Here is a 64,081-nt window from a genome sequence, read left to right on the forward strand (position 1 = left end):
ATAATCTTATAAAAATTTTATTTACTTACATAAGAAATATTGATTTTTTTTTTCTATCAATAGCTATTAGGAAATGGGCAAAGAAGGATTTATTAAAAATGTAACCTGAAATTCACAAATTTACCATACTCAAATAATTACTAACTCTACGAGGTCAACATTTTATGTACTTTCAACATGTTATTTTATAATCGATATTGATTTCAGAATTGCAAATACATTCTAATATTGAATTTGAGTAATGTATCTATCATTGTAACAATAGATTGGAGCCAAAACATTTTTGGCACAATTTTTGTGGAGTCCAATATGAGTGAAAGGACTGTAATACCCTTAAAAAAAATTTTTACAGTTTAAATATTGATGATATCACACTAAAGGTATAATTGTAAATGTACAAATATTGTGTTGGGCACAACTTTTACCATTTAGCAAAGCTCCGGATTGGAGGACAAATACCTTATCTTACATTGGTTGTGTTCAACAATAGTTTTTAAAGTAGCTTTTCAAAATGCTAAATGCTATTTTTATAGTGTTTGGTTATACAACTTTGAATTGACTTTTAGAGGTTAAAATAGTGTTTTGTAAAAATTTTTACGATTTCATGAAAAGCTATTCAAATGGCCACCGAAACAGCTAATTTTGCGGAACATACCCGTGGTCTAAAGTCATCTTACCACAAGAAAACATTTCTTTTCAATTAGTTGCTTTCATTTGTTATAGAATACAAAAAGGAGCTTATTATAAAGCATACATAGGCTAATGTGCCAAAATTGGTAAGAGAGAGTATATTCCAGGACAAGCATATGGGAGTCGAGTAAAGCAAAAGAGAGTAGAGACTATGCAGATGGTTTTGTTGTTTTGGCAATCTCATGCTATGCTTTGATGGGACCATCTTCTTTGCACCGCTCACCACTACTTTACCAATTGTGATTTTTATGTTAGATGATAAATTCCTATGCATGCATCAAATTCATATACACCTAGCTAATCCCTGTTTAGTATATTAACTCTATTCCATAATACTTGTTACATTTAGAATTTCACATCCCTTAAGAAAATCATTAAATTTATCTAAATTACAATAAATTATTGAGTAAATTGATTATATTACCCTTAATTTATTATTAATTCTCTGAGAAAACCATTAAATTGATGTAATAATTATTGGTCATGCATAAAGCGTAAATATGAAAAAAAATATTTATTACTCTTTGAAACTGGAAATATAATAAGTATTTTGGAACAAATTATTTTCTTAAATGTGACAAATATTACGAAACAGTGGTAGTAATTATTGTTAAAGTACATACAAAAAATTATTCAATAAATTATGATTTTGAACTCGCACTTTTAATCTAGAATTAAAGAGGAGTTTACTAACTCCGATGGTAAACCATAAAATACTAGTTTCTTCATAACATCTTGTTGCACATTGTCAAGGATGGAGCTACAATGAGAACGATAGGCATGGCCGGTTCGTTGAACCGCCGATTCAAAATTTTTAAAATGTTGAATCTAAACCGGCCTTTGAATTGCGGTTTCGGCCGATTCCAGTGCGGTTTCGATGAACCGACGGTTCCGATCACTGTTTCCGGTGATATATGTTTTTTTTTTTAAATCAATTCTAATGTTACATTTTTCTTTCCTAAATATTAATATGAGTTTAAAAAATATTGGTAAATTTTATTTAAATAAATGTTAGAATGCTCATACTCATATAAGAATAAAATTAATTAATTTTACAAAATAATCAAATAAATTATCACTTTATTTTGTTTAAATGTTATTAATTAAATAAATTCTAAGAAAATTTTGAAAAATGCTTCAAAAGAATTTAATTTTAAACTTAGTAAACAATTTAAAATGGTAAAAAAAAGTTAAAAATAATATAAGTTTAGACTAAATATTTCTCCTTTTTTTACCATTTTACTTTTTAGAATTTTAACTTTTTAAAGTAAAGTGTATTTTAAAAAAAAAAAATCTTAAGTAAAGTATATCATGTAGTAAAATATTATTGAGACTTTTAGAGATGTATAAAATAGGCTAAGTGATTATCATTTTGAAAAAAAAAAATTCCAATTCGAACTGGACCGGAACCGCCGGTTAACCGCCGATTCCAGTTTAAAATTTTGAACCGTCGGTTTCGTCCAATTTCGGTTCATCTACAGTACAGTTCGATTCCGGTTTGAACCGAACCGGTGGCCATGCGCATAGACCAAGGGAGGCAATGGGCCCCTCTAAATGCCAAAATTATTTTTCAAAGTGACTTTGTGATTTTCTTAATTTTTAGCCCTGTTCAATGCAATTCCAAATTTATTAATTTTCATCCTCACTCTAGTCTCTTTTATTAGCATTTGGAGTTTATAATAACACATGTATTTAATTACTTCTACTTTCTATGAATCGAAGAAAATTGCTTATAGTGAAAATGATAATTTGTTATATGAGACATTCAATTCTCTAAAATTTTTATCTATAGTTAAACATAAATTTACCATTTTTTGTTATTTAAGTCTAACTTAGGCTAAAAATTATTTTTTTGATACATCCTAGCTGTTATCATTATTATTTTTTTTCTTTGAGATTAAATTCTTTAATATTAATATATTTGGAGCATTTTTTTGGTAAATAATAATAATACAAGTTTATTTTTTAATTAATATAAAAAAAGGAGTGTTAAATTGAATTTTTCTTCATTGGTTTTATTTAAAATTATAAATTTAGACTTAATTATATATATGAAGCTTTTGTATGCCTCTTATGGGCTAATGATTATAGTATTCAATCTATTTATGGAGTTTAACAAATTAATTTTGGATCGCAGTATTTGACATAATTCCACATTTTATTCAATGAAATTATAGCATTTTTAACAAATTAATTAATTTTACAATAACATGAATTTTTAATTATTTATGAAAAATCATTAAAAAGTAGAATTTGTATTAAAATGAAAGTTCAGTTATTGTTAGATTGTTTAGTGATTTATGTCGAAAGAGATGTAATTACAAGATTAATAATAAAATTATTATCAATAGATTTCACGAAATGAAAAAATTGGTGAGGTTTAATGTAACTTAATTATAATATTTTTTAAGGATTTATCGTTATTTTTATTTATTTTATAAACATATTATTTTTTATAAACTATATATTTTAAGTTGATCCCTAACTAAATTTTCTAGCTACGTCAGTGACGTCACTGCAAGTTGCACGTTGTTAATACTCGTTGCTATTTACCGATTCTCTATGTTTGTTATTATTTTTTATATAATAAAAAATCTTTCTACTTTTTTGTTTATAATGTTGCATTTTTCTATACAATATTATTAACCTTTTAGATTATTTAAAATCTAAAAGAATAATGGTAAAAATTTGGTAAGGATTAAAATTTTAAACTGAAAAATTCAACTATCTTTTAACTTTTACAATCATTCTTGAAAATGTTTTTCGTTACCAAGTTAAATATCTACATACAATAAGGAAAGTAAACCAATAATTATAATAAAATGGCTTTGAACAAAATAACTAAATCTTACAAAAAAAAAATCAATATTTTTCAATTTTTAATAAATTTAAAAGCATAATAAAACTACTACCCAGTACAAAATTGAGTTCAATAATTTTCAATAATTTATATATAAATAGAATTTCCAATATGCAATTAACTAGCTAAAAAAAATATAAAACCAGATTGTGATTGTAAAGTTAAGGGTGAATTTATGTATTCAGTAATAATTAATCATATATAGAAGGTAAATTACTTCTATGTTAATTAGAAGGTAAGCTTGTAATTTTTTGTATAAAAAATTTATCAAATAATGTTAGTATTTCTATTCAAATTCTATTCGCATTTTTATCTTTCTCTTTTTGAAAAAAAAAAAAAATTAGTAAACTAAAATAACAACCAATTAAACATTTTAAAATAGAGACATAGTCTAGTGGTAAGTGTATATATGACTTGACAATTGATTCAAGTTGGAATCTCGATCCCCAATACTCAGCAACAAGAAAAAGACAATTTGAATTTGAATTCAAAATCAAGATCTTGATAAACATATCTCATAATATTAGAGAGCAAAACACTCAGATCTAGATTTAAAAAGAAAATGATGGAAAGGCTAACAAATTACTATTGAATGAAAAAAAAAAAAAAAAACAATTTTCTCTAGCGAATTGAGCTAATGAGAGAATATGAACTGTCTTTAAGAAAGTATTTATAATGCATGATAATTGTATCAAGGATACCAGCTATCCCACTTCCTAATTTCATGCGATTCAAATTAAGCCAAATGTAAATTCCTAGTAAAGGGTAGGCATGTGTCCATCACTTTCTTCTGTTCCTTCCTCTCCTACCCCACTGTCTGGACCAGTGGAGTCTTCACTAGCTTCACAGTCACCTGCTGCACTAGGTAATCATAAATGTCATTACTATCATTTCAGTTATATATTAATTATTTATCTGTATTTATAGCATTTGTGACTTCTTTTACAGCTTCATCAGAGCCACGTAATAGGCTCAGTTTGGTAGCGGGATAATAAGTACTTATTTGCTTTTTCCTCTGTACTTGGTTTTGTTCAGATTTTGATGCTTTTGTCTACTTATATTTCACTTGTGTTTTTTTTTTCTCAGCATATATCCATCCTCTCGAGCATCAAGGCAAATTATGAGGATAATCAAGCTATGCCTCGATAAAGATGGATACACATGGGATGTCGTACCACAAGAGGCGAGAGACTTTTATTGGGAAGAGTTTCAGGTACGATTTGGTTTAAGTTATATCTTCATTCAATGTTTACAATTAATCAAGCTACCTCTCTTTATTGAAATTTAATTTTTTATTTTTGCAGAAGCATTTCGTATGGGAAGAGGCAATTACGGCTATGCTAAAAGTGGCTTGGGAGAAATTATGCGCTCTACGATATGCTGACTTCACCTATAGGATGCGAACAAGCGGTAACAAGAGATATAGGAGAGCTGGCAAAAGGCTTGGGAGGATCCTGCATTCAAGAGAAAGCGTGAGATATTTGCACAAAACAGGTGCAGTGAGACTGGCGGTAATGGAGCAGGACCTTCTCGACACACAGACGGATCAATATCTGCTATAGAAACATCTCGATTATTAGTGAGTCAACTAGTCACAGTTGCAAAACTGATGTTTAATGAAATGACACTATATTAATATATCATGCATAAAATTTCATTACAGGCTGAAAAATATGGTCATGAGCCCACACCGATTGAGGTGTTTACTTCCACTCACACGAAGGGCCACGATGGAAATACGTTCGTCGACTGACTTGCAGTGGGAATCAATGTAAGTAACAATGAAAAATATTTACATTTACCTTCTAGTCGTTGCTTACGTGTACAAGTTCAATATAATAAAGTTTGTAACTGCATTGATTAATTAATTTATTATTTTCAGAAGAACTATAGTACAGCTCATGAGCGTCTTGTTTCCTCTCAGGTTGAATCTGAAGCTGAGTCAAAAATTGATGAGTTAGCACTTTATCTGAAGGCCGTAGGGGGCGAAAAGAAGAGAAAAGTATATGGCATCAGGTCTCAGGCATCATAGTTTTACTGCGGCTCAGCATCTAATGCTTCTGCAGCCAGCTCAGGACCACAGCCCCAGCACAGTGCCAAAGAGTTTACTGCATTACGGGCTCGTGTTGATGAGCAAGAGAGACAGCTTGTAGAGCTTAGAGCGCATGTCATGCGGCTGTCCGGTCAGTCTGGTGCTGGTACTTCTTCCTCTGACTCTGCACCTGCTACAAATCGAGATGTTTCGACAGCTCAGCAGTAGCCACTACCATCTCCTCTTGATCCCGATACTGCAGACGATACCTTGGTCACTCCTGCCGACACTATGACACATCCAGCAGGTACTCCTCCCGGCGATATGACACTGGATCGTGCAGCTGACCAACCTTGTAGATTTGATTTTAGATCTTTTAGCTTTTTATGATTTTTTTTCAAATATTGTACAGTACATTACATTAACAATTACATTTTTATATTGCTATGTGTTGTGATTGTGAGATATATATATATATATATATATATTTATTTATTTATTTATTTATGCCAGTTTTCACTGGTGCAAAAAATTATGGTTTTTAATATTATTAATTTTTTTTGTAATTGTATATTTGCAACGGAATTGTGACCGAACTGCAATCGAATATATAACTGTCAAATTTAAAATTGCGACAGATGACCGATCAACAGCTTTCAACATTTGCGACCGATTTGCGACCACATTTAATAAATTGCGGCAGACACAATCTGCGATCCATTTGCGACAAAATTTTAGAAGGAAGACATGACCAACTTTTGCGACCGATATTACGGTCGTAAATTAGCGACTGATTAGTAATTCAGTAGCAAAAAATTTTGCGACGAGCACTTTTGTGAATCGGTCGCTGATGGTATTTAGCGACTGATTTATTACATTTTGCAACCGATTTGTCGGTCGCAAATGAACGAATTTTTTGTAGTGTCTCTTGACAATCACTTTTCGAACTTGATAAAATTTTTAAATAAGTGTGCCATATCACATTTTAGCTTGGATTGTATTTGCCTTTAGTTTATCAATCTCTCAATAATGGTATGGAACTTGATCAGCCGCAATAAGCTTGGACTGCAAGGTAGAGGACTCTTTAACAAATTTAGGAAGTCTTCTCTTAATTTTATCTCCAACTTCTGCATCTTTTTTCTACTGTGATCGTTCCTGATTTCATCTAACTTCATGTGACTACATATCCATCTAAACATTCTCATCTCCGCAACATTCATATTATGAATTATTGGGTATTTTATGCTTAACATTCACTCCCATATTACTACCAAAAACTATGAATTTAATCATTAATTTCACATTTGATTAACTATTTGGCCAAATTCAACCTTAAATAGTATCTTCAGGAAATCTAACTATGCTTAGCTCGAACCATTCCATAAAATTTAAAATTAGTTAAGAAAAATGGTGAATTAATAAGAGGTTTATAGATATACAAAAATTAAAATACAAATAAGAACAACGAATAACATATAACAAAAAATAATGTATATGCAAATGTAAAAATTATTAAGACAATCAATTATTAAATCAAATGAATTTACTATCGAAAAATTAAGAATAATAATAATAATAAATTATTATAAGTAAAATTATATTTTAAAAAATAATTATATTATATAATATAAAAGAGTAAAAAAATAATTTACAAGGAAAAACGACCAGTACAAACACGTGCGCACATTAAAGAAAAAGACTAGTATATAAAAAAAAAATGAAAATTAGGATGAGGATAGGATAGACTGTAGAGTCTGAAAGAGGAACGCAAAAGAGAAAATTGCCAATAAAGAAAACCAGAAGGCATCTCTATAAGTGACTGTATCCACCTATTTCTGTCTACCCATGCTTTTTTTTTGTTTTGGCCGGTGAAGTTTGTTAGTATCTCCTCATTGCAGATTTTTCTTTTCCTAGTGCGTAATATTCCTCTATTAGACTAAGCTCTGGTCGTTTCATATAGGATTAGCATAATTTGATAAAAACCGACCAAGCGATTCGGTTTTTCGGTTAAACTTTTAATAAAAAATTGAAAATATTTTTAGTTTAGATTGATTTTTATCATATAAAATCAAATTAAACCAATCGATACAAATTGACTCTATGAACAATCCGTTCACTTCTTTTTAATACAAACATTTATTTGTTTAGATTATATCCATATGATTTGATTTCAACCTATTAACTGAGTGCTCATTATATATATATAAAAAATTTTACAATATCGTTCTTGTGGTTTGGGAAACACAATTAGTTTATTTCTGTTTGTTTTAAAATAGAATAAAATATTTTTATAGTTTACTTCCATCAAACGATAAGATCATTCCGTTCAATTTTCGCATTTTTTCCGTTAAATATTTTATAAAATGATGAAAATATCTCTTTTATTTTTAAAAATACATGGACAGATTAGTTATATTTTTCAAACTATAAGGACCATACTATAATTTTTTATATAATATTTTAGTATTTCTCATTTGACCTTTATATTTTCTTATTGACTTAACAAAAAAATGTAAAAATTAAACAAAATGACCTAATAGTTTAACGGAAGCAAAACATAGAAAAATTTGATATATTTTTTAAAAAATAAAGATGAATTAATCATATTTGCAAAATACAGTAATGGTAGTGTATATATATATATACACACACGCACACATGCGCAGTTGTTAATTTTTCTTGAAAAATGTTAATGGTTGGAATTGGATGCTTTGAACGAGGCAGCCATATCTTCAATATTTTGGAGAATTTAGGGTAAGTGGGTAAGATATTCCACTAGGCAAGTGGATATGACATGTTGCCTGTCTTTGTCATAAGGTCTTCTCTTTTTCTTACTTGGTGGCCATAATTTTAGACCATTCGTAGTTGAAAATAGCTATAATAAGAATATGCATTGGGCTCAACAAACAATACTTCTCTTCTTCTTCTTCTTCTCATTTTTCAAATATGCTTTGCTTTCTATAGAGTCATACCAATAATATTGTAACTCATGGGTCAACTCCTAATTTTGTGGCTAAGATCATGACTTTATTTTCCATGGTAGAAGTAGAATTTATAATATCAATCACTCCATTCAATATGTTATCATCTTCCAAGGAAATTATTGTGTATTTTATAAATTTTATGTCTTAATCAAAGAGCGTGCACATTGTTAATTCGTCAATCTCAATCATTTAATTTCTTTTTTATTTTTGTAAATCCCAACACTTAATTTAATTAATAACTAAGTTTATAGTTAGTTACAGTTTGAATTCCAAAACTAACAAACAAAATATTTTTTTAATAGTATATATATTTAGATTGGTGATTTTTAGAAAAACTAGAAAATTAGGCTTAATAGTACATAGAAAATATAAAATAATTTTTTTCAATTTCGCTGCCTTAATTTTTTTTTTTTTTTTTTGCCTCTCACTTTGATTTAGTTGACGAGTATGCTATAATGTGGTACCAAAATATTGTAGGCAATTATGTTTTTAATTCTTATTTAAAACTTGACTTTAAGAGTCGGATCCTAAGCAAAGAAATAAAATGTAAATTCACTTACCAACTGAACCAACCTTAAATTATAGAATTCTTTTATATCTATTTATATAATTATATAATTTTACTATGGTCTGCAGTACCAAATTTTTACCAATTTTCAATTTACACATTTTAACAACCATTCTATTAAACGAAATTTAAAATTCTAATAAGCTATGAAGCCCTAACCTCATAAACATGTCCACCGCTAAAATATGACATTAAATAATAATCTTCACATTTTATCATAAATATAATCGCAACAGCTAATCAAATTTGATTTAATTATACGACAAGACATAACATAATTGTAAGTGCATATAAGATTTGGTGATAGATTCAGGTTTGAATCTCGTGATCCCCAATGTTTAAAAAAAATCTGATTTGATTAATTTCTCATTATTTACAATTACATGAAAAGTAAAACATAATTATGATATTAGTTTTTTTAGAAGAATTTCGATATTAGGTTTGAGTCTCCCATTTATTATTGTAATAATTTTTTACAAATAATTTAAGAAAAATTTAAGAAATAAATATTACTACCAGAGTAGCCAAATTGCTTAGTTCCATTTGTCTCCATGTGAGAAAAAAAAAATTAAAAGAAAAAACAACAAAAAGGGAATTATCATGCACTTTGAACCTCTAGGTTCTGGTCACCTGTAGCAATTAAGTCTTGAGGTCCAAAATGCATGAGCCATACAATAATTTTGAAAGAGAAATAACCCAAAGGTACTGATTTTTAATTAGGGTTGCCAATAGATCTACTTGTGGCTAGACTTTTCACTAAAATTGGATCAGGATACGATTCGGTCAATTTGGCAATTTCATTGATTTGGAAAATTTGATTCAGTGAATAAATATTTAATTAATTAATTGTTCACCTAAAAAAAAAATTAAATTTACAACGATCAATTAAAAGTTTGGTTAAAAGCTAATTAAACTGAGTTAATTAAACTAACCAACTTTTAAAGTTATGTTATTTTGATTAAGTAGATAATAAAATTAAAAATTAAAAATATTTCAATCTTGAGTTATTTTATTTCGGTTAAAATTGGTTAATCACAAATTTCAGTTAAATTTAATTGATTAGTTAGGGTATGTTTACTTACAGAAAACAGTTTTTTATTTTTTATTTTCTCTTTTCTAAGAAAATAGTTTTCTTAGAATGGAAACTAGAAAATAAAAAACAGAAAATGCATTCACTTGGTAACAATAAAAAACCATATTTTAATTTAATTTCACAAACATTATTCATAATTTTCATAATTAAAAGACATAAGATGTTATAAAATAAATTTAGAAGTTTTTTTTCTAAAATTTTTTGAATTTTTATTATTGATTATTTATAATAATAATATCATTTTTATCATTTTGTAAAATTTTTTAAAAATAATGGATATAATATATTTGTAATAGTAAAATTAACTATTTATTAAAGCATAATATAAATTTTTATGTTATCTAAATATTTTTATTTTTTCAATGAAAGTATTTTATAGAAAATTTTTTTTAGATAAGAAAATTTTAATTATGAAAATATCATTTTTTAAAAATGGAAAATAATTGAAAAACATGTCTTTTATTATAAAATAAAACTCTTGAAAGCAACTTAAAGTTGTTTTCCAAATCTTAGTTAAATTTTGGAAAACTAAAAAATAGTTTTCTAATTTTCCGAATAGAAAACTGACTGATTTGAACACAAGACTATGTTTTCCAAATTTCTTGAAAAACTTTTCTAGAAAACTACTTCAGTTTTTTATAAATTTTTCTATAAATGAATACTTAGGTTTTCATTTTGTTTAACTTCGGCGTAGTGAATAATCAAAATCAATTCTGCGAAAAGGATTCAATTAAGTTCGGTTAAATAAAAATTTTTGATTAATTTACTATGTTACTCAAATTGATTGATTTGGCCGAAAATCGGCCATAACAAATCTAGATGTCTAGTTGCCACTTATAGTTATGCTCATAAGTGGAAAAAAAAAATTATATGGACAATCCTCTATGCCACTTATAGTTATGCTCATAATAAATTTATTTCTTTTCTCTTTCCTTTTTTGTCTCCTAACCCACTTGATATTTATGTCTAAGCCTAGAAGCTAAAATAGACTTACAGTTACTTATAACTTATCCAAACTTAGAAAAATCGATAGAAATTAATTTTGAAGCACAAAAGACTGCTTGCAAATCAGTATAAAGAATTCCATTTCCTAGCATATGGGTACTAGCATAGTCCAAAGCAAAGCAAAAAGCAAGAGCTTGCACTGTTGCTAGATTCGGACATCCATCATAATATCCAAACAAAGCTCGAATAAATATGCCCTCGTCACCCTCAAAGAAAATCCCATAACTAGCCATCTGAGTGGAACTAAAACATGCACCATCAATATGCCCATGCCAGCCACATTGGCTAATAACATGATCTGCTCTATTGTAGGTCTGCATTATATGAGAACTTGAAACTGAGGCAGGCCTAGTATTCAGGTAAAACCTCTAATGCCCTCTCATGACAGACAAAACTGGACATGGTTTTGTTATTCCAAATGAATGCATTCTGAGCTTGCCAAATGAGCCATGCATGCATTGCAAAGATTTCCACTTTGGAAGAATTGTTCCCCTCCAGTATTTGCAAAGAAAAATCTATATAAGTCATGTTAGAACTAGGTGCCCTAACGCCTCCTAGTCTCCAAATATCACATGCCCTCTCACACTCTAACAAGGCATCACTAACAGTTTCTAGCTCGCAAAAAAAAAAGGGCAGCCCTCATCGATATCTATCCCTTTCCTTCTAAGACAATCCCTAGTAGGCAAGATATCCCTTAGACTTCTTCATAAAAAAATCTCAGTTTAGGTGGCACTCGCAAACCCCACACCTTATTCCAACATATCCATGAAACCCCTCTAGCCCCTCTTCCATGTACTCTCAATGCAAGATAGTAACTAGTTCTAACACTGTAAGTACCCCCTTTGTCATAGTGCCACATAATGCGATCCTCCTAGTTTCTAATACCAAGGGGCGTGTTCAAGATAGTTTGAACATCTCTACTACTAGATAACTCCATAAGTTTCCCCACATCCCACCTCTTCTCCCCCTCCACAAAACAATCCCTTACCCTTGAATTTTCATCTATGAACCTATCCCCATCCTCCATATAAAAAGAATTGTCATTCATAAGTCATGGATCACTAGCCACTTTGATAGAAGTCCCATCCCCCACTCTCCACCGTACACCGTGCCTCAAAACTATGCTAGAAGATAAAATACTTTTCAACATAAAATAAGGATTAGCCTAGAGGTGCTTTAAGAAAATCCTTATCATGGAAGTATTTGGCTTTGAAAACTTTAGAAAATAGGGTATTTGGGTCAGTAAGTAAACTTTCAATCTTGTTTACCTAGCATAGATAAATTAAAGCAATGGAGATCCCAAAAGCTCATACCCCCTTCCCCCTTTCGCCCATTCATTCTATCCCATAAAAGCTAATGAATCCCCCCTCCCTCCCTTCCTTCTTCCTTCCCCACCAAAACCCATTCATAAGTTTTGGAATTCATTACAATTGCCTATGGGTAGCTCAAAAATACTCATGCAATACATAGGAATAGCTTGAATAATAGATTTTATGAGAACCTCCTTACTCGCAAGTGACAAAAATCTATTAAATCAACTGTTAGTCCGATTCCAAATCTGATCCTTCAAGAAATTAAAAACTTATTTTTTACTTCTCCCTATATAAGAAGGATGCCCCAAATAATTACCACCCTCCATAGAAATACTCACCCCAAGGATATTTTAAATAGAGTCATGTGCCTGCCTGCTAGTATTAGGACTAAATAAAATACCCAATTTTTGGAAATTTACTAACTGCCCTAATGCCCTCTTGTACTAACCCAAAATATTTTTAACTCTCCCTGCCTCCTGTGCATTAGCCCGGAAGAAAAACGTAGAGTTGTCCCCTAATAATACATATGAAATTCTAGGACATCTAGCACTGCCCTCCCCATGCAACACCCCCCCCCCCCCCCCCCCATTTTCTTTCTGCTTCATCAAATAAAACTGAAAGACTCTGAGCACATATGAGGAAAAGGTAAGGTGACAATGGATCCCCCTGTCTCAGGCCTCTCCCTGCACATAAAGGACCAACCTCCATCCAGTTTACTAAGATAGAGTATTTCACATCTCTAAAACACATGCACATCCACTGAACCAAAATATCATTAAAACCCAGTTTATACAGCATACCCTTCAAAAAATCCCAATTCACCCTGTCATATGCTTTGCTAATGTCAACTTTTAAAGCACACAAACCAGCCCTACCACTCGTCTTATGTTTCAAATTATGCAACATCTCAAAGGACACCAAAATATTATCAGTAATTAGCTTGTTGTGATAACGACAAATTGCTTATCCAAAATAATTTTTGGGAGGACCACTTTTAATCTATTAGCTAAAACTATGATTTTGTAGAGCACATTGTAAAGGGATATGAGATGATAATCTTTAGGGAAACGAGTTTATCTATTTTTGGAATTAACACTATAAAGGTATCAATGAGAGTAGCAGAAATATACCTTCTTGTAGCCATTTATTACAACCTTTAACCACATCCTTGCCTATAATGGTCCAAAACTTCTGGAAAAAGCTGGATTAAGCCCGTCGAGACCCGGACTCTTATCCGAATTGATTTGAAAAGCAGCAGTAAGCATAGCATTATCAACCTAAGTAACTCCCGAATGAACTAGCCCCATAAGTCGATTTGCTTCTAATTCGGAGTGGGCAAACACTTTCGAAAAATATTATAAAACCAGGTTGTGAATGTCCATTGTTTCTATCACCATGGTACCGCTAGCATTGCATAAAGCAACTATTTTATTAAATTGCTTCCTAGCCTTCATTCTTGCGTGGAAACATTTCGAGTTCTTGTCCCCATAACCCAACCAGAAAATGCTTCGCCACCTATCTCTGCCACGTCTTTTCCTCAGCCAGAATCTGACTCCACTCACCCCTCAACACCTGGTCAGTTGTCGCTGGCCTCAACTCCCAACTTGCCTCAAGCGACATTTTGATAAACCTTTTCCTACACCAAAATTTTGCATTTTGATCCCTACCCAAGCTTTTCAAAGCTTCAACATAATTCACTTTTCTCGCCATAACATCCTAGAGCGATTCTTGAACCCACCTCACCTTTACCACCTGAGCAACATCACTTTTCAGTAACCACCGATTACCAAAATGAAACCTTCCCTTAGTACTATCAGTTGCTAAACCTTTCAACTTCATCAATATAGAATTGTGGTTAGATGTAGGAGCCACTAAAGTTTTCATAATGGCTTCTTGAAGATGAGAAAATCAATCTGCATTGCCTATTGCGCTGTCAAGTTTTTCACATGTAATGATTTCCCTAAATCGAAGCATCCTGCTTGTACAGTCATACCCGACTGCAAGAACATCACTTTAGCCACATCCAAGGATAATTTCGTGAAAGCCCTTAAGGAGAAAATTAGGATAATCATTCCTACCCCACTTTTCTTCTACTGAAGCAAGACCATTATAGTCCCCTGATGTTTGTCGATTCCACAAAAAATTAATTACTGAATTTAACTACAGAAGTGATGAATTCAGGTCGAACCCTAGAGACTGAAATCTTAAATTTTGTGTTATTTTGTAAGAGAAAAGGGGGTTGGTTTGTGAAAATTTAATCAAGGTAATCAAAAGAAAAGTAACTAATAAACTTAAATTGGAATTCAATCTAGCAAACATTCAATTCAAGGTGATTTGTAATCCAATGCATAAATGATCATAGACAAATTATGAATTAATTATTCTTTGAATACTTAACTGAAACTTACCAACAAGCATTATAAATTCCCTGACTTTCCTATTATCATTAATTTGAGCCCAGTACCCTCATTAACTCTAATTATTAAATGAACCGTAATTAAGCAATCCTTTTCAATATAATAAAAGAATTAAAAATAGGAAGTAGTTAAACTTGTATAACAATTTAAAAAGCATAAATTGTTTAATTGAACCCTATTATTTCTTTAGATTATTACCGAAAACTTGGAACATAATTAGTAAAACCTAATTGCTACTAACATTCAATTTTACACAATAATTACGGATTATGAAGATGAAATAGCAATTAATCATATCGAATAATTGACTACTAGGCCTTTTAGCAAATCATTCAATAGAACTAACACCTTAAATGCAAGAACAATAGATATTCAAAGAGAATCAATTTAAAGTAAGAACATGTATCACAAATATAGAAATGGATGTTGAATCCCTTGAATTGAACAAAGAAATTAGCCACTCATGCTTATGGTTTACAATCACTAAAACAAAAGAATAAAGAAAGATACTCAAAATAGATGATGAATTAAATAAAAACCTTCATATCTTGCTGCTCCCAAAATCTCCTTTTATAGCCTCAAAGACAACAGAAAATCCCCAATTAATTAGGGATTTTGAAAGCAATCAACTGAAAATCTTTTCATTCTGATTTCGGTCCCTTTTTTCAGCCCTTCTCTTATCGAATCTCTCTCTGATTCTTCAAAAAACTTGAAGATCTCCTTCTCAGCTTTCCAACAAGCTATCATTCACCCAAAACGGATACTCACAGCTCAAGATATGGTAAAAACACCAAAATAGGTCTTCAACATACATTATAGCAGAATGATCAACTTGTATGTCATTTTTAACACTCAAAACGACGTCATTTCACTTAGTGGTCTGATAACAATTGTAGAGCTGGCTATTAAGGTTCAAATGGGTCTGGCCTGAGTTTATTTGGACTTGTAAAACTCTAGATATGAATTAAACACTGAAACCTGCTATGCATACTCATTTTAAACATTTCTCCTAGATTTAGAGCTACTTTTGATCAACATTGAGGTTGAACTGGATTTTGATCTTTCACTAGAAATTTGTAGAGTTTTGTTTCATCTTTCCAATGAATCAAACTGATTCCAATTTGGAGGCCTACAACTTCAGATATTCCTAAAAAACCAAACAAAGGTCAAGACAATAAAAATGCTGGAAATTTGTTAATATAATAATATTATTCCAAAAGTAACTAAGATCATGTTTAATTGATCAAAATTGTCTAACCAACTAAGTTAAACTTAAAAATAATTCAGAAATACCAAAAATATTATGAATAAAAGTAACAAATTATGCACATATCTCCCCCATACATAACCAAGGCCTCGAATCTCTCAACACTAAGGCCCTAAGCAAATTCCGTGACATCCTCCACTTATTTCTTTTCAAAAAACCATAATACCTTAACCTCCAGTCTAAACCATCCATGGTAATGATATTATCTATGCAATTTTGTAAATAACCCGTCACCTCAAGCTAACATCATTCTTCCACAGCAAGCCAAGACCCCCACTTGGTCCCATGCAATCAATAGAATAACAATTATCAAAAGTGAAAGCTCTAGTAACCTCATCCAATTTTCCTCGATTGACAAGTGTATCCATCAAAAAAACCATAATCGGCTTGTAGCTCAAGACAAGATTCTTGAGCACTTGCATTGTTCGAGGGTTGCCAAGCCCTCAACTATTCCAACTTAAGAGAATTATGGCTTCCAGCCATTCCTCTTAACGAGATTGGCCGATATCTTCTTTACGTCTTTGGAATAGTCGTCATGTTGTTAACTGATGAATCCAGAATGATGGAGACATTAGAAACGCTTTGTGAACCATGACCACTCCTGGTTCTCTTCTTCGTATCCTCTGGTCTAACACATCCCACCTCCTCCCCCAATCTCGTCGCACTATCCTTTATCGCAGCAAAAGGGTCAATCTCCATAGAGAAATTTTGGTTTACTATACCATGAATTGTGTCATTCGTTGGAAGCCCTTCAAAAATCCCATATTTTAGAGCCACTATAAATCTAATTACCGTTACCTATTAATGCTTCCCTAGCACCCTTCTGCATGCCTATACCCATATCATGTAGCCACATACTTTGCTGTTGAGTGTTTCTACGTGCGGAGATGCATATTCAATCATCCGAGTCCATGACAAGTTCTTCTTTCTTATGATGAAGTCTTAAATCACTGTAATGCCCAAGTCGACCACACAAAAAGTAGAAAATTGGAAGCTTCTCATAGCGAAATTGAGCATAGAAAACCACTCCATCCACCCCTATAATTCTCTTTCTTCTCTTCAATGGTTTGCGAATGTCAAGTCTAACTTAATCCTCATGAAGCTACTGGGTCGAAAAGTAATAACCCTAGTATCATATTCCATAAACTCCTAGGAACTCTCCCAACACTCTGACCATGCCCTCCGACATATAACCTGGTTGTAAATTATGTACCTGCACCCAAAACATGGTATACAACAACGAAATTGGTATATATTAGTTATAAAAACTAGGAAGTAGTTAAACAATACTCGAAAAATATTAATATTTTTTTCTAAATAATATTTGAAATGGAGCTTTTTCGAAAAAATGGTTTCAATAACTAATAAAGTTTATACTATTAACCATTTATGTTGTAATAGTATTAACTTTCAAATAATTAATTATTTTATTATATTGAAATTGAGATTTATATTGAATAAATTATTTGTTGTTTATTTATATTTGTGTGTCCTTTATCTTATATAGTAGATGATTTGATGTATAGAGTGTAGCTTATATATAAAAAATTAAATCATTAGTTCTTGTAAAGTTTATGTTCACAATCTAGGATGGAGTTGATACACCATTAGTATGATTGTAGCACAAGATTAAATATAATTTATCTTAAATATGGGAATTGCAAAATTGCAACTTCTTGTGTTGGTACATTATGTATGTATTGAACAGGACCAAGTAGAGATAAATATTTTTATACCAACTATATAAAATAAATTCTCTAGTTAATTAAGAATATTTATACTCTTAATGTGGATTTAATTGCTATGAACAATGTGTATTGTTTATTGTTCTAATTTATTAAAAGGTTAGCTTCATTATGGAGAGATAAAGTGAATGAGTTGGACAATAACAATATGAATTTTGTGAAATATCAATTTATTAATAGAATCCATGTCTTGGTTTAGAGATTAATGATACCCCTTGAGAAAGCTTTTAAATTTTCATTGTGTAAATCCTGAATGGAAGTTTCAAGGAATTGAGTTGTCAACTAAATAAATTGTCAATGAGTTATTTTGATTCACTATTGTCTGTAATCTTCACATGGGGAGTTAAATAAATATTTGATGTTTGGAAATTTTAAAATTAATAAGAAATGCAATTAAAATTTTTAGTAGATCAATTCATAATTTATTATAATAAGTATTTCTAAGTTTTTTGAAATTCTTATTATGATAAGAAGCCTTATTTTTTTGATCATGCAATCGTTATTGTGCCTTAGTAAATTAGGGCTTCAAAAAGACGTTTAAAAGGGAAGAAAAATATGTCGGACATACCATGAACGAAAAATATAATTTTAGTGTTTTTTCATTCTCTAGCCATTTTACAGTAGTCTGCCCACACAAACTTGGGTACTAGGATTTTTTAGGTCACACAATAGAAGATCATAGGCTAGAAGAAAGCGGCTAAAGGATTTAAAACTGGCTTGGAATTGATTGAAATCAAACTTAAGAGATCTCAAAGGTCAGTTTTTGAATTTATATTTTGATTAAAATTAGAGTTAGAGTTATTTATTATGCAACTTGATCACATATGCTTCCGCTATGTATTTTTTTCTTAAAAAAGGTATGCAATGTTACTGAAATTTGCAAGTTTAAGTGCAAGATAGATCATTAACAATGTTTAAGATGCGATAAGGTTAAAGTTGAAAAGTTCGAAGGTGAATTTATGTATTTGGCATATAAGTAAACATGTCAAAATCAGATTTGATTGACTATGAAATCCATATTATATTAGGTCATAAAGAATTCATTCATTTACGTGTGAAGGTACGATTATTTGATAACATTCAAAAAACAAAGTATTACTATTAGCAGCGGATCCACTTAATAAAAAGGTAAATTCGGTTTATTTCATTATTTCATTTGTTTTTCAGACTGATGCCCATGCTAATGGGTAGACAATTATAGATTTGGATTGAACCTGAAAATGAATTGTTTTAAAATTTGAATGTATTAAGGTCCTGAGAAATGGATCTAGTTATGGGTTTGTGGGGTAAAATATCAGGTTGAAGGGACAGTGGTGCAGAAGGGTGAAAATGTGTTTTCTTTTTGCGACCTATGATGAAAAATTGAATCAGATTCGTTAGAGAGAACCTGGATCTCTTGAGTTGAGTACTCAAAGACCTTTTGGAAATTTTCTAAAATCCTCTTTTATTAACTTGCCGTGTTCAAATACAAATGGAGATGTAACAATCTCCAACAAACAAGGAAATAGGAAAACCATGGAGGATAACCCTCCTACAACTTAGGAATGAGAAATATTTGAAATTCTAACTGAACATAAAACATAAACTGAAACCACTAAAAATATGACAGTAATAATTAAGGGATCTATTAAAGCACTACAACATCCACTAAGAAATGCTATCTTGAATTGGTGCTTGATGCTTCTTCTATCTACCATGACTGAACCACAGCTGCAAGGGCTTGCTAACATTACTCCTGCCCTCTGAAACGCACTTGTCCTCAAGTGCAAAGTCTAGAAATTGAATCTTGAATTGGTCTATAGGTTCCCATGAAGCGTCAGCTGGAGATGATTGTTGCCAATGAACCAAAAGCTCTTGTCTGCCAGCATGAATATGGGTATCAAGAATAGCTAGTGGTTTGTGAACCAAGGTATCTATTGGAGCAGGTGGTAACTGAGAACGAGCAGAATCAGTTCCTTCGTGATATGGCTTAAGAAAAGAGACATGAAAAATGGGATGGATTTTGGAAGATGAGGGGAAATTCATATACCAAATTACCAATACGCCGTAAGACTGTAAAAGGTCCATAAAATATGGTCAACAATTTAGATTCCTTTGAGTGGAATTTAGATTAGGAGTTTGGATATCAAAATTAGATTCCTTTGAGGTTCGCATCTGCCAAGAGTCATCTTCCTGAAACATAACTATTATGCACAACCCTTTGGGCCTTGAAGTGGCTATGCCCTTTAGTCAGAGAAAAGGGGTCTTTTTTTTTAATATTAGAATGCTTGGAAGTTATTGTTAAACAAGACTGCATTCATCCATGTTCAAAGTGCACGTGGCATGTCAATATGTTTGGGAAATCGCTCAACTGTAAAGACTTAAGCCAAGAGCCATTTTTCCTCTTCTCCAGAAATCTTGTCACCAAGTTGATGACAATGATGAAACTTGTAATGGAGACGTCCACTTGATGAAAATGCATTTGGGGATGGTGGGACTTGGGCGTAGGAACATGATGAGCAAAGGAATGTTGTTGATGAGGACCCTAATCATCTTTACCAACCTTTCACTAGGTGTACACCATAGTACTATAGCTTTCACTGCTGCATTTACATCTTGCAATCCTAGTGATATAATCATGGACTTGTTTGCCATTTAGATGAGACTTATTTTCTTTATCGTTTGTTAAGCTCAATGAAGCTAATTAATTTTTTGAAAATGTGTACGTTAAAAGAGAAAAGAGAAGGAAAATTGGTTGTCAAATTCTTTAATTGAGATATTGGTTTGATTGTATGCATTATTTATTTAGGTTGATTTTTATTTTTTTTTTTTTTTGTTCTATTTTAATATTATTAGTATTGTTGTTTTATTATCTCAGGTTGAATTTTAATGCATTTTTTATATATTTTCTTTTGTATTTTTGAATTTCAGTCTTTCAAATGGATTCAAGATTCAAATAGATTGGATGAATTTATGACTAAACGGATTCAGGTAAACTGCAGGTATTTTTGATTTATTCTTTAATGAATTCAGGATGAGTTAAGATTTTTAAATTGATAATTGAATTCGTATAGTTGATTTTTAGCGGGTATCTACCCACAGCCATCCGTAATTGTAGCCCACTTTCGGATTTTCTCATTTGCAAGTCGACAAATCCAATATGAACGCAGCAGGAAAATTAAAAAAAATTAATAGTAAAAAGAATTCCACATGGGCTTTGATCCAGTCCGAATCGTCCCTACTACAGGCCCAAGCCCAACTATATCAAATGATCCCCTGATTACTAATTTCTCCGGCGAAGCTCTGTTGAACGGTTAAACCCCTGTCAGTCTATCCCCAAAACCCTGCCACTCTGCATTGAAAAGAGCTCATCTTGTTCATTGCTTATTCAGGTATCGCCTCTTTTCAATTTCACAAATTCTTCTTATTTGACTGACTCCGGATTCGGCGTCTTAATTTCAATCTCTCATTTTCTTTTCTTGTTTATTTATTATCCTCCCAATTTATGTGCCCATCAATCTTTGATGTCAATCTGCTGTACACTTGGCCCTGATACTCTCGGCTTCTTCTATTATGTAGGTGTCTAATTCAATCATGTTTATGACAAGATTTATTGGGAGAACCCTCTTTTCTGCTGCTAAATCTGAAACCTCTGCTGCTGCTGCTGCTGCTACGATTCAGTCTGCACGTAACCCTCTCGAGGAGTTCTTTGAAGCAGATAGAAGCCAGGATGAGGACAAAAAAGTTGTCTATGGTATAGACTCTGTTTCTAAAATTTTACTGCTAATTGATTATAGTCTTGTGGCCTTCATTACAATAGATTGTTGGTTCTTTTTCCTATGAAAAATAAAAGGACAATGATGTTCGGTTTATGAATTTTAAACCCCAGGGTTAAGTTATTATCAGCATTGACCTTGTTCAACCCTTCACAACGTTTTAATTAAAAAGAAAAGACAGTATCTAGTTTACAAAACAGACATACTCAATATCCTTAGTTGAGTCCAACCCCTGGATGGGTTTTAAGTGACATCAAATGGGACCTTCTGTAGTACACAAGTATATGCTCACATGCTAAGTAATTCACATTTTTTGCATTCTCCTTTGAGTACCTGTTTATATGATATCATATGAGAATTATTGTGATAGATAATTAATGAAAACATTGTTGCTTTTCAGGTAATGTGTGAGATGAAAATGCTTAATCTAAATTAATGACATTGTGATTTTTCAGTTTCCCAGTTTTGCTTAATGACATTCAGTTATATATGAGTTTTAAGTTACATAAATTGAGACCTGCGATAGTGTGTAAGTATATGGTCACATGCTAAGTAATTCACATTTTTCCTTTTTTCTTTTTTTTTTCTTTTTTTTTTTTTTTTTTTTTTTTTTTTTTTTTTTTTTTTGAGTATTTTTACAGGAATAGAAAGCTAGAGAGATCTTGATACTAATATTTGTGATATTATTCTATATGTAAAGTGTTCTGATTGACAATTAACTTGATAACATAGTAATTTTTCATGTAATGTGCGAGATGGAAATTCCTAATATATATGATATTATATATGAAAAGTGTTCTGATTGAAAACTAACCCGATAACATTGTAATTTTCAAGTAATGTGTGAGATGGAAATTCCTAATTTATAATAGGTTCAGCTTCCCAGTTTAGCTTAATTAGCATTGGGTTATTTTTTGTTTGTGTTATAGTGTGATTAAATGACCTTATGACTTTTGCCTATTTATATCTGAAAATTTCATATCCTTTGATCTCAGAAAGAGAGAACATCTTGTATTCTTTAAATGATTGCATCAAATATTTAATTTTTAAATGATTGCATCAAATGATTACCTTCCTTAATGAACTTTATTGCTTCCAGGTCGAAGTTGGAAAGCTTCTGAACTACGCCTGAAGTCTTGGGATGATCTTCAGAAGTTATGGTATGTTCTATTAAAGGAGAAAAACATGCTGATGACTCAACGCCAGATGCTCCATGCCCAAAACCTAAGGTTTCCAAATCCAGAGCGTTTACCTAAGGTAGAGCTTAGTTTTTCTTGCCTGGTATTCAGTATAGCATATGAATGTGGGCCTTTGGTTTCTCTCAGCTCTTTAAACATTGTCTTTGATCTTCTGGTGTCTGTAGCTAATTTGAATGAGATGACAATGTACTATTAAACAGTAAATTACTAAAAAGGAATGTATTGCTAGCTAAGCTACCTTCATTTGATTACATCTCCCCACCAGAATTTTTTTGCTGGTTGTATACTGGTCATCTAAAAATATTTTTTCACCAGATGTTGGCCGATTATAATTCTTCCACTTTATCCTGACCTACTAAGTTTATGAATAAAAGGTTGAAGGAGAACCGTTGGGGAGGGCTAAATATTTGCAGCCTTTCCTTGCTTTGCTAGAAGGTTGTCTCCCTGGTTTGAGTCCTTGGCACTAGCTTGCAATGCAGCAATCTTAGCCTTGAACCATGGCTGGTCCTATTTGGCATTGTGTTGTAACTACAACTGAGGAAAAAAAAATATTGTGATTATGTTGACTATAGCCAATTAAAACTTATTCTGAAGGCAGAATTGACATTTTTTATCATAAACACTCAACTGCTAAACAAAAATTTCAAACTTCTTTTTTACAAGAACATTAAACATATGCTTTCCAAAAGCATTTTGAATTTCAATGCCAAATAAATAGTAAGTCTACAAATGAAACAACAATAAAATCATTTGGAATGTTCCAGAAATCAGTTACTTTGAGTAAATAAGATAAGATTGACCCAGCAGATATTTTCCTCTCTCACTTGGGAACTCTACGGATGAAGTACCACCATTTAGCTTAAAAACAGCAACATAAAACTGCGGAAATTGTCTGCTAATTTATTTACAGATATTTCCTGTAAACATCTAAATTACACAAAGTATTACTTAGGAGTATTAAGATCATAGTTGTAAGTGTCCTAGTATTTCTGATTTCTAAGAAGATAACATCCTTTATGTCATTCAATATAAGCAAAGGCATTGAGTTCATGGCTTTGCTGGCTTGCCTGGTGGGTATTTATCAATGTTGTATGAGCGCTTGAATGAAATTTTTTTTTCACCTTCTTTCACCTTCCTTTGGAAACTGCTGTAATATTCTAGCAATATCCAAATTGTGGGAAGTATCTTGGGCATATGTCCTTAGGTTTGCATGCCTTAGCTGGATGTCAGTGAACATTAGGTAGGGAGCATATATGTGATGTTTGGAGTTGGAGTTTATGAATGGCCCCCAGTGGAAGTTTTAGTAATCTGCTTCCTTGCTGATGACAGCCAGCAGAGGATGCAATATTACAGCTCACATTTGGTGACACTGTTCATTCTGCTGGACTGTAAATATATTAGCTGCAATAAGTATGATACCTGAAGTGGTTTGTCCACTACTTCAGGCTGAAATCCCAATTATTATGGCTGATCCTTTGGCATTTGATCCATAAAAAGTTTATTATACATTGAAATTTTGTTGATGGGATCTAGTATCCACATAACGTTTCATTTTATGTTCATTATTTCTATATGCTTTTTTAATGTGTTACTTGCAATGACACATGAAGTGCTGTAATTGGATTATCTTCACTTATGTTGTAACTATTATCAATAAGCACAAAGTGGATGACATATTTCTTGAATATTACATCTCTTTGAATTAAATATGTCATATCATGAATCCAATACTATCTTTCTCCCTCTATCTATGTATCAGTCCGCCTAGAGTCCAGCTGTTTATTATGTTGTTCAATGGTTGATGAAATTCAGGTGAGGAAGTCTATGTGTCGAATCAAGCATGTACTCACTGAGAGAGCAATTGAAGAGCCAGATCCCAGGAGGTCAGCTGAGATGAAGAGGATGATAAATGCTTTGTGAAGACTTCCAAATTCCTGGAGGTGCTGGCTTGTTGGTGGGATGTGATATTGCTGTATTTTCCTTTGTGTAAGGTTACATCCCCCTAATAGTTAATGCAGTTTCATAATATCATCAGCTACTTGATTATGAACTTCTTTGATTCTTTGTTTTTGTCTGTGAGAAGTATAGTTGAAGGGAGTGTAACAAGTACCAAAAACATAATTACGAGATAGGTCGGCTTCTGCTGGTGATTGACGAATATTTATGTCGGTTATCTTTGACAATTTTTATCTTCAAACTTTAATGAAACTCGTCCTTCTTTCTTTATATTGCCTGAAATTTCTCTTTGCAATAGTCATTTTGGGTTCTCATTTGTGGTTCATTATTCCTTACATAATCTTCCGGACTAAAAAATATTCTCAAAGTTGTGTTACTGATTCATTCGTGTCTGAGGGCATATTGATTAAGAGTCATCCATGAAGTGCTATCATGTGTCCTATTTATTGTTCTGACTTCTGAGTATCCAGGCAATTCCGATGCATGTGTGCTTTGAAATGATAAATAAGTGATGCTAGAGTTTGAAATATCTCACGTCCATGACAAATCCATGCATAATATTTTCCCACATGACGGGATTAGCAACAATTGTGTTCTCTGCAGATTTCATGCCTATGCCTCCCAGTTGCAAAGTTAACAATTGATGCTTCTTTTCAGCTTCTCATTCCCTTCCAATAATTGTAGAGGTGTATCAAATATGTAGATTGCTAAATAGTAATATTGTAGTTCTTACGCTAACACTGAAATTTTTTGTTAAGCTTTCAAGTTTTATATATTTTAGTTACTATTATTGTGATCATTTTTTGTCATACAGCAAGCACTAGTCTGTGCGAAATCTGAGATGGTTGCATTTCTTTCCATATTCATTTTGCCATCATTCTGATTCTATATTCTAGATCTCAAGATTATTATACATCCACATGATCCTTTACATTATTGCTGTGGATACTTGATCCAAGCATGTGAAGACGTGTATATTTGAAAGATGAAATCATATACTTAATGGTTTAACTGTCGGCCAATTTGAGGACAAATGTACCATCACCACTTATTTGGTTAGGGAACAATACACCATTTCACTTATCTCAGGTCGCAGTTTTTGTAACAGATTATGGTGAACAGGCTTCAAATTTCATCAGATGTAACTGTTGTAAACTCTAGATTTTAAATTTTTAATGGAGATCTTACATCATCTTTTTTATGGCTCAGATGTGATTGTAATTGCATTTATACAACTAATCAAGTAACTTTGATCTGAATGAGTAGATGAGGATTGAGTAAATTGAAACTGATAGTTTCAAAACCATTTAAAAACGGTATTCCACTTTTTTTATAATTGGAACCGCATGATCATGCCTATTTTATTTCATATGATTTTCTTTATAAGCTATAAAAATACTACGAGTTACACAACAATGATAGCTCTTATCTTAACTTGCTAAATTAGTGAAAACTCTTATTGTCTAAAAAGACTTGAACTCAGATCTCCACTCTTTACATAAGTAAAAAGATCAATCATACTACACTCAATTGTAAATATCTTTTGATTGATTGGTAATATGAATCCTACAAGATTACAAATTCTTTTTATAATTTTCTCTTTTTTTATAATTTGAAGGTTTGTTCATTTATGAGAATCAACTTACAAGATCAAGGAGGGTGTACCTTTATTCACGAGTCATCACTAGAAGATAATTACAGAATACTCATGAATAAAGAAGAGCAAATTTGAAGCAATATGACTTATTTAATTTCTACTTGAGATAGTTAAAATGAAAAATCTATTTTACCCTTATTGAAAGAGACATTTAATTTTAAATAAAAATAATAATACAAACATTGTCATTATCATGGTGATTGCTTTCTGATAGTTTTCCTAGCCAATGGTTTTCTACTGTCACAATTTGTTACAATCAATGGACGCTATGTTGAACTTTCATGGCCACCAGCAGTCTCTACTTTCACTGAGCAATAACGCATCAGTTGAACAAATCGATTTTGATAAATCTATAGTCGTTTTCGCTGTTTGACAAGCCGCTGCAAATTCTATCTTACAAGCGGTATGAGCAAGTACTCGGCATAAAATAGCTGCATGAGAAAGGAGCATCACAGATTAACTTGCAAAATTAACAAAAAATACAGAAATTATTCTTGCATTAAGGTATGTACTTAATTACATTACACTCCGTTACAGGTTACCAAAGATTAGCCTTACTACATACTTATTGCTAATCATTCATGATTAACACATAACTATGGCTACCAGAACATGCCAGTTAAGCTAGGCAGGAACATTTACAGGATCTCTAATGCGGACTAGACTAAATCAGGTCTATGTGTCCGGCTCTTGATAAATCAGGACAATAAGTTATTAAAGAAAGGTTTGTTTTCTTACTTAAAAGAAAGGTTTGTTTAAGAAAATGATCAAAATGGTACTAGAAAAAGTACGGTGCACATATTTATGTTTGAACTCAGTTTGGCTCTAGAGCAAAAGGAAAGCACGATTTGGATTCTTAAATCAAGTCCCATCAAACAGGGAGAGGAACTAATCTGTCTTTTCAGTACATTCTATCAACATATTATTTATTCATTAATTTATTTGGTTTGAATTAACATATTGTTCCTGTAATATTTACCATCAGTGAGAGACTGACTTACCTTCCAAATAAACATATAGCAGGAAGTTATTGCAGCTTTGCTCTTGAGATCAACAGATTTGGCACGGTTCCATAGTATTGCAGCCAAGATAGCATGCCCCACAACCTAAAAAACCCAATACAAGTTTGAAACAAAAACATAGGCCAGAGTTGAAATCAATTAATGATCTCACCATTCTATATGACTACTTCAAACATATACCATCACAAAAATATTTACTTAAATGTTTGAGAGATCCCTCATTCCCATTCCAGCTCTTGTAAAAATAAAATAATCCCCCTTATTTTCTGAAACATTAAAATGAAGGCTGTTCATAAACCATATAGGACTTGAGTGGTTTAGAAAAGCTTTAAAAGTATGCACATTAATAACATAATTGATAACTTGCGGCTGCAACAGAAGTCATATCTCATAAAACAAAAGGACGGCTGGTTATAACAACAAAACTCATAAGGTTAATTTCACCTAGAGCTTTGAGCTTATCACTATATTTCAAAATGTTGCCAGTAACTTAAATTTGTAACTTAAACTCACCAAACTTACCAAAAGCATTGCAAACTCCTACCATGATTATCAAACCCATCACTCGAAATGCAGAAATAATCACCACATCAGCATATTTTAATGAATGATTTGCCCAAATCATAAAAATACTATGATACTCCCCCTCTCGCTCTCTCATCATGTTCCTCTATTTATTGTGCTCTATCATGTCACAACTGGACAGTTAGATACTTTCCTTCCTCGAGCGTGTCAAGGGATCAGACCAAGATGGAGAGTCGGGCCCGTCTGATAAGGATCAAATGGCCAAGGCCAACCTGATACCATTACATCTGGTGGTATCGAGACAGGGCAGTTTTGATTGGGATCTTGACGAGGCAGGCCCTGGTGAATAGGACTATGAGAGAAAGTAGAGAGAAAAGGAGAATAACTAGGACAAAAACCAGAGGTGGGCAAGACTGGCATCTGAATTGAGTTCTGAAAAGGTAGCTGATGTAAACAGTGATGTGTTTAATGTGTGCTTATAGATCAATTTGACTTCTCCTAGGAAATGGACCAATATAGGCTGAGCTTATTATAATTAGTTGTTGGATTATTAAAATACTTACACTCACATTAATCCCGTGTGAGGGCAGAAGACAGACAAGATTGGAAGATTGGAAAGAAGAAAGAGAGAGGAGAGAGTGTGCTTTTTAGTTGTGGGCCATTTGTATCAAAATTATCATCAGAAAATGATGCCATGGTTACCATGTCAACATTCGGAGAAGCTTCGTCAGATTTAGCCATTTGTTAGTGTTATTGTAGTAGATTTATTAATTTAATGATTTTGAAGTTACAAATTGAAGTTGAGAGGAAGAGCCAGAACAAGGGGAAAACTTTCAAGGTCAAGAGTTACAGTAAGCCAAACTTGCACTTGCAGGAAGTAATTTTATCCAAACTCAGGAAAAGGATTTCACCCGCTTGTTTAACTAAGATTTACAAAATAACATTCTATAAAAGGAAGATACATTCATGCTGCATAATTATATGAACTTTTATTATTTATCCCATCAGCAGAAACAGAATTCCCTGAGCTGCATTGAATTCTAACCCTTTTTTCTTAACATATCTAAAGCTAAAATAGGGAAAAGATCTGTACCTTCAATACAAACACCAAAAACATGTACGCACATAAAAAACATGAAATACATGCAGAATGTGTAAACAACAGATTAAGAAACAGAGGAGAAGCATAGATTACCGTGACACACTTGCTCCAGGTATAGGAAGATGCTGCGCCAACTAAAATAGCAACACCATAAGCTATTTCAAGCAGAGAAATGCAGATCCAGAAAACCTGCAATGGTAAGTTAGGGTAAGAAAAAAGATGTTACTAAAACTATTGGTTAACAGGAGTTTTCATTTACAGAATGTACCCTCTCTTGGCCCAAGCGTACTGTAAAGGATTGAATACCAAATATCTTATCCCCTTCAATATCAGGAATATCCTACACATAACATAATGCAGTTTAAGTTGAAAGCAATAAAATATGAAGGCAGCTACGTGCAAAATTTTCCTCCTAAATTTCCAGAGATTTTGAAGTTAAACATAAATACCATTTACCTTGAATAATGCTATAACAACTGAAAAGAAGCTCATGAAAGCAGTTGCAAATATTAGAGGCCTGGAAAAGACAGCAGCTCTTCTGTACACATGGGTCTGGAAAAGATCAGCATGTTAATATTTAGGCGCCTAAACATCACTGGCAACATAATGACAACAAGCTTAAAAATTTCACCACTCATGCATGCCAGGCACTACATTACATTTGAGCATCTATCTTATAAAAGTTTGACTTAAAAAGTACCTGCATATGCAGAAAAAAGGCAAGTTGAACAATCACTGCTCGAACAGCTAGGATGCACATTGCTGCAATAAATGCAGACCTTTTCCATCTCAATAGTGGCAACTGTTATTGAAAAAAAAAAGTAAGAAATCTCATTTGATTTTGATTTAAAAAAAAAAAAAAAAAAAAAAATTGATCGACATTTCATAAAAGAAAATGGAAGAATTGCATCTCCGAAAGGAGAGGATTCAACCTCGTTTTGAGATAACAAAGCAGCCATTAGTATTGCTCAGATTCCAGTTCAATATGATCAGGCAAAGCACATAGAAATTAATCGAAATTTCATAAAAGAAAAAGTTATCCAAGGTGTTTTGAAACTTACTCATGTTACCTCGGATAATCAGCTTGCAGATGTTCTTACTAAAGGGCTTAACAGTAGACAATTTCATAATTTTATTTGCAAGTTGGGCATGTGTAATATCTATGCACCAACTTGTGGAGGAGTGTTGACTTAGAGGATTTTTAGGATTCTTGATTTCTTTCCTCCATTATATATTTCCTATTTAGTTGTAGGCTTATGTGTATATATACACTAATGTAAATCACAGTTAAAGACCTTTCAATTCATAGATATGGATTTCGAACCTATGAATGGGGATATTCTCGAAACTCACAAAGAAAAAAGGAAGTGAGTTAGACAAAAAGAAAAGAAACTTGGACAAAAAAACAAGTAACTTGGACAAAAAGAAACGAAGTGACTTAGACAAATCATATTATAAATGAATTCTAATTAGAATTTTCTATTTTCTAATTCAAAATTTTTTCTAATTAGAAATTGAATTTATTAATTCTATTTATTACTATTTATATTCTATTTATTACTATTTATTATATTCTAATTATTATATTATAGAATTATATAATATATAATTCATATATAATTAATATATAATTCATATACATATAATTAATATAATTAAATTAATAGAAAATTGAATAGAAAAAAATGGAATAGAAAATTAATATAATTAATAATAAATAAATTTAATATAATTAATAATACATAAATTTAATAATAAATAAATTAATATAAATAAATTAATAAAAAAATTAAAATTAATATAAATTATTAATATAATATTAATAAATATTATATTAACAATATAAATAATAAATAATATAAATAATATAAAATTAGATTATATAATTAGAATTAGATATAATTGTGAAAAAGAAGAAGAATGAGAGGAAAATTCACTCTAATATTCCCTCCAGAATTGGGGATATAAATAGTACTACATATGTACAATTTATGACAGCTAATTACAGCTAATAACAGCTAATCATAACACAACAACAACAGCTAATCATAACACAGCTACAACAGCTAATCATAACACAGCCACAGCATCTAATCATAACACAGCTACAGCATCTAATCATAACACAGCTACAGCAGCTAATCATAACACAGCTAAGTACAACTGATGACAGCTAACAACAGCTAATCATAACAATCATAACACTCCCCCTCAAGCTGGAGCATACATGTTGTATGTTCCTAGCTTGCCACAAATGTATTCAATTCGAGGTCCTCGTAAAGATTTGGTCAGTATATCTGCCAATTGATCGTTCGAACTGACAAAGGAAGTAGATATGCATCCTGACTCGATCTTTTGTCTGATGAAATGACAATCGATCTCAATATGTTTCGTTCTTTCATGAAACATTGGATTTGAGGCAATATGGAGTGCTGCTTGATTGTCACATATCAGTGTCATCTGTTTTATTTCTCCACACTTCAATTCTTGAAGAAGTTGCTTGAGCCAAACAAGTTCACAAGTGGCTAATGCCATGGCTCGATACTCTGCTTCTGCGCTTGACCTAGCCACAACATCCTGCTTTTTACTTTTCCATGATATCAAATTTCCTCCAATCATGATACAATAACCAGAAGTAGACCGTCTGTCAGAGGGAGAACCTGCCCAATCTGCATCTGAATAGCCAACCACTTCTGAATGACCCTTGTTCTCATATAACAGACCTTGCCCAGGAGTTCCTTTGATATATCTCAGAATGCGAACAACTGCATCCCAATGACTATCACATGGAGACTGAAGAAATTGACTAACCACACTCACAGCAAAAGAAATATCCGGTCGTGTAATAGTAAGATAGTTTAATTTTCCAACAAGCCTCCGATATCTGCCAGGATCTTTAAATGGCTCCCCTTGTCCTGGAATAAGTTTTACATTGGGATCCATAGGAGTATCCACAGGTTTGCAATTCATCATACCTGTTTCTTCTAGTATATCAAGAGCATACTTTCTTTGTGAGATTGCAACTCCAATCTTGGACTGTGCTACCTCAATCCCAAGAAAATATTTTAGCTTTCCAAAATCTTTAGTTTGAAAGTTGTTGAATAAATGCTGCTTTAGTTGAGAAATCCCTTCATGATCATTGCCAGTTATGACAATATCATCAACATAAACAACTAGATAAGTACATTTCCCATGATTTCCATGTCGATAGAAGACTGAATGATCAACGTCACTTCGACGCATGCCAAATTTCTGGACAACAGAACTAAATCTTCCAAACCATGCACGTGGAGATTGTTTCAAGCCATAGAGAGATCGACGTAGTCGACATACCAAACCAGACTCCCCCTGAGCAGCAAAACCATGAGGTTGCTCCATATATACTTCCTCGGTCAATTCCCCATCCAAGAAAGCATTTTTGATGTCAAGTTGATGAAGGGGCCATTGATAGATAGCTGCCAAAGAAAGAAGAAGACGAACAAAGGCTATTTTGGCCACAGGGGAAAAAGTATCACTATAATCAAGGCCATAAACTTGTGTGTACCCCTTTGCCACAAGCCTAGCTTTTAACCTATCAATTTTACCATCTGGTCCAATTTTAACCGTGTAAACCCATCGACAGCCAACAGTGCTCTTCCCAGGAGGCAAAGAAACAAGTTCCCATGTACCATTATTATGCAAAGCAGTCATCTCCTCAGTCATAGCAGCAGACCAACCAGGATGGTTAAGTGCTTCACTGACACTCTTAGGGATAGAAACAGTAGACAATGTAGAGATAAAGGCATAATATGAAGGAGATAAACGGTGATAGCTCAAAAAATTGTAAATAGGATGAGAATTACGAGTGGAGCGAATACCTTTGCGAAGGGCAATGGGAGCATTGTCTGCCTCTGTGTTTGGCACGATCGGTGCAGGAGATGAAATCGGAATAGGAGATGAGTCACTAGGCTGTATATCTGCATTCAAAACAGGGTTAGTAGTAGGACGACGAGAATAGACCTGAAGAGGGCGAGATGGAGCTGAAGGAGGAAGAATAGTAAAGGGGAGAACATTGGAAACAGATTGTTCAAGCTCCGGCTGTTTAGAAAAATAAGGGGTAGTTTCAAAGAAAGAAACGTCAGCGGAGATAAAGAACTTGGAAGAGATTGGGTCATAACACTTGTACCCTTTCTGAAAACGAGGATATCCTAAGAAAATGCACTTAATGGACTTTGGTTGAAGCTTGTCCCTGCTAGGGGTATGATCGTGAACAAAACAAGTACTCCCAAAAACACGAAGTGGCAGATGAAAGGGGTCCTGCTTGGGAAACAAAACAGAATGAGGGCTTTGACTCTGTAAAACAGAAGAAGGCATCCTGTTAATAAGAAAACAAGCAGTAAGTACTGCATCTCCCCAGAAATGAAGTGGGACTTGATTATGAAGAAGTAATGTTCGTGCTGTTTCAATAAGATGACGATTCTTTCTTTCGGCAATTCCATTCTGTTGGGGTGTATAAGCACAAGAAGATTGATGGAGAATACCCTGAGAAGACATAAACTCATTAAATTGCTGAGAAAAATATTCCCGAGCATTATCACTACGTAATGTTTTTATGAAAACACCAAATTGAGTTCGAATTTCAGCACAGAATTTTTGAAAGATAGAGAATAGTTCAGAACGACTTTTCATTAAAAACACCCATGTACAACGAGAATAGTCATCAATAAAGGTAACAAAATAATTAAATCCCAGAATTGTACTAACACGACTAGGACCCCAAATGTCTGAATGAACAATATCAAACATAGCCAAAGCTTTATTATTGACAATCTTAGGAAATGAAACACGAGATTGTTTTCCAAGTTGACAAGATTCACATTCCAAAACACTTAATGAAGATAAGCTAGGAACTAAATGTTTAAGTTTAAGAAGACTAGGATGACCAAAACGATTGTGTAGAAGCTCAGCGGAAGCAGTAGAAGCTAATGTAATAGTGGCTTTCAGAGGGGATATGTAATACAAGCCATGTGACTTATATCCTATTCCAATCGTCTTCCCCGTACGCCGATCCTGCACAACACCATAGTTAGCTATGAAAATGACAATGCAATTAAGCTGTTCGATGATTTTGCTAACAGAAATTAAATTATAAGGACAGTCAGGGGTGTATAAGACAGATTGTAAAGTTATTGATGGAATAAGCTGAACGGTCCCAATGCCTTTAACTGTAGTTTCGGAACCATTAGCTAAGGTGACTGTGGATGAGTCTAGAGTAGGAATGAGAGTAGAGAACAATGTTTCATTACCAGAAATGTGATCGGAAGCACCGGAATCAAGTATCCAAGGAGTACCGGTTGAGGACTGAGACAAACAAGCAATTGAAGTGCTAGAGTGCTGTAGACTAGATGACTGTTGTTGAGCTTGTTGTTTGGCTGCTTGGAATTGGGCATATTCTGATCCTGTCAGAGTGATGCATTTGCTTGATGTACCAGGCAAAGGAAGAATTCCAGCTCCATTACTCTGAACCATATAAGCTGCAGGTCGTCCAGTACCAGCCGATTGATTCTGAGACGGTTTACCATGTAATTTCCAACAGGTTTCACGAGTATGTCCTGGTTTATCACAATAAGTGCAGTGAACCTTATACCTATTACCTTTCCATCTTTGATTACTATTCTGGATGGCAAAAGCAGAAGCTTCAATGTTAGGAGGTGCAGCTGGAGTGGTGGAAATACGAAGAAGTCGAGCAGAGATATCTTCTAAGGTAGGAACAAAGGAACCAGTCAAAATTTGATCTCGAACAGAGCTAAGATCGGGTCGAAGGCCGATTAGAGCCAAGACCATAAAAAATTTGTCTCTTTGTTTTTCTTGTTCAGCAATATTCTCTGTGAAAGGCATAATGGAAACAAACTCATCTTTCAATGTCTCAACTTGCCCAATATAACTAGCCATATCCATTTGATTTTGCTGCAAATGGACAATATTAGAGACAACATTATAAATTCGTTGTATATCATTGGTATACAATGTTTTGGCTTTTGTCCAGACCTTACAACAGGTTTTACAGGACTGAAAAAGAGGAAGTAATTTGGGATCAAGAGTATGCCATAATAGGCTACACAACTGAGCATCAATTCGAATCCATGCTGTCCTATCGGTTGCAACGATATCAATAGCATTCTTCATAAGATGATCATCATATCCTTGGCCTAAGAACCATAGCTCAATAGAATTGAACCAAGAAATGTAATTGCTACTGCCTTGAAGTTTTACAGTAGTAATACCAGTAGAATTAGGAAGAAGAGACTTGATTAGACCTGATTCAGCCATATTCAGTAGCAGAACAGTGAAGAGGAAGGTTGTCGGAGAAGGGCAGGCCTGGGATAGTGGCTATGACTATAGAAGAGAGAATGTATTCAGGCCCTTTGCAGAGGGCGCAGAGGCAGAAAATACAGAGGCAGAAAGTGCAGGAAATGCAGAAAATATAGAAGCAGAAAGTGCAGGGGCAGAAAGTGCAGAGAAATGCAGAAAATATAGAAGCAGAAAGTGCAGAGAATGCAGAAAATACAGAGGCAGAAAGTGAAGAAGCAGAAATCAGCCCTTCTTTGGCTCTGATACCATGTGAAAAAGAAGAAGAATGAGAGGAAAATTCACTCTAATATTCCCTCCAGAATTGGGGATATAAATAGTACTACATATGTACAATTTATGACAGCTAATTACAGCTAATAACAGCTAATCATAACACAGCAACAACAGCTAATCATAACACAGCTACAACAGCTAATCATAACACAGCCACAGCATCTAATCAAAACACAGCTACAGCATCTAATCATAACACAGCTACAGCAGCTAATCATAACACAGCTAAGTACAACTAATGACAGCTAACAACAGCTAATCATAACAATCATAACAATAATAATTAGATTATATAATTAGAATTAGATATAATAATTAGATTATATAGAATTCGGAAGAGAATAGACTTCGAAATTCCAAATAATAATATATATAAATAATAAAAATAATATATAAAATAAAAATATATATATATATAAATAATAAAATATAAAATTATAAGAAATATTAATATTAAAATAAAAAAATTAAAATAAAAAAATATTAATATAATAAAAAAAAAAGAAAATAAAAATCCTTAAAAATACGGATATAGTCGAATGGTAAAATTTCTCTTTGCCAAGGAGAAGACGCGAGTTCGATTCCCGCTATCTGTCTAAGAAAATTTATTTAATAGGACTTTAATAGGATAAAGTAGCATAAAGGAGGATAAAGGATTCAGTATAGTTGATCATAATAGTACAGTGATTATAGAGAAATTTTCTCCAAAACCTATCCTTGATTCAACAATTTGCAAGAGACTAAGTAGAAAGGAGAGAAGGCCAAAGAGATTGGTAGCACACATTACAAGTTGTGGTACTGTTGTGTTGATAACAATAGCAATGAAGGAGGAATCATTGTAGAACCAAGTCAACAATAAAATTGTAGATGTGAAGAGAATTGGATATAAGATTACCTCCTTAAAATAGCGCGGTAAAGGAGGCAATAAACGTCATTAGTGATTATGTTCCTCAAGTGGGATTAGATGAGGAAATTCAAACTAAGTTCTAGAAAGATTCGGATGTGATAGTGTGAGGGATCCCAAATGAGCAAATTGTGTGAAGAAGAAGAATGAGAGGAAATATTGACTTAATTATTCCCTCAAGAATTGGGGATATAAATAGTACTACATATATACAATATGGGTAACTAATCAAGGATCCCAAATAATCTGCTAATGATAATCTAGGATCCCAAATAATCTGCTAATGATCTGCTAATTATAGCTCCTAATCTCAGCAGCTAATTACAGCTAATTACAGCAGCAAATCATAACACTCCCCCTCAAGCTGGAGCATACATGTTGTATGTTCCTAGCTTGCCACAAATGTATTCAATTCGCGGTCCTCGTAAAGATTTGGTCAGTATATCTGCCAATTGATCGTTCGAACTGACAAAGGAAGTAGATATGCATCCTGACTCAATCTTTTGTCTGATGAAATGACAATCGATCTCAATATGTTTCGTTCTTTCATGAAACATTGGATTTGAGGCAATATGGAGTGCTACTTGATTGTCACATATCAATGTCATCTGTTTTATTTCTCCACACTTCAATTCTTGAAGAAGGTGCTGGAGCCAAACAAGTTCACAAGTGGCTAAGGCCATGGCTCGATACTCTGCTTCTGCGCTTGACCTAGCCACAACATCGAGCTTTTACTTTTCCATGATATCAATCATGATACAATAACCAGAAGTGGACCGTCTGTCAAAGGGAGAACCTGCCCAATCTGCATCTGAATAGCCAACCACTTGTGAATGACCCTTGTTCTCATATAACAGACCTTGCCCAGGAGTTCCTTTGATATATCTCAGAATGCGAACAACAGCATCCCAATGACTATCACATGGAGATTGAAGAAATTGACTAACCACACTCACGGTAAAAGAAATATCCGATCGTGTAATAGTAAGATAGTTTAATTTTCCAACAAGCCTTCGATATCTGCCAGGATCTTTAAATGGCTTCCCCTGTCCTGGAATAAGTTTTACATTGGGATCCATAGGAGTATCCACAGGTTTACAATCCGTCATACCTGTATCTTCTAGTATATCAAGATCATACTTTCTTTGTGAGATTGCAACTCCAATCTTGGACTGTGCTACCTCAATCCCAAGAAAATATTTTAGCTTTCCCAAATCTTTAGTTTGAAAGTAGCTGAATAAATGCTGCTTTAGTTGAGAAATCCCTTCATGATCATTGCCAGTTATGACAATATCATCAACATAAACAACTAGATAAGTACATTTCCCATGATTTCCATGCCGATAGAAGACTGAATGATCAACGTCACTTCGACGCATGCCAAATTTCTAGACAACAGCACTAAATCTTCCAAACCATGCACGTGGAGATTGTTTCAAGCCATAGAGAGATCGACGTAGTCGACATACCAAACCAGACTCCACCTGAGCAACAAAACCAAGAGGTTGCTCCATATATTCTTCCTCGGTCAATTCCCCATGCAACAAAGCATTTTTGATGTCAAGTTGATGAAGAGGCCATTGTTAGATAGCTGCCAAAGAAAGAAGAAGACGAACAGAGGCTATTTTGGCCACAGGGGAAAAAGTATCACTATAATCAAGGCCATAAACCTGTGTGCACCCCTTTGCCACAAGCCTAGCTTTCAACCTATCAATTTTACCATCTGGTCTAATTTTAACTGTGTAATCCCATCGACAGCCAACAGTGCTCTTCCCAGGAGGCAAAGAAACAAGTTCCCATGTACCATTATTATGCAAAGCAGTCATCTCCTCAGTCATAGCAGTAGACCAACCAGGATGGTTAAGTGCTTCACTGACACTCTTAGGGATAGAAACAGTAGACAATGTGGAGACAAAGGCATAATATCAAGGAGATAAATGGTGATAGCTCAAAAAATTGTAAATAGGATGAGAATTACGAGTGGAGCGAATACTTTTGTGAAGGGCAATGGGAGCATTTTCTGCCTCTGTGTTTGGCACGACCGGTGCAGGAGATGAGATCGGAATAGGAGATGAGTCACTAGGCTGTATATCTGCATTCAAAACAGGGTTAGTAGTAGGACGACGAGAATAGATCTGAAGAGGACGAGATGTAGCTTGAGGAGGAAGAATAGGGAAGGGGAGAACAGTGGAAACAGATTGTTCAAGCTCTGGCTGTTTAGAAAAATAAGGGGTAGTTTCAAAGAAAGGAACATCAGCGGGGATAAAGAACTTGGAAGAGATTGGGTCATAACACTTGTACCCTTTCTGAAGACGAGGATATCCTAAGAAAATGCACTTAATGAACTTTGGTTGAAGCTTGTCCCTGCCAAGGGTATGATCATGAACAAAACAAGTACTCCCAAAAACACGAAGTGACAGATGAAAGGGGTCCTGTTCGGGGAACAAAACAGAATGAGGGCTTTGATTCTGTAAAACAGAAGAAAGCATCCTGTTAATAAGAAAACAAGCAGTAAGTACTGCATCCCCCCAGAAATGAAGTGGGACTTGATGAAGAAGTAATGTTCGTGCTGTTTCAATAAGATGGCGATTCTTTCTTTCAGCAATTCCATTCTGTTGGGGTGTATAAGCACAAGAAGATTGATGGAGAATACCCTGAGAAGACATAAACTCATTAAATTGCTGAGAAAAATATTCCCAAGCATTATCACTGCGTAATGTTTTTATGGAAACACCAAATTGAGTTCGAATTTCAGCACAGAATTTTTGAAAGATAGAGAATAGTTCAGAACGACTTTTCATTAGAAACACCCATGTACAACGAGAATAGTCATCAATAAAAGTAACAAAATAATTAAATCCCAGAATTGTACTAACACGACTAGGACCCCAAATGTCTGAATGAACAATATCAAACATAGCCAAAGCTTTATTATTGACAATCTTAGGAAATGAAACACGAGATTGTTTTCCAAGTTGACAAGATTCACATTCCAAAACACTTAATGAAGATAAGCTAGGAACTAAATGTTTATGTTTAAGAAGACTAGGATGACCAAAACGATTGTGTAGAAGTTCAACGGAAGCAGTAGAAGCTAATGTAATAGTGGCTTTCCGAGGGGATATGACTTATATCCTATTCCAATCGTCTTCCCCGTACGCCGATCCTGCACAACATCATAGTTAGCTATGAAAAAGACAATGCAATCAAGTTGTTCGGTGATTTTGCTAATGGAAATTAAATTATAAGGACAGACAGGGGTGTATAAGACAGATTGTAAAGTTACTGATGGAATAAGTTGAACTGTCCTAATGCCTTTAACTTTAGTTTCTGAACCATTAGCTAAGGTGACTGTGGATGAGTCTAGAGTAGGAATGAGAGTAGAGAACAATGTTTCATTACCAGAAATGTGATCGGAAGCGCCGGAATCAAGTATCCAAGGAGTACCAGTTGAGGACTGAGACAAACAAGCAACTGAAATGCTAGAGTGCTGTAGACTAGGTGACTGTTGTTGAGCTTGTTGTTTGGCTGCCTGGAATTGGGCATATTCTTCATATTCTGATCCTGTCAGAGTGATGCAGTTGCTTGATGTACCAGGCAAAGGAAGAATTCTAGCACCATTACTCTGAACCATATGAGCTGCAAGTCGTCCAGTACCAGCAGATTGATTCTGAGACGATTTACCATGTAATTTCCAACAGGTTTCACAAGTATGTCCTGGTTTATCACAATAAGTGCAGTGAACCTTATACCTATTACCTTTCCATTTTTGATTACTATTCTGGATGGCAAAAGCAGAGCTTCAATGTTAGGAGGTGCATCTAGAGTGGTGGAAATACGAAGAAGTTGAGCAGAGATATCTTCTAAGGTAGGAACAATGGAACCAGTCAAAAATTGGATCTCGAATAAAGCTAAGATCGGGTCGAAGGCCGATTAGAGCCAAGACCATAAAAAAACTTGTCTCTTTGTTTTTCTTGTTCAGCAATATTCTCTGTGAAAGGCATAATGGAAACAAACTCATCTTTCAATGTCTCAACTTGCCCAATGTAACTAGCCATATCCATTTGATTTTGCTGCAAATGGACAATATTAGAGACAACATTGTAAATTCGTTGTATATCATTGGTATACAATGTTTTGGCTTTTGTCCAGACCTTACAACAGGTTTTACAGGACTGAAAAAGAGGAAGTAATTTGGGATCAAGAGTATGCCATAATAGGCTACACAACTGAGCATCAATTTTAATCCATGCCGTCCTATCGGTTGCAACGATATCAGTAGCATTCTTAATAAGATGATCATCATATCCTTGACCTAAGAACCATAGCTCAATAGAATTGAACCAAGAAATGTAATTGCTACTGCCTTGAAGTTTTACAGTAGTAATACCAGTAGAATTAGGAAGAAGAGACTTGATTAGACCTGATTCAGCCATATTCAGTAGCAGAACAGTGAAAAGGAAGGTGGTAGAATCTGTCAATGGCGTGTGGTTATGACTATAGAAGAGAGAGAATAATAGGGTAATTGGAAATCCCTTAGAAGAGAGAAAGAGAGAAGAAGAGGAATGTATTCAGGCCCTTTGTTGGCTCTGATACCATGTGAAGAAGAAGAATGAGAGGAAATATTAACTTAATTTTTCCCTCAAGAATTGGGGATATAAATAGTACTACATATGTACAATATAGGTAACTAATCAAGGATCCCAAATAATTTGCTAATGATAATCTAGGATCCCAAATAATCTGCTAATGATCTGCTAATTATAGCTCCTAATCTCAGCAGCTAATTACAGCAGCAAATCATAACAAATTGGAAGAGATTTGAATGGATATGTAGGTAGAGAATGCGACTTTTTTTTATCCAATATAAAGGGGATATGGCTAGGACAAAAGGAGTGAAGAGGGGCAGACTATTGTAGAATTTGCCTTAGCTTATGATATAGTCTTAGCTAACACCTGCTCCAAAAAGGAGTATTATTTGATCACCTTTAAGAGTGCGGGTAATTAGAGCCAAACAAACTTCATGCTTACAACAAAGAAGGAAAAAGCCATATGTAAGGACTACAATGTTATACCAAGAGAGGCTTCAACCACCTAACATAGGCTAGCGGTATCAGACATAAAGAGTAAAAGTGGTGAGCAAAAGGAGAAGAATTTCATGCAACCAAGAATTTCATTGTGAACATTAAAAAGCACAACCAAATAGCTTTTAAGGGCAAGTTGTTGGAGGATATCTACAACTTAGAAGCGAATGCAAATGTCCCTAGAAGGAAACGACATGTTGTATTAAGAAAGTAGCAAGCAAAGAGTTGGTGTATTTAAAGAGTTAGGACATCAACCACATGAATGATGATTGTTGAATGCGCAGGTACAAACACCCATGAAAACAAAATGAGATTGGTATAAGAAGCAGCATACAAGGAAGCTTTTGAAGAACACACAGAGAAGCTAGAAAGCGAGAGTTGTACTAAATCTAGAAACACAAAAGGGGGAGAAGGAAATGTAAAAGCTAGCACGGTTGAGATAGAAAAGGGGTAACGGCTTGAATCAAATTAAGTTTACCAAAAACAATATCCAACAAGTTCTAACAGGAGATAGTGAGATAAAGGAGAGATAAAGATGCTATTTTACCAACTGTTCAACACAAGCCATAAGGATAACTTACAGACTGTAATAACTCTATGAGACAAAAATCATAACTTCACCCATAGGATTAAGCTTACTGAAGTTCAGGGACCTTAAAAATATGAAGGTTGGAAAAGCATGTGGCCTAGATGGCATCTCTATAAAGCCTTGGAGAGTCTTGGGGAAGTAGGACCTACTTAGTTAACAAAGTTATTCAATATTATATTAAAAGGAAGAATGATGCCAAATGAGTGGAGAAAAGAGCACTTTGATTCCTATATATAAGAACAAGTGGGAAATTCAAAGTTGTGTGAACTACTGTGATATTAAACTTTGAGACATACGATGAAGCTTTAGAAAAAAGTGATAGAGCATAGACTCGAAGACATTACAAAGACGTGGGAGAACTAATTTGGCTTTATGCTTAGTAGATCTACAACAGAGACTATATTTTTGCTAAGAGGATTTATGGAAATCTGTAGGGAAAGGAATAAGGATCTATATATGATATTCACTGACCCAGAGAATAAATATAACAGAATGTAGAGAAAAGCAGTTTGGTAAGTTTTGGAGAAAACTAACTTCATGTCAAATATATAAATACCATTAAAGATCTGTATGTAGTCACAAGTGTTAAGAACAGTGGAAGGAGATACAAAGGAGTCCTCCATAATTGTAGGACTACATTAGAGATTTGCCTTAAGTTAATGCTTGTTTACCCTAGTTACAGATAAACTAACCAATAGTATATAAGATCAAGTTCCATGGTACATGCTATTCACTCATGATATTGTCTTAACTGATAAAACCAGCGAGGGAGTAAGCCAAAAGTTAAAATTATAGAGTAGCAGTCTTGAGAGCGAAGGTCTTAGGTTAAGCAAAAATAAGATAGATTACTTACACTATGAGTTTGGATCCAATAAGAAGAATGAAGATGCAGTAAGATTGGATGGTATTATTGTGCCTAGGTGCAGTCAATGTAAATATTTAGGCTTTGTATTTTAAAAGGGAAACAAGATAGATGAAAATGTAACCCATGGAATTAAAATTTGATTGATGAAATAGAGGGTGCTACAGGGATGCTATGTGATAGGAAGATATCCAACAAAGTAAAAGACAAGTTCTATAGAACAGTGGTGAGGTCTACAATATTATCTTGGAGTGAATATTGGGTCCTGATGTCCAAGACGTTTACAAGATGAATGTTGCAGAAATGATGATGTTAAAATGGATGTGCGGTTACACAAGATTAGACAAGATTAAAAATGACCAAATCAGACAAAAAGTGGAAGTAGCACAAATAGCTGATAAAATAAAAGGATGTTTGAGATGATTTGGTTGTGTCCTATCCAGACCCTCATGCGCTCTAGTTCATAAATACAATACATTGATGGTAAAAGGTGCTAAAAGAAGAAGAGGTAGACCTAGAACCATATGGAGGGAAGTTGCCTCAAAAGATCTACAATTTCTTGACATCAACTTAAACATTAAACTTCAATTTATATCAATAAGATCATTCAATTTTGATCTTTGTTACATCAGGTTACTATTGCTAGATTTGATAAAATAGCTACCATATTTTTAATGTAACCGAGTAAAAGTTTTCTAAAGTTCTATAAGCTACACAATTCCTATACAACGTATACTTGGTCATCAAATGAAATTTTTGGTTGAATCTCTATAAAACTTTAGTAATAGTGACCTTATTAAACCAATACCAAAGTTGAGTAGTTTTGCTTATGCAAAGAGTTAACATTAAAATTTAATGATAAGTTCAATGATCATAGATGGAAACTACCCCCCTAGGATACCTACAAAATGTTTCCTAGGAACTCCAATTTGATGCAGTTTTACATAGTTTCTTCTTTGCTTTTCTTGTCCTCCTTTTCTTTTTCCAATTGCAATCTCAATTTCAGCTATTTCTTAAATGCATAGTCCATTCTTTGAAACCAGCCATTCACAGTCCTCAAATTTTTCATATTGAGGTGAAGTTGATAAAAAAATGAAACTACCACTAAATTTCCTTTCATGGCTTTTAAAAGATCAATCGCAGGTATCAGGCTTTTTGCCCATATTCTTGGTTGTAGGTTGTAGCTTTCCACATGATCCGAACACTTAAATCTCAGCTCCACTCCACAGATTTAGATTGTTGTTGCAATCATAGCTAAGGGCAATGAAAGGGAATCTCAGGGCCATGACATAATGGCCATAGCTTCCTCCTACTCACATATTTTCTAAAAATTGCAAAATGCATTAAACAAATAAATAATGAAGGATATGGATAAATATATTGAATCCAATATTTTTATTCATTATTATCAATAAACTTCACTGAGCACCAACAAACAAATGGAATTTTTTTTTTTTTTTTTTTGGTGTAAATCACTGATATCCAGGCCCTATTACCAAGGACCGACTAAATCCGGCTCAGGGCTTAGTCACAGTTAAGGCTCTTTGCCCCTCCCTGCAGGTGTGTTTAGTGGGGATCAAATCCAAGAGTTCTTCCCACATATTCAGCCTGCGTTGCCAATTGAGCCACAACCCATAGATAACAAATGGAAATTAAAGATGTGACCTCATCAGCACCAAAAATATTCAGAAATATGGTACAAGCCAAAACATTTACAACAATTTTGAATAAAAAGAAAGCCAAAATTCAGTCACCTCTTTTAAAGGTCTCAAAAGGACGAAATATGCTCCCTTTGACATATCAATTCCTAGGTACAAAGTAAAATCAAGCTAAAATTTCACATAGCACAATTTTTCAGGGACTAGATTGGACTAGGGAATAAAAGGTGAAGGCAGCTGGAGCATTGGGAATCAGGAATAAAAAACTGGAAAAGGCAGCAAAAAGAAGAAACCAACCAACATAGTTCTCCTAGAGATTAACTAACAAGACTGCATTCATGGGTCGAGGATTTAATTATGATTGCTTTCTATGCATGATGGCAATCATTTATTTCTATGATTGTAATGCAGTTCCTTAATGCTTTCAGGAACTGCTCAAGAATTTGAGCTAAATCCATTTTGTAATTAAACTTACATTGATTGAATATGCCGTTCCAAGAACGAAGCTGACAAAAAGCGCCCAAAACAAGGGCCATGAACCCACAACCCATCCAAGCCAAAAACTCTGTAAAGAAGGGGAAATATTAGTATTCTCTTACAAAGTCATACAATCCAGATAAATTAATTGAACATTGTAAATTGGGTATAAAGAATTCCCTACCAATTGAATAACTTTCATAGTAGTGCAATTTTTTTTAATGGGTTAATGACCAAAAACAATTTTAAAGTTCTGATTATTCATTTTCGGAAAATTATTTTCCATTTTGCAATGGTGTACACACTCGAATAACTGCTGCAATGACAGCCTACATTATGATTCCATATAAATCCCCACTAAATTGCTGACTGGATGACCAATAAATTTATGACCATAGTCCATAGAAAATATCAATAGACTGTCAAACTGATATTTAATTTTTTTTAGAACATATAATTATAATTTTTTGTCGCTCAATAAAAAGATTAATATCTTATTTATTATGGCAACAGCTGGCTCCGTATTTTCTTCTTTTATCTTCAGCTCTGTTTCTACTTCTCTTTTCATGTCCTCTCTTCAGTTCGTCTCTCACTAGGCTGCGTGTGCAACTCCATGGAGGAGTGTTGGTCACATATTCTGTGTCGTATCCATTGTCATGTTGTGTCGACACAGGCATGGCATGGCACATAGAAGAGTCGGAGTAACATTGTGTGTGTGTGTATGCATCCATGGGGAGAGAGAGAGGAGGCTATAATTGCATTGGTTGTTAAAGTTCTTTGACTGGATACCAGAATTGAAAAGAGTGTCATAATTGGAAAACAAAATAAAGTTCATAATTTTAATTTTCTGGCTTTCACCCTTCTGCAAAGGCTACTCTAACCTTAAATGAATATTAATCCATACATTTCTCTGAAATAAACATTAGACATCAAAAGATCTGAAAATCATCTTCTAATACCTGCTAAGTTTTGTTACCCAGTTTATTGTTACGTAGCAAGTCAAAAAGAAAAAAGAAATAAACTAGTTGCACGCATTCAAGATATTTAAAATTTTGCTCAAACATGATTTGGCACAAGGCAGAAGGAAGTTCTAATAAAAAGTTCTCAAACTGTATACTAAGTAACTGGCTTTGGTTCTGCTTCTGTGGCCTCATTTAGTATACTGGCCCATCCAACTAATAGCTTAAGCTTTTAGTGCAGTTTGTATTATAACTCTGTTTCCAGAAAAATGAGAATCTTTCCCATCTCTCAACCATCTAACGTGGGACTACTCTCCACTTCTTAAGTGAGATAAGAATGTTTGAGGCAATAAATGTATTTGTCAATGATTATATAATTATGTATGTATTTTATATGAATGTATTTCATAACTATGCCTTAAAATTTCACAAAGATACCGTTAATGCAAAAAAGAAATTTGTATACCATGCAGCTTACCATTTTTTAATGTAAACACTCAAACTAGAATTGTAAGACATTCACTCATTTACTGGTGAACCAGACAGCATATGAATGTAACCACTCTAACTAGCATTACATTCACTCATGTACTGGTGAACTAGACAGCATATGCAGATGAAAAACAAGAATGTCTTATCTGTGCAGCAAATGAAACTAGAATTGTATGCCACTGCATATGTGCCACTTAAGCTGCCAAAAAAAGGTTATAGATGCAGATACCATTATCCAGAAAGATGTGACAATCAAGACACCAGTTCCCGTAGAGTACTCTCCAGATGCCAATGGAAGATATGGCTTGTTAACCTGCAGCGATACATGCCGAATTCATCAGTCATTCTAAAATCCAAATAAGCATATTCATTTATTTATGAATTTTTTGAATATAATGCCAGCTAACTAAGGAACAGAAACTTGAAAGGGACAGTCATGTAGTATTTCAACATAATGTGGCAAAGACAGAGCTGACCAAACAGCAGAATCGCATCTTCTTAGGGCCTGTTTAGTTCAGCAGTTTCACACAGCTGATAATGGTTGCGGATAGCTGATTGCAAATAAATAACAAGAGTTTGGTAAAAGTGTACTCAGTTGTTGTTACTATGTAAAATGACTAAAAAGGATACATTTTTAAATAAACTCAAATTCAAATTCACATGCAAAATAAATTTAAATATATTTTTGTTGAAAAAAGAAGTAAGAAAAATAAAAATAATCAATTAATAATAAAGAAAAAAATATATCAATAAAATAGCTATTTTCAAGTATCTTAATTACAAAATTATAAAATGTTAAGTATCTTTGACCAAATAATAAGAAATCAGAAAAGAAGAAAAGCAAAGAAAACAAAATTAATTAAGAAATCAGCAGTCTTCGCTACACAGAAAAGCCAATCAATTATAATTATTCCTAAAATGCATATGTAAAATTACCAAAAAAAGAAAACTAATTGACAGGTGCCAGTATGTTTCCATCAACAAGGACTTCAATAACTTAAAAGGCTGAACAACTATGCCACTGCATTGACAAACAGAACAAGCATACTTTGTCAATTGGGACTTCAAAAGATTTGTGTGAAAAATATTTCAGGCTATAATCAACCAGTAGTCAAGTATTAGAATTCCAGACGCCTAACACAGCAGGAAGAGGTCTACAGTTCCAATCTTTGGAACCTCTCTCTTTAAAAGTTTCCGATTTACCAAAAAAAATAAGGTCAAATTCATGCTATCTTCAATAGATATTTTAAATTAATCAAAAACTATATCCGCAAGAAGGAAAACAAAATAAAATGCTATTTGTATGTTTGATCTTAGATGCATCCTGTAATAAAAGAGAAGAGACCATATGATTGTAGGTTTAGTGGACATAAAAATAAATTTCGTTTGAGGTAATAAAACTAGACAAATGTCACCATTTAACAAATTGAAAGCATGATTCATCATCTATTCATCATGAAAATGGGACACTTGATGCCTAATCAATAGCAGTTCTTTTTCCTTTTCGGACCAAAAGGTCAAGAGATTTGCAACAAATAAATGAAGTAAAACGCTCCGAAAAAGTAATAAAATGAAAGAGAGGATGGGTTGGTCAAATAAAAAAAAGGAAATCATGCATCAAAAGGAAAGAACTTCATTGTACTTGCTTAGGCAAGACTTATCATTAAACATCTAAAAAGGCAGAGGATACAATGTTTTGATACGTCCAAATATTTCAAACATGAATGAGGGCCAGAAACTGAACTCCTTATCTTGTTCACTACAACTCAGCAATCAATCACTGTTTTTGGACCATACGCAAGTTTTATTCACTCTGTTAGCTATCTATCTGATAGGAAATGAGATGGGTGCAAATTCCTGCTGATGAACATGCTTATTTGATGCGAGAGAAACAGGTTTATTTCAGTTTACATCTTTGCTAGTCTAAAAAAGATCACGTAATTGAAGACACAAGCAAAAATTCAAGTTATAAAGATCAAGTAAAATAAAAGCAGCACTTTGAATGATCAATAAAGGAAAACTAGAAAAAATTCATTGCTTAATAAAAAAGAAAAATCATAATAAAACACATTAACTTATGTCAATCAATAGAACAATCAAAAAAAAAAAAAAAAAAAAAAAAAACTGATAATACAAGAAAACTTATACACTGCGATCTTCTTTTGTTCTCCATCCACAAACCAATTTCTTTTTCTTTTGTTCTCAATCAGCAAGCGAAAAATTAACATTAAAGAAATCGGTGAACAATATGATAAGTTACAATATTAGCTAGAGGTTATTTTAGTCTATTTATATAAAATATCAGTAGCGGTTGGTAAAATGCTCCTAAGCCAGCTGATAGAATCAGCAGCAGATTGAGAGTTCTATCAGCTATGGGCTGCTGATTAGAATCCTTACCAAACGCCTCTAGTCCAGCTGCTGCGTCCCAATCAACTATCAGCTGCCTGAAACAGCTGATCCAAACGCTCCCTTAATCATTCCTACTGACTGATACCAGAGTAACAAGAAAAACATTGGAAAAAAAAAATGGAAAAGGTATCTAGACTAAATTATAATAAAATGCCCATTAAGTGATCTAAAGTTGAAAACATCAAATAAAAGATCTTCACAGCAAAATGTCTGCTGTACCAGGAACTAGTTGAAAGCCATTAAAGTCTGAAGGAGGCAAATGAACCTTAATAAGTAAAGCTACCTTGTCTATTTCTATGTCAGACAACTGATTTAAACCAACAATGTATATATTCATCATAAGGGCAGCAGCCACAGCCTGAAATATAAAAATAATAAATGATAAGAACTATAGTTGATAGATATTTCAACAGGCTTTTTACATTTGACTAGTGTAATTTTCATCATCACCTCCAAAACACCTGTAAAAAATAGTGGAGAAAGATCTGAGAGTTTCTCAACAGCAAGGAGAGAAACTGATAAAATGCTCAGAGCCTGTTCACAGAAAGATAGCAAGAAAAGACACCAAACAAATAACAGTCACAATTAATTAGATGAGAAGCATTAGAAAGCCAGTAATAAAACACAATGGATTAAAATTTGTTAGGTTCGCATCATTAGACTTGAACGTAACTGTGCCTATAACAGTGTGAGGACGCGAAAATCTGTAGAAAGCATCTATTGCATTGAGAACAGATTTTGATGCACTCTTAGGGTTATAAGCTTCTGGCTGAGGTTCAAAAGGCTGTCCAGAGGCAGCATGCACCAAGAAACTGGAATCATTTTTCTGATAAACAGTAGACTTTTCCAAGCTATGTCTAAGATAATGCTTCACGCGATGGCGCTGAAATTTCGGAACATAGTATCTTTGTAAGATGTTACATGTTCTGCACCTTGAATCTCCAAATGCTGCTACAGAACCTGTTACCAAGCAATCAGAATAACAACAATGATGATGCATGCTATTACATCAAAGTAAGAAGGTAAAAATTCATAAATCAGAAACCTAGTCATGAACAAGGTGAGGCATTTGAACAATCCACTTCTTAAAAGAAACGTTAAACTATTAGACTCCTTCTAAGTTATTCATCGCATAATCAAAATTTTTTACAATACTATCCTGCATTTTAATCTTCACCTCACCAATCCCTTCAACTTCAATTTTGTATCATAGACTAATGTACCAGATGCTCCATGCCATCACATGTTCTGTATATATCAAATTATTCTCTACTTGAAAAATATAAAAGGAGCAAGTAGAATCTAGAATCAAAAATTTTTTGAATGAAAGATTACCTTAACATTTTGCAAGTTCATCAAAAATCTCAATATCATCCTTTAGCAACAATTATGCCATTAGTAATACTAGCTTTCTCACAACTCTTATACACCTTTTGCATCTTCCTACATTGATACTAAATATGGTCATTCCAATGACTTACTAGCCAGAATTACTTTCATGATGCAACAAAATCCTGCTATGATTAGAAATTGCAAAAGCACTATCAGACTTGTTACTCAACCTTTTGATCTTTCATTCTCCAAGATGATTATCATCACACCCTCCACCTTCAGAGTCCTTCCAATCCAGTTGCCAAAATATTACAAGAAAGCATGAGTGAGATTAAGACCAACAGAACTTGATCCTCCCCTTCTGCTTTAGCATCATCACTCTCTACTCATCAACTACATAGTCAATATATTGAAGGTATTTAGATGATCTAATATATATCCTTCCTGTATTCTTAAATATATAAATTCTCTTTCGTCAAATAAAAATTGATGCAAGTAAAGAGCTAATCAAGTTCTACTGAATGCTTTTTCCCAAATTCTTCACAACTCCCATTACTCATGCTCATTGGCTTTTTCACAAATTTTCTATCAAAAACTCCACCTTAATTTTTGTGATTGCCATACCTCTCACATTCAACATCTCTGATGCAAGAACTAACAAAATCATACAACAGCGAACACTAGATTCATGGGCAGTTTGACCAAATGCCTCTTTGCAAAAACAAAATAATAAAATCAACCATGGAGTCCTGGTTACAAATCCAATCTAATGCATCCAATATTTCTTTCCATCCTCAAATTATACCACACTTGCAAACTTTCTCTGCATGCACAAAACTAGAGATACAGACCACAAATATATTGATAGTATAAATTAAAATTGCAAACAGCTCCTAACTAAAAATAAATAAATAAAACCATCCGCTCCAAGACTAATTAGGATCCCATGGACTTGACACACAAGTCCCAACAACTATATATGCAACCAAAGATATAGAGATGACAATTGGTCTCCTAACCATTAAGCTTTTGCCTTCTGAAGGCATAGGATAGGGAATGACTTTAAACATGTAGCATGTGAAACCTTGTTTACGTTTGGAATGGTAAAATCAACATTATACTGATAAATCAACATTACTCTTTTTTTTTTTTTTCAAACACCAATTAATAGAAACTAAATTTTAATATTATGCATGTTTCATTTAACAATAGTACATTTAAACAGGTAAGCCCAACCTTGGATTGTTTCTGACGCATATTTTAGTCTCCCAACTCATCTCACCCCATTACCATTCTCATAGAAAGGGTTAATTGATGACAAATTGTTGATTTTCTTGTGATGACAATTTCATTTTTTTCAATACAATCATAAAAGATGATCATTTTTTCAATGAGACACCAAAATTTTAAATTCAATACTAGCAACTGTTAATACCATCAATTATCATAAACAACATGAGTATATGCAAGTAAGGTGTAGAAATTGATTCTTCTTCTTCTCTTTTCTTTTACAATAAATTTGACAATTGTTTTCATAATTATTTAACCCAAAAAAAAAAGGAAAATTGAAGTAACATATAGAGGACTAGAACATACTTCGAGAATGACCCACTCTGTAATTGTTACTCCCGCTGCAACTTCCACCTGTTATTCAATAAATAAATGAAAAAACTGATAGTAGAATTTAAACAAAGCCAAATGGGTTAGAGACGCATGTTTGATTTTCACAACTACAAATTCCAAATAAACAAAAAGAAAATGCCATAATAAGTTCAATAACAAATACTCTTCTATAAAAATGCAACAGAAACTCCTACCAGAAGTGAGCGAAGCAGGTACAGAGAAGGATCCAACAAGTAGAGACTCCATAACCACTCACCCTCTCCAAATGATAGAGAAATGGTGTTTTTCCTTCAGTCAATTAAAGCTCCAAAAGACACACTCTCTCTGTGTATAAAAACAAAGGCAGTACTTATTACTTGAAAAGAGTATTTGATTTTGCTTTCTGAAGCGAAAATGAATTTCTGCGACGAATCCAATTTTGGCAGGCAGTGGAGTGGGCACTAGCAATGGCCCGCATGAACCCATTCTTTCTGACCGTATGCATTAAACATGTGCCGTGACGCAAAGTCATGAATGACTAACTTCGGAGTGGAGCCACCAGTTCGGTTCAGAATATCCGACCGACAAAATCTGGTACTGGGTCAACTGGCATGGCCAGCGGTTCGGTTCAAACCAGAATCACAACATACTATACATAAATTGGAACTAATTCGTTGGTTCGAAATTTTAAACTAGAACCAGCAGCTAAGGCGCGGGTTTAAATTCACGTCAATGTTAAAAAATGAACCTAACCAGTACGAAATTGGCAGTTTCGATCCATTTCGAATTGAAAATTCTATTTTCATTTTCAAAAATTTATAATCACTTACACTTCATTTGTTTCCGTAACATAACTTGTAGGAAAATATTCTCCACAATTTTTCATTGTTTTGGGCGCTTAGAAAAATAAGTCAACGGAAAATATTTTGCTGGTTAAAGAAAAATTAACTCATTTTTTAAGGAAAACAACTTCCTATTTTCGAGGGAGCAAAACATTTTTTGAAAATTGACGAACCTTATAAATCCATATTTTTTAATTTATTAATCATCATAGTCACTACCACCAGTCATCATTTACCACTGACTACCACCACCAGCCTCACCACTAGCCACCGGTGGCCACCGCTGCCGCCCACTGGCAGCTTTCATAATATATATATACTTTTTTTTTTTTGCATTCTTTTCATATTTAACAATAAATTTTTTAAATTATAGAATTTATATTATTATTAATATTTTTTATGGTCTTATGAGATAAAAACTTTAATATTTTTAACTAATTTTCAATATTACAATCAAACAACTGAAAATAAATCATTTGGAAAATATTTTCTATAAAAATATTTTTCAGCAAGCTATTTTACGGAAATAAACGGAGCCTTAGTCTGTTCTACGCATCTCTACAAGTCTAAATAAATTTGTTGCTACATGATACACTTAAGTTAAAAGTGACCAAAAAAAAAGTGAAATACTTAGTTTAAAATTATATTGTTTGATATGACTATGGGAGTTTAACAACTTATTTTTTTTCTTCTAAATTTTTTTACTTAGGGAGTGTGTTAGATTATGACTGTGTAAGATTTTAAAATAATTGTTGAGTTTGATGGAATTAAAGGATTTCCTAAGATTTCTATAAATTCGACTAGAACTCTACATAGAGTTTTATGAAATTGGTGAGACTTTTTTTATAGAATTTAATTGAATTTGAAGGAATTAAGCTGATTTTTATATAACTAATCAAAATTAATTTCAAGACCTAATTGAACAAATTAAGAGGTTCTGGGGCCCAATTGAAAATTTGAAAAATAATAAGGGACCAAAAATAAATATGTCATCTTCTCCAAAATAATTTTTTTTTTCTACATTAAAACTTTATCGCCGCCGACAGTAAAAAACCTGCAATGGCCAGCGTCACCGATGACCATCGTGTGCTCCCAAAACAGTCACGATGTGGTCAGAATATTACATGCTTCTCGTCCCTTGACTGAACGGCAACTGTCTCGTCGGAAATCGCAAGTTTAATTATATATATATATATATATATATATATATAGTGAAATTACTATAGGTAGGGTACGTGCACTAGCCGTAATGGATACATGTAGGGTACGTTTATAAATGTTTGGATACTTGCTACGCGTTAACCATTATATTAAACAGGTTTGGTAGTGGGTACCTGCGGGTACCTTATTCATTATGAGTAATAAATATATGTTAAAAAAAAATTCAAATTTGAATAGTTTAAGATTCTCGGGCCCCTACCCATTTAAGAGGTACTTTAAATGAATTTTAAACAAATACGGATAGTAAAATTTAAACCGGTTCGAATACCGGTACTTAAAAGAGTATTTAAATAGGTTTAGAATGGATATGTTTAAAATTTACGAGTACCTGCTCCGCTTCCATCTTTATTAAAGAGTGTATTGGATTATGATTCTATTAGATTTTAAAAGATTTTTGAAATCTTTGGGTTGGAGGTCAGATTTGTGAATGACTCTTTTATTCATACCTAGTATCTTAAAATCCAACGAAATCAATAATTTTATAAAATTTTTCCAAATCAGTAATTTTTTGAATACCATCAAATTTGTATGAACTTCTAAAAAGTCATAATTGAATACCATCATACTTTTATGGATTTTATAGTGGTCTGAATTGAATACCACAAGATTTTAATAGACTCCAAAAAAATCTAGATTGAATACCATTGGAGTTTTAAAATCTTCAAAATCTAATAGAGTTTTAATTTAATACACCCTCCTAAATGAGTTTTGGACAGATACAGGTAGGAAAATTTAAACGAGTTCGAATATAGGTACTTAAAAGAGTATTTAAATGGGTTTAAAATGAATACATTTAAAATTCACGGATACCCGCTCCGCTTCCATCCTTCTTAAGGGGTATATTGGATTATGACTCTGTTAGATTTTAAAAAAATTTTCAAACTTTGGTTTGGAGGTTGGATTTGTGAATGACTATTTTATTCATACCTAGCACCTTAAAATCCAATTAAATCAATAATTTTATAAAATTCAATGAAATCAACAATTTTATAAAATCCTTCCAAATTAGTAATTTTTTAAATACCATCAAATTTACTAATATTTTTTAGATTCACATTAATTTTTTCTAAAAAAACGTAACAATAAAATAAATTCCTATTTTTTTTAGAACAAATAATACAAGTATCATCGGAACTGTGATTGGAACCGTTGATTCAACGAAGCATTCGGAATCGGAATCGACAGTTCAAGGGTCAATTTCGGTTCAACATTTTAAAAATTTTGAACTTCTAGTACCAGTGCAATGAACCAGCCATGCCTAAGTCATCAATTCAGATTTCAGTCCCAAATAAAAAAAAAAAGGATAATAGCAATTTCGATGTATGAACTTTGTAATTTTTCTATTTTGGTGTATGAACAAAAAAAGTTTACAATTTAGTGTTTAAACTTGCAATAATTTTACAATTAAGTGTAATTAGTCCACATGGATCCCGGAAATTCATTGTAGGACAGTTGGACCCACCTTTTCATTTTTTAATTGTTGATTAGATGCCACATAAGATGCATTGTGGCTTGCCACGTGGATTAAAACTTAGGAGCATGTGAAACGACCTATTTACCCAAGCCAATGAGAAAATGGGCTTTTAAAATAATTTTACTATTTTATTATTTTTTTTCTCATTGTATGGTCAGAAGTACTCTTTTGAACCAAAATATTATGTGTGAATGTGTCGCACACAGAGTGTAGGAAAGTCTTTACTTCAAAAAAAGAGGTGTTCCATTTGAATCAAATTGGGCCCATATTTATGGCCTCTATCATGCTACCAATATGCGTGCGGGTTGAAAATGGGAGATTAATGGACTATGTTTCATTAGTTCAAAAAAGGAAAGAAAGAAACGGATAGGGAGAAAGAACTAGGTGATAAAATAGAGAGAAAATAAAGAAAGAGAAAGAAGAGAGATGGTAAATGGTAAAATATAATTGGGTTCCTAAATTATATCTAAATAAACACCTAAGTTTCTCTATGTTTGAGAAATAATTATGACTTCCTATGAAATCTCGTTCGAGTACCATTCCAATTGAAGAAATTGAAATGTTTATTGGACTTAAATTACACGGATAAAAGCTTATTAATCGATTTTGCTTCCAAAGAAAGTAATCTCGCAACCATTGACATCCACATAACATCATTGTAATAACTTAGTTATATATGTAGATTGATCCACGAAAATTCCATTTATAAAATGCTTGATCTTCAAACAAAACTTTATATTACCAATGCCTTTTGTCTTAAACTCTTAGTTTGAAGTATCTATAATAAAAAACTCGTCACGAGTTCCAATAATATTCATAAGCCAAATAATGAGATATTTATATTCAAATCTTTTTCTAAATATGGATGAACATCTAACATTATTATTAAAACATTCTTCCACCAAATATTAACTAATCAAGAGATTACCTTAATCATGATAGCATATAAAGTATATGTCAAAAATATGAAAGTATGTGGGTTATACTTTCAATAAAAGAATTATAATATGCCAATTAGATGGTGGTCTGGTTGGTCTTCTCACTTATGTGCGGAATGGGCGACTTCTCTCGACCTCAATTGTTTTTACCAATTTGGTCCTTGAAGAAGAGGTCTACCCCTCTTGTGTAGCTCATAGCGTTATTTCGCCAGTCAATTATGAAATAAGTAGATATCCTATATAAGCTTAATTATTGCGAATTCTATCTTTCTAATTTGTGTAAGACTCTATTAGGGTTCTACTTATGTAACAATATATATATATATATATATATATATATATATATATATATGACTTTTCATCAATAATAATTATTCTCTTTATTCTCTTTTTACTTCTCTCTCTATTTTTTTTATTATTTTATAATACATTATCAGCATGATTCATTCTACTACTGCGATATTGTTCCATGCTTTGATTTTTGTTTTATTGCTCTCTCGATCAAATTGCAAATCTTTTAAAGAATTAAAGAAAGATCTCTTGATCAAGCCATTTCAATGAAAGAATAACTTATGGTTTACGACAATCGAAGTTAAGGTTTGGGTATTTAATTTTGTTCACGTTTATAAGGTAACCTTTTTAATATGCACTTTTCAAAATTTATATTTTCGTGATATGATTTGTGGATGAATTTATTTACCCTTCAAATGTATTTTCTTTTACATGTTTTTTTATATGGATTTCCATTAATTATTTTATTAATAATTGATGGTTGAAAAAAAATAAATAAATATTTGAAGTATTAAAAAATTGGCGATTGTCACAGTTAGAACTTGACATATTTTGATTCTCAAATAAAGCTTGACAGTGGTAATAGAGGCTAAGTGGCGACAAATCACAGTTAGAAATAAATAAATAATAAAAAAAAACAATTAGATGCTTTTCTGGTTACAGTTTACGTTTTTGGTGTAAACCCCACATTTGAAATAAATAAAATAAAAAAAAAAGAAAAGAAAACGTGGTAGGTCCCTCCGACATGTGGGACCCACACAAAGAAGAAAATTCTTTCGTGGATCTCAATTTATTTTTCGATTAACGCGTCCACCTCTCCTATAAATAGGAGATGGCTCAGCTCATCTCATCACACCAACAAGAGAGAAAAAGAGAGAGTTTTCAGTTTTAGAACAGGTTCTAAAATTAGGATAGTTAAAATAGTGAAGATAATTTGAGGTATTTTTAGGAAACACTTTTTGAGTGACACTATTTTTATATTACTCTCTTTGTAAGCCCATTTTTTATTAGTGGAATAAATATTCGGAGTTGGTCCCGTGGACGTAGCCCTAGACAGTTAAAGGGTGAACCACGTAAATATCTGTGTGTTATATTTCTATTTTTCGCTGCGTAATTATTCTCGTAATTTTTATTACCGGTACCTAACAAGTGGTATCAGAGCCTGGTTCCAACTGATCCAGCAAAGCAGATAGCGGTACCGGATCCGTGGATATATTTTGAAAATAAATATACCACGACGACGAGAAAATTACGACGAATCCATTGGTGCAGTCCGTTCGGACAGACGTTACAGAATCGACTTAGTGATGAATAGTAAAATAGTAACTCAAAGTTGATGGTGAACAGTACTATTGGCGTTATTGAGTCCGTTTCACGTAAGCCCAGCACTATTCACATATAGCACTATTCACGCATATAGGTACTATTTACGTATACTATTACTATTCAGGCATACGGTCACTATTCACATATACTACTATTTACATATACGGTTTCTATTGGTGATGATATTCTGCACAAGTCAAAAATGGAAGACAGAACAATAGGCACAATGGTTAGACTCAACTCATCAAACTATGCAGTATGGAAGATATTAATAGAAGATCTTCTATGCTGCAAAGATCTCTTTGAAACGATTGAGTTGAAAGGAGTCAGGGCAACTTCAATAAATGAGACCGATTGGAAATTGATTAACAGAAAAGCAGTTGCAACTATTAGGCAGTCTGTTGAAATGAGCGTCATAAATCATATCGCTCATGAGAAAGATGCCTATTCAATTTGGAAGAAGTTGGAGGACATGTACGAGCGGAAGAATGCCTAGAAAAAAGCTTGTAAATCTAAAGTACAGAGATGGCGAAAGTGCTTCAGATCACTTGGGCAAATTCCAAGAAATATTGAACCAACTGACGACGTCAAAAATAGTGTTTGACGATCAGGTGCAGGCACTATTCTTATTGAGTTCCTTGTCGGACAGTTGGGAGACGTTGACTGTTATGCTCAGTAATTTGTCAGAGGGGAATCTAACCTTAACCACAGTTAAGGAAAGTATTATGAATGAAGATACTAGACATAAGGAGACTGGTACGAGTAGCAACTCATATGTACTCATTATAGTTACAAAAAGGAGGGGGAGAAGCAAAACCAGATACCCCCAAAATCCAGACAAACATGACAAGTCACGGAGAAGATCCAAGTTAAGAAAAGGTGTCACTTGCTATCATTGTGGCAAGCCCGGTCACATCCAAAGGCATTGCAGAAAGTGGAAGAAGGAACGAGCCAAAGAAAATGATCAGGAAAAAGACGATACGGAGGTAGCTTCAGTAGCTATTGATGTTGACGCACTTGGTGATGGTAGTGTGCTGATTTCTCATGCTGGTCTCAGTGAGTGTTCCACTAGTCAACAATCTCTTTGGATTATTGACTTTGCATGTTCTTATCATATTTCTTCAAAGAAGGAATATTTTTCATCACTTACCCTTGGAGATTACGGTCATGTCAAGACTTTGAATGGCACATATGTGAAAAATTGCGGCATTGGAACAGTATGCACCAAAACCAATGCTGGTTATGATCTCTGGTTGGAAGATGTGAGATACACTCCTACGACAAACTTCAATCTGATCTCAATTCATTGTCTTGATGAATTGGGTTATGCAAATCTGTTTGTCAACAGAACTTGGAAGCTTTTCAAAGGTAACTTAGTGTTCGGTAGAGGAAGAAAGTTCAACACCCTCTACTACACCCAAGCCAAAGTTTGCACGGGAGTGATGAATGCAGTTGAAGATTCATCTGCTGAGTTGTGGCACCAACGACTTGGTCATTTGAGTGAGAAAGGAATGGAGACTCTCACTAAGAAGAAAATGCTATCTTTGAAAGGTTTACCTCTGAAAATATGCACTGATTGTTTGTCTGGTAAACAACATAGAGTTTCCTTTCAAACTCCCCTTCTCCTTCTAAAAAGCCTGGTTTTCTAGAATTGGTACACACTGATGTTTGCTCGATGGGTGACAAATCCTTGAGTGGTTGCTCATATTACGTCAGCTTCATTGATGACCATTCTAGAAAGGTGTGGGCTTTACCAATAAAGTCAAAAGACCAGGTGTTGGATATGTTTAAAGTCTTTCATGTCAGTGTTGAAAGACAAACGGGAAGAAAGCTAAAATGTGTTAGAGCTGATAATGGTGGTGAGTACAGAGGACCATTTGAGAAGTGTTGATCAGAACACGGCATCAGACTTCAGAAGACAGTTCCTAAAACTCCACAACATAATGGAGTTGCAGAGAGAATGAACAGGACCATTGTTGAAAGGGTTAGATGTATGCTCTCTCATGCTAAACTTCCTAAAACCTTTTGGGCTGAAGCAATGAATACTGTAGTTTACTTGATCAACCTTTCACCTTCAACCTCCCTCAACGGAGATGTACCAGAAAAGGTGTGGTCAGGAAAAAATATTTCTTACGATCATCTTAGAATATTTGGCTGCAGGGCTTTTGTTCATATTCCAAAAGATGAAAGATCCAAGCTTGATTCCAAGTCAAAACAGTGTATCTTCTTGGGTTATGGAAATGATGATTATGGGATCCAGTTGAAAGAAGCTCACCAGAAGCAAAGATGTCGTATTCCTGGAAGACCAAACCATTGAAGACTTTGAGAAAAATGAAAAGCCAAAGTCTATCGATGAGTTTCCTGTTAGTCTTGATGCAGAACCTCATGTAGAACCACAAAACAATGAAGAAGATGATGGTGAACCTATTCAGAATGATGCTGAACCAGCTCCAATAGAAGAACTGCCTTAATTGAGAAGATCTGCGAGAGGCAGGATACCTTCCCAGAGATATTCTCCTAATGAGTATGACTTGTTGACTCAAGGGGGAGAACCAGAGAACTACCAAGAGGCAATGGAAGATTGTAAAAGGAATGAGTGGTGGAAAGCCATGCAAGATGAGATGGAGTCCTTGCATGAGAACCGGACTTATGAGTTAGTGAAACTGCCTCAAGGTAAGAAGGCACTGAAAAATAAATGGGTGTTCAGGTTGAAAACTGAACAGAACAACTCACAGCCAAGGTACAAGGCAAGACTAGTTGTGAAGGGATTTGGTCAGAAGAAAGGAGTTGACTTTGAAGAAATTTTCTCACCCGTAGTCAAGATGTCTTCTATCAGAGTTGTGCTTGGTTTAGAAGCTAGCTTGAATTTGGAGATCGAGCAACTTGATGTAAAGACCGCTTTTCTCCATGGTGACTTAGAGGAGGAAATTTATATGGAGCAGCCAGAAGGGTTCAGAGTCAAAAGCAAAGAACACTTGGTGTGTAAATTCCAGAAGAGCTTGTATGGCCTCAAACAAGCTCCCAGACAGTGGTACTAAAAGTTTGACTCTTTCATGATAAATCACGGGTATGAGAAAACTACTTCTGATCATTGTGTATTTATGAAAAAGTTCGTAGAAGGCGACTTTATTATTCTCTTGTTATATGTGGTTGATATGCTTATTGTGGGTCAAGATGCTAAGAAAATTGAGAGCTTGAAAAAGGAGCTTGGAAAATCCCTTGCCATGAAGGATTTGGGATTAGCAAAACAGATTCTTGGAATGAAGATCTCTAGAGACAGGAAACAAAGAAAGTTGTGGCTATCTCAAGAGAAGTACATAGAGAAAATTCTCAGCATATTCAACATGAGCAATGCGAGACCAATTTGTACTCCACTTGCATGTCATTTTAAATTAAGTCTCCGTCAATGTCCTTCAAGTGAGAAAGAAAAAGAAGAACTGAAGAAGATTCCTTATGCATCCGCCGTTGGCAGCTTGATGTACGCCATGGTATGCACAAGATCGGATATTGCTCATGCTATTGGTGTTGTTAGCCGATTTCTTTCAAATCCAGGTAAAGAACACTGGAATGCAGTGAAGTGGATTCTCATGTATCTTAAGGGAACTTCAAAAATCTGCTTATGTTTTGGTGATAATAGACATGTGTTAGATGGTTACACAGATGCAGATATAGGTGGTGATGTTGATTCACACAAATCAACTTCGGGATATCTGATGACCTTTGCAGGAGCAGGAGTTTCTTGGGAATCAAAATTGAAAAAATGCGTTGCACTCTCATCCACTGAGGCGGAATATATCACCATTACAGAAGCTAGCAAAGAACTCTTGTGGATGAAGAAATTCCTACAAGAATTGGGTATAGAACAAGAGAAGTACATTCTGCTATGTGATAGTCAAAGCAGCGATACATCTCAGCAAGAATTCGACCTTTCATTCAAGGTTAAAGCACATTGATGTGAGGTATCATTGGATACATGATGCGCTGGAGATGAAGTTATTTTAGATTGAAAAGATTCACATTGATAATAATGGCGCTGATATGATGACTAAAGCTTTACCTACAGAGAAGCTTGTCACTTGCAGAAAGACAGCCGGTATGGCTAATGTCCCCACTTGAGTGTGCAAGGAGAGAATTGTTATGGCGGTGCCCACTCAGTGGGACCCACATTTGAAATAAATAAAAAAAAGAAGAAAAGAAAACGTGGTAGGTCCCTCCGACATGTGGGACCCACACAGCTTGAAAATAAAAGAAGAGAAGAAAATTCTTTCGGTGGATCTCAATTTATTTTTCGGTGGACGCGTGATTAACGCATCCACCTCTCCTATAAATAGGAGATGGCTCAGCTCATCTCATCACACCAACAAGAGAGAAAAAGAGAGAGTTTTCAGTTTTAGAACGGGTTCTAAAACTAGGGTAGTTAAAATAATGAAGATAATTTGGGGTGTTTTGGGAAACACTTTTTGAGTGCCACTATTTTTATATTACTCTCTTTGTACGCCTACTTTTTATTAGTGGAAGAAATATTCGGAGTTGGTCCCATGGACGTAGCCCTAGACAGTTAAAGGGTGAACCACGTAAATATCTGTGTGTTATATTTCTATTTTTTGCTGCGTAATTATTCTCGTAATTTTTATTACCGTTACCTAACAAAACCATATTCTAATTGCACAAAGTTGTGTTTTATATTTGAAAATTACAATTATTCAACTGTCCTATTCTTAGTTTCATAATTTATTATTATTATTATGGTGTTGTTATCTAAAGTAATTATATTGTTATCATGTTAAATCTTACCAAGTTTGAATTTCTAGTCTTTATTTATTTATTTATTATTATTACAGGTAAGATTATATTATGAATGCTAGATCTAAAATATAGTTAGATCCTATAGGCCGTGGAGATACGATCGAAGGAAGTAAATCAATAATCTAATGAACATAGCTCAATATTTTTCTCTTATTGAATATTTGATAATTAAATATCAACTTGTTCTTTGGAATGATTTAAAAGAAAGGTACAAGTATCAAGGGCTCATCATGCACAGATGTATGTATGGCTACAAGATCGTAAAATTGTAAGTTATTTTAATTTTACAATATTAAAATTATTATTTTATTATTACAATTATCGCTGTATATTGATATATATTATCAATGTGGTACAAACAATTGAGAATTGATTGATTTATTTCTTAAATATAATTAAAATATTATTGTTATTATGTTTGGAGCCTATACTAAGCTCATGATCTAAATTTATCAATGATATTCATGCGTTGAATATGATCCTGAAGTAGCAATATCGAGAGAGAGATTTTAAGATATATTTTGAATTTTTTTTATATCCCCTATATTATTGAGCAAAATAAAGAGATTTTAATAAAGATCATAAGGCCACCCAACTGGACTTTTCTTCATTCCCTGAAGTGAATGGAATAACATATAATATTGGATATAGAACTAATGAGGTTCATCCAACTAGATTTGACGTGTCCCTGAAGTGAATGCAATAATTTATGTTATTTGGGCGTGATCATGAATAATTATAAAAATATACTTGTCATTGAGAATATTAATAAGATCACAGTTGAAATAATGATATTAGCAATTATTTTGACCACATAATTAAGATTAAATTTTACTACCAGTAGTGGTACAAATAAATGTGGTATATATGGATATTGGTTATTGTACACCAAAATATTGAAAGACAAATTTGGCTTTGGTAGTAGAAAAATATTTAAAAGCTCAGAAAAAGCAAGTATCACTACCTAGAGGAATGAATTTTATACATAATGCATCATTCCA

At 33.4% G+C, this 64,081-nt stretch overlaps 2 protein-coding genes across 2 annotated transcripts; one reads left to right on the forward strand and one right to left on the reverse strand.

The window, feature by feature from the left end:
* The first annotated feature begins 21,226 nt into the window (after nucleotides 1–21,226).
* LOC105636459 (uncharacterized) lies at nucleotides 21,227–25,111 on the forward strand. Its single transcript, XM_012219737.4, has 4 exons — nucleotides 21,227–21,345; nucleotides 21,533–21,707; nucleotides 22,829–22,986; nucleotides 24,741–25,111. Exons 2-4 carry the CDS (start codon nucleotides 21,548–21,550, stop codon nucleotides 24,846–24,848), a joined length of 426 nt encoding a protein of 141 aa, XP_012075127.1. The 5' UTR covers nucleotides 21,227–21,345; nucleotides 21,533–21,547; the 3' UTR covers nucleotides 24,849–25,111.
* A 1,546-nt stretch (nucleotides 25,112–26,657) lies between these two features.
* On the reverse strand, nucleotides 26,658–52,649 carry HPT1 (homogentisate phytyltransferase 1). The gene is made up of 13 exons (XM_012219736.4): nucleotides 52,398–52,649; nucleotides 52,177–52,224; nucleotides 49,922–50,208; nucleotides 49,699–49,782; nucleotides 49,532–49,606; nucleotides 47,069–47,152; nucleotides 45,387–45,476; nucleotides 29,891–29,992; nucleotides 29,647–29,742; nucleotides 29,459–29,530; nucleotides 29,284–29,379; nucleotides 27,543–27,647; nucleotides 26,658–26,972 (listed from the first exon to the last, which is right to left on the reverse strand). Exons 1-13 carry the CDS (start codon nucleotides 52,447–52,449, stop codon nucleotides 26,931–26,933), a joined length of 1,233 nt encoding a protein of 410 aa, XP_012075126.1. The 5' UTR covers nucleotides 52,450–52,649; the 3' UTR covers nucleotides 26,658–26,930.
* Nucleotides 52,650–64,081: the final 11,432 nt, after the last annotated feature.

The sequence above is a fragment of the Jatropha curcas genome, chromosome 8 (genome assembly GCF_041381405.1).
Source record: "Jatropha curcas cultivar XTBG-Jc1 chromosome 8, XTBG_Jcur_1.0, whole genome shotgun sequence".
In the NCBI taxonomy this organism is placed as follows: domain Eukaryota; kingdom Viridiplantae; phylum Streptophyta; class Magnoliopsida; order Malpighiales; family Euphorbiaceae; genus Jatropha; species Jatropha curcas.

Excerpts from the sequence above, each read along its gene's own strand:
- LOC105636459 (XM_012219737.4), top strand. The coding sequence starts at position 21,548 with ATGTTTATGACAAGATTTATTGGGAGAACCCTCTTTTCTGCTGCTAAA. Across the intron at positions 21,708-22,828 it reads GGACAAAAAAGTTGTCTATG|GTCGAAGTTGGAAAGCTTCT; the intron begins GTATAGACTCTG and ends TATTGCTTCCAG. Across the intron at positions 22,987-24,740 it reads ATCCAGAGCGTTTACCTAAG|GTGAGGAAGTCTATGTGTCG; the intron begins GTAGAGCTTAGT and ends GATGAAATTCAG.
- HPT1 (XM_012219736.4), bottom strand. The coding sequence starts at position 52,449 with ATGGAGTCTCTACTTGTTGGATCCTTCTCTGTACCTGCTTCGCTCACT. Across the intron at positions 49,607-49,698 it reads TTTTTACAGGTGTTTTGGAG|GCTGTGGCTGCTGCCCTTAT; the intron begins GTGATGATGAAA and ends TTTATATTTCAG. Across the intron at positions 27,648-29,283 it reads CCTGGAGCAAGTGTGTCACG|GTTGTGGGGCATGCTATCTT; the intron begins GTAATCTATGCT and ends TGGGTTTTTTAG.